This window comes from Apium graveolens, unplaced genomic scaffold (assembly GCF_009905375.1).
Source record: "Apium graveolens cultivar Ventura unplaced genomic scaffold, ASM990537v1 ctg5279, whole genome shotgun sequence".
Taxonomy (NCBI): domain Eukaryota; kingdom Viridiplantae; phylum Streptophyta; class Magnoliopsida; order Apiales; family Apiaceae; genus Apium; species Apium graveolens.
In genome coordinates, this window is record NW_027418908.1 from 2,151 (window position 1) to 74,239 (window position 72,089).

General features: G+C 33.3%; 4 protein-coding genes and 1 long non-coding RNA gene across 5 annotated transcripts; 2 read left to right on the plus strand and 3 right to left on the minus strand.

Moving 5' to 3' along the window:
• Positions 1–9,679: 9,679 nt before the first annotated feature.
• Positions 9,680–14,200, minus strand: LOC141702551 (protein FAR1-RELATED SEQUENCE 5-like). Its single transcript, XM_074506216.1, has 6 exons — positions 14,179–14,200; positions 10,929–11,372; positions 10,488–10,800; positions 10,338–10,413; positions 10,139–10,249; positions 9,680–9,871 (listed from the first exon to the last, which is right to left on the minus strand). Exons 1-6 carry the CDS (start codon positions 14,198–14,200, stop codon positions 9,680–9,682), a joined length of 1,158 nt encoding a protein of 385 aa, XP_074362317.1.
• Positions 14,201–14,241: 41 nt separating this feature from the next.
• LOC141702552 (two-component response regulator ARR12-like) lies at positions 14,242–15,697 on the plus strand. The gene is made up of 4 exons (XM_074506217.1): positions 14,242–14,386; positions 14,676–14,824; positions 15,026–15,470; positions 15,567–15,697. Exons 1-4 carry the CDS (start codon positions 14,242–14,244, stop codon positions 15,695–15,697), a joined length of 870 nt encoding a protein of 289 aa, XP_074362318.1.
• An 11,241-nt stretch (positions 15,698–26,938) lies between these two features.
• On the minus strand, positions 26,939–27,755 carry LOC141702553 (uncharacterized). Its single transcript, XM_074506218.1, has 2 exons — positions 27,465–27,755; positions 26,939–27,352 (listed from the first exon to the last, which is right to left on the minus strand). Exons 1-2 carry the CDS (start codon positions 27,753–27,755, stop codon positions 26,939–26,941), a joined length of 705 nt encoding a protein of 234 aa, XP_074362319.1.
• Positions 27,756–62,563: 34,808 nt separating this feature from the next.
• LOC141702550 (uncharacterized) lies at positions 62,564–62,932 on the plus strand. Its single transcript, XR_012567181.1, has 2 exons — positions 62,564–62,714; positions 62,864–62,932. It is a non-coding gene; the product is annotated as an uncharacterized LOC141702550 (long non-coding RNA).
• Positions 62,933–67,221: 4,289 nt separating this feature from the next.
• On the minus strand, positions 67,222–71,800 carry LOC141702554 (protein FAR1-RELATED SEQUENCE 5-like). The gene is made up of 6 exons (XM_074506219.1): positions 71,779–71,800; positions 68,470–68,913; positions 68,029–68,341; positions 67,879–67,954; positions 67,681–67,791; positions 67,222–67,413 (listed from the first exon to the last, which is right to left on the minus strand). Exons 1-6 carry the CDS (start codon positions 71,798–71,800, stop codon positions 67,222–67,224), a joined length of 1,158 nt encoding a protein of 385 aa, XP_074362320.1.
• Between the last annotated feature and the right edge of the window lie 289 nt (positions 71,801–72,089).

The following is a 72,089-nucleotide window of genomic DNA, read 5'->3' on the forward strand; positions in this document are numbered from 1 at the left end:
CCGGGAGTTCATTTTTTGTCCGGGGTGGGGATCTGAAGTTCATTGCCACTCCATAAACTTGAAATTAAAACAGATAGGTTTCCGGTCCAGTGGCTCGGGCAAGCAGCTCTCGCGATGGTTTATGCCTTCTGTGGGGCACTTGGAACGCAGTGGACCCGGGGACTATTTCACTAGCAATGAAACATGCATGCTGCCGGATGTAGTCTATTGCCTTAGTTTTATTTTGATACCGTAACTTTTATTGAGTGCTTGTATCCGGGACTGATATTTTGTTGTTTTCCTTTTCAGGTATTCCGAAGTTGATTCCCTAATCCCCCAATATGTCTGCCCAACTTAAAGATCTGTCGGCCAAGCTGCGAAGGATTGGGGGAATGACGAGCGTGGATGTTGGGAAGAAGAAGGTTGGAGAGGGTGATGATGCGGCCCGGAAGGCGGCGTCGTCTCGCCCGGGGAGGACAACAATCGTGATCAACGAGCCCTGGGCCGAGGACGTGCAGCAGGGGGATGTGATAAGAGTTCCAGTACCTCGAAAGAGGAAGGGCGCCCCCGGAGACTCGCCGGAGGGAGTTGTTTGCGAATTATGCCAGCACGGCGGAGAGGAAGAAATACAAGAAGGAGCCCCTCGATGACTTCCTGGTCGGGCTTCAGGAGGATATCACTGTTGTAAGCCTTTTTCTTACTTGCCTTCTTTCTTGTGTTCTTGTATTTTGTGTTGCCTAATCATGACTTATAATGCTTTCAGGCTAACTCCCGGGTTGTTGGACTGGTTTGTATAACCCGGAGCCTTCAGGCGAAGGCTGATGCTACCGAGGTCTATAAGACTGAATCCGAGCGGTTGTCCCGGGAGATCCAGGAGTTGAAGGAGGCGAGTTGCAATGGAGGCTGCTGCTCGTAAGAAGATTTTGGACGAGATCGGGAGAGGCAGGACCGGGCTGAGGCTTCTGTCCGTGAGATGAGGGCTGAAAATCAAAAGTTGAGGGATGATCTTGCCGCCCGACCCACTCCCGAGGAGGTCTGGCAGGGTTCCGGGGCAATTCCGCGTACTTCGAAGAGCTAAATGACAAAGCGCTGGAGAAGATCCAGATCTGCTGGAATGTTGCTTCGAAGTATCTCGGCGAAGAGTCTCATGGTACAATAGACGTCTTCTTGGAGAAGTAATAGAAGAGGAGACCCGGTTGGAGCAGGAAAAGGAAGCTCTCCGGGCAATGGAGTCCGGTGTTGGGACGTCCAGCAATGTTCCCTCCTTCTTCGGGTCGCCACTTGTCGAACAGCCTCCGTACCAGAGGGTAATCCAGAGCAGCCTCCTTCTCCTCCCGCCGGACTCTGCCGTTTGAAGCTTGAAGACTCTGCCATGTTTTGGCATGTAATTTCTATTTTCTTGTTTTTAGCCTAAGTCGTTCCGAACTAAGCCTTTTGGCTTTTTAGACTTGATTGTAATTGAATCTCGAGTTGCCCCCCCCGGGGTGTGTTTCCCCGGGGTAGTTTAATGTTATTATGCTTCGTTTCCTTCATATTGATTTGCATGTTTAGAACTTCTGACTTGGATACATGGGCTGTGTTTTAGCGGACACATGGGCTGTGTTTTTAGCGGACCCCGGGATGGGGTAAAAATTTTTAACTTACCAACATTTTATGAATACTCATGGGCTGAGCTTTTATAGGACCCCGGGGTAGTGGTAATTTTAACTTGATAGAAAAATATTTTATAAATACACATGGGATGTGTTTTGCGGACCCCGGGATGGGGTCATTTTCAATTTGATAGAAGTTTTATTACACATGGGCTGCGTTTTTTGCGGACCCCGGGATGGGGTAAAAAATTTTGACTTATCAAGATTTTATGAATACTCATGGGCTGAGCTTTTATAGGACCTGGGGTAGGGGTATTTTTAATTTGATAGAATTTTCTCCCTGGGGTGGGATAAAATTTCTATACCCTTTTTATAAAATCTTTGAGTACACATGGGCTGCATTTGTTTAAATTTGATAGCAAATAAAGGAACAACATAATGAAATTGGTTCAAGCTATGGATCGCTTAAAGTAGAGTTTTTCATTTATATTGAGAGCAAAATTATATTCTGGGGTGAATGAGGACAATGCTTACATCAAAATATCATAATATAGATGTAGATGTGTTTCCTGGGTGTGCACCTTTTCCTTATTGGTAGAATTTCCTTAGGCGGGCTCCATGCCAGGTATTGGGGACCTTGGTTCCGCTGAGTTTAGCTCAGCTTATAAGTTCATAAAATATGAATTTTGTCTATGTTAGTCAATTTTAAAATCATAAAAACGATAAACTTTAACTTTCGTATCTTTTTCTAAAATTCATATACAATTTAAAATAATGATAAAATTCTATTTTTATTATAATGCGAGTTCGAACGCAATAATATTTTACTTTATCGAGAAATTATGACGTACTCTTTAACTTTTTAAGGAAGATATTATATAAAAAAAAGACAATTTAATTATAATTTATCACAATGCTGGTCATGTCCTACATGGTATATATTTAGGCATATTGGATAAATTACACCTACATCGGTATATAAGCCTATACTCTCTCGAAATTCTGGTCCATCACTATTGCATATACATTTCGATTCATTTCGACTGTGAGATATGGAGATTTCTAAGTTAAATAATCAAGACAATGGCTCTAACGATGGAAGTACTAAGGAAAAAGTGGTGACCATTTTGGTGGTGGACGATGATAGAACCTGCTTATCTCTTATAGCTAGTTTGCTAAAGGGATGCACCTATCGAGGTGAGTACATAAACTCTATTCATTTCTTGTTCATAAAATCTGCTAATAATTCATATTTTAATTGTACGAGTTAAAAACAAGAGGAAATTATAAAAAAAATGCAGAAGATTTCGTTCATTCCGACTGATTTTTAAATTACCATCTCAAATCTTTGATGTGGCATACTGATCTTTCTAGAATATAATATCAGATGCAGTCAGGGACTTTTTTCTAACATCTTTAGATTTTAAATGAGCTCGTACTTAACAGATTTTGCGTCTAATATTTTCTTGTTTTGTTTTCTCATAGTATTGACTGCCAAGGATCCTCTGGATGCTTTGCACATCCTACGGACTGGAGTCATTAAGTTTGATCTGGTGGTATCTGATGTCCACATGCCAGGCATGGATGGGTTTGAACTACAAAGATGGATTCATCAAGATTTTCAATTTACCCGGTTGTATGTGAGTGTCACTATAACTGAATTTAAATTCATTAATATATAACCGCGCTTTATGAAAAATAGTTTTATCTAGTGCTATGTTAGGTATTTTTTTTATTACCGCAATTTTTTTGAAGCACATAATAAATTTTTCATGCAATAGTAAACGATATTAAGAAGGCGGTTGCTCGGTTTTTAGATCAGTTTTTCAGATGATTAGTATCAATCTTTTTGATTGTTTTTTTTCCTCAATTTTAGTTGTACAGTTCCCTCAATGATCTTCACCAACAGACTAATCAAACTCTTGAAATTTTATTGTTAGTGATGTCAGGTGACAGAGAAGCTAGTAATCTATGCGAGGGAAGTCAGAGTGGAGCTTCCCTTTTCGTAGTTAAGCCCATTACTACAGAAGACTTGAAATCAATATGGGATTTTGTGAACCAATGGAAAAAGAATCTAGTTAAAGGGAAAAACTTAATATCTGATGATAGTTCTGCTAAGGACAATGAAGATGACACTGGTAATAAGTTATATGAAAAGAAATCGAAGCGAAAGCTTCAGATAACTGATAATGAAGATCATAATCATGGCAAAAACAGAGTTCCGAAAGACAAAGCTCTTCTAACAAAAAAGAACAAGCGTAATTGGACACCTTTTCTCCATGACAAGTTTGTAAGAGCTGTGCAGCATCTAGGGCCTCAAGGTAAGATGTTACATTTTAACATGTCTTTCACTACAGTTTAATGATGTCGATTATGTCTCACATACTTGAATTGTCCGCGATGAATTTTGTTGTAGGATCTATTCCGAGGAACATTGTTACCGTAATGAATGTGCCTGGACTGAGGAGGGAACAAGTAGCCAGTCACTTGCAAGTTAGTTCCTCCCCCTCTTTTCTCCTTTTCTTCTGTGTGACGAGAATTTCTAATTTTGCTGCTCTAATGTCTTCTTTATTCTAATATTCGCAGAAGTACCGAATCGACCAAGAGAAACAGTCTGAAGCAGAACAAAATCCAGACTTGTTTAAAACACTCCAAAATGGGAAAAGGTGGTCCTCATCGTTTCTCAGCCATAAGGAACTACTAGGTACGGACAATCTAAGCTACTAACCAGTCCAGGTAATTAAACAGTTGACACGATTCTGTCAGGCATTTGTTAACATGAATGAGCTTGGGTGAAAACTATTTGATTTGTAATGCTACAGGTTTTCCTCCAAGTGGACTAACAAACGGTACATATCCCAGTCTGATGTACCAGCCACAAACACCCGAATTTTCTAGCAGTGACAAGATTAGCAGTGGATTTAATTCTGTCCAAACTTTGGCTCCGATTCACATGAATCAGAATGGCTTTTCTAAACAAACACAGCCACAAAACTACTATACTAGCGGTGCACTTGAAGTTTACAATACATTTGCTTCACAGAGAAATTTCGCATCTCCTACATTTGATAATGTTGTCCCTGAGCAACAATACAGATCTGCTGATCAAATTAACGTTTCCGTTTATGGAAGTACCTATCAGTCAACTGATTTGGTATATTAAGTTTACATAAATTCATGTTCTACTCTGTCTCTGCTAAACAACTTAAGGTTTACAATTTAAATTTCAAAATATGCCTAATTATTTTCATCTTTCTCCTTTATGTGTTATCACATGTAGAATAAAAATCAAGAGTTCTACATACGAAACAATTTTGATTTTGGAGATGCCTTTCTGGTTAACAAAGACTTGCCAAATGCTGACAATGTGCAAACAGACCTTGATGAGGTATATACTTAATATATGTAGAATTATTTAGATATTGATATATTCTGCATGATTATGTACATATTTCTCCTTCACGTGTTATCGCATGTAGAACAACAATCAGGACTACTACATCGGAAACAGTTTTAATTTTGGAGATGCCTTTCTAAACAAAGACATGCAAAATGCTGACAAGGCGCACATAAGCCTTGATGAGGTAATTATTTAGATATTGATATATTGCTGCAAATACACAGAGGACTAATTGTTTGTTGAGGAGTGTCTCAGAAATAGCTTCTCATCTTCAAATTTAACCAGAACAATATATTAAAAGACTTTTAAATTTATAGTACATTTGTTTCACAGAGAGATTTTGCATATCCTCAAATCAATTCTGTTGTCCCTGAGCAGAAAAACGAATCAACTGATGCTGAGGTAAAATTAACATAAATTTATGTTCTGCTCTTTCTCTTCTATACATCTTGTCTTAGAATTTAAAATTTCTACAAGTGTGCATGAATATCTTCATCTTTCTCTTTTACGTGTTATCGCTTGTAGAACAAAAATCAAGACTACGACGTCGGAAACAATTATGATTTTGGAGGTGCCTTTCTGGTAAACAAAGACATGCCAAATGCTGACAAGGTGCCCACAAACCTTGATGAGGAACTGACTTAATATTTGCAAAATTATTTAGATATCAATATATTTCCGCATGATTATCTTCATCTTTCTCCTTTACCTGTTATCACATGTAGAACAAATATCAAGACTACTACGTTGGAAACAATTTTGATTTTGGAGATACCTTTCTGGAAGAAAAAGATATGCCAAATGCTGAAAAGGTGAACACAGACCTTGATGAGGTATAGACTTAACATATGAAAAATTATTCAGATATCAAAATATATTGATGCATGGACAAGTGGGGATATCTTGCTCAAATATTCTCAATATATATATATATTTTGCTCAAATAAGAACTTCTTAAAATGAGAATTGTGAGAACTTGTAATCTTCGTAGTTAAAGTTTGTAATTTTATAAAATTTAAAATTTTTACTTTGCACAAAATCATCAATTTCCGAATTCAAAATTTTACCTTTTTAAAAGTCAGCAATTTTAATTACGAAATTCTTACGATTTTCAATTACTAAGTGGGGATCCCAGTGGGGATCTCGTCCCATTTTTGGGCACACCAAAGTACTATATCAATCTTTTCAATAGTTATTGAGAATATTGGGGTAGGAGGGACTCGCTTGAGTCCTCCAGTAACCAGGGATATCAGGATCTGATATCATGTTAACATCATATTTCATATCATTAAGACTCAGGAATAGCTGCATAACATAAGTCATTTCACGTGAAACAAGCAATTACTAATATTTTACAAATACATAGCATTAAACTTGATAACTCCGCTAGTATGAGATGTTGATATATGTTTCATGTTAAATGGAATTAAGAAATTACAATACCAGGTGTTAAAATTGAACATGAGTCTCTTAGCTTTTCATCTTCAATGCTAAACTAATTAATCCTGTATATGACAAATATTATAGTATCATGATAATGGATGCAACACTGGGACTCCCCATTTTGAATCGAAAGGAAATCATCAGTCTAATGATGATCAGCAGGTATTATCCTAGCTTACAGTAGTAGCTTAGCATTTCAAATTTTAAACTACAAATATCTATACAATTTTACTTTTACCTCATAATTAAATTAATAATTCCCGTGTGAAATGTTATTAGGGAATGGGCGAGGATTTTTGGGCGTGGTTGCTTTCTGAATGACAACAACAACTTTCGAGGACTTGCATCAACTATTTGGAACTATTTCCCCCTTGGTTTGATAAAAAAAATTTTATGCTCGCAGCGATTGCGTAATGACAAGAAAAATCTTGTGGTTTGAATAATTGATTCGCTTAGTTCATACTCTGACGATTGGTTTTAAGACTTCAATTATGTTACTTTAATTTTCAATTTTATTATTTATCTAGAAAATATTATGTGAAAATTAGGTTTATGAAAACATACCACCTAATATTATAGTTTCGGATATAAAATCTGTGATTAATGAGATCGAAGATTCATCTAAACTTTCATGGAATCGAGTTGTTTATGTCTTTTTCGCTCAGGTTTCTAATAGTAATAGTTTCGATTAATGAGAAGAAAGGCGAGTTTCTGTTCAATCTTTTTACCTCTATTAGAAGTTATTGTCGATAACTTGAAACAGTTTCGATTAATGAGAAGAAAGGCGAGTTTCTGTTCAATCTTTTTACCTCTATTAGAAGTTATTGTCGATAATTTGAAACAGTGTATCCACGGAAATTTTAAAAAATCTTTTAGGCTTATTTCTATTGTTTCTGAATTGCTTTTCCAAGATTGACAAATTATGAACTGTCTTTTGTTGTCGAAAGAAATTTCTTGTGATATTTACCACCATCACAATTTTGATGCAAGAGTTCCAAATCTCCAAAAATACCATAAAAAACATTCCCAAGAAAACCAACACCAACACATACACTAAGAAAACCAACACGTAGTAAACTCGGGAATCGTTACGCATATACCCGTTGTTATGTTTGTGTGCGTTTAGGGATTTACGAAATGTAAAACTTGTAATTTTAAATTCCACTTGCCGTAACTGTAAAAAACTTCTTTCGTAGTTTGTAAATATATAAAGATCGTGTCAAGGTGATTTACGGTTTCGGAGAAAAGTCCGTTTTAGTGAACAATGTCGAGAAAGCCAAACTGTTACGTGGTACTGACAGGGGAATAAACATGGCCCTCAATTTTTTTTAAAACTTATAAAACATTAACAGTTGATGACCTATACAGCGAGGAAGACCTCTTTAAAATTTGAACTTAAAATGTTAAATTTTAGATTTAACAAAAATATCGGAGTCAAGGTCATGCAAAGAGTAATCACCAAAATGCTTACTGCCTAAAAACTGCTATCTCCGGTTTTTTATTGCACTTCCTAAAAATATATTTTTGAGTAATTTTATTCTAGACACTCTGTAGATCGTGCACGTAAAGACGGTGTATCAATTGAGTTAACTATTTGAGAAAAATCAATATATTTAGTAAAAGTGGTGCAAATAGTAAAACCCCATAGTTGACCAAACTTTTAATATATTTTTCATCTAATTAAATAAATGTTTTCAAATTGTAACTTTTATGAAAAATATTAAAAATACATACACAAGAAGCTCCTTGAGATGGTTTGGTACTTAAATATCAATTTTCTAATTTATTAAAGATATAAGAGTGTGAGACGCGTAATAGTAACATTGAGGAAACTAAACTCAAGAAGCCACAAGATTACAACAATAGCTAATCCAAAATATTAGAATATTTGCATGACAAAATTCAGAATTATTGTTCCAAAATTTTTAGGAAAATCATCGTATGAGTTTTAAACTATACTTCTATTGATTATTATCTTCACATCAAATATAATGACTTGCAAAATTCATGTCTTTGTATTTGTGTTTCGAATTTTAGAATACATATGCAACTATTTCTTTTTCGGTATTCCTAGAAGGTGAAATCATTGGTTACTCTACGAATATCAGGCAGTCGCAAAATCAAAAGATATTTTTAGAAAACCATGAAAACATAAGTACAAAAATAAAAACCTTTAACTTAAAATGCAGTTTGGTAGAGGATATAATCCTTGAAGGGAAAAATAATCTGGAATACTAGTTGCATGAACTGTACTTCTTTTCTCTTTTTCGTGGACATTTCATGTAGTCATGAGCAGTTGCTTTGCATTGTTTACCCTTCTAAGGCTTCTTATTTGCATTATTCATTGCCTTCTCTTTTAGACTGATATATCTCTTCAAGGCTGACCCTTTATTTTTACATATGTTTGGTACTTTAACCTTGACATCTTGTGTCAGCTTCTGACCAACTATATTTGCCATAAACTCTGCTTTCGACATAACACCTCCACTACCATCACCATCATCCATATCAGTACTTAATTACTTTACTGTCCAATGAACATGATCCAGCTTATCTAAATCTGTACCAGCTTTGTTAACCACTTTACAGAATTCAAACCTGATATGACTAACTTTGACTGCAACCTTTTGTATTTTAAGATGATCTTCGGAAATAACAAAAGACACTGAAGAACTGCCACTTTCAGCAATTTTCATCCAACGATTGAAAACCATATTTTTGGGGAATTTAACTAATCCAATTTGTTTTAAACCACAGAAATACCACACATAAAAAACTTATTGCATGAACACACATCATGATCATAGCTGACACTCACCTGCAAAATTTAATCAAATGTAATAATCACCAACACAGAGTATACTATGTAATTAATGAAATATCATACAATTACCTTAAAGATTTTATCTTTCACTTTAACATCTCTGATTTCCAAACAAGTAATGCCGTCAATTTCTTCACTCATTTTCTTGATTTGCATATTCAAACAAGAAGAAATAATCTCCTCTTGAAGTTTATAAAAAATAGCTCTTGTAAACAAATCAGTAGCATCATCTTCAATGAACCACACTGAAACAGTAATTGGCAGGCTTGAATTGGACTCATGGTTTAATCTACGAGTTTCATTCCGCCGCTTATCCATAGCATTTTCAAACCGAAACCAGAATTCATATAAAGTACTCCCTTATCTATAAAACTGACTAAAGAAAAAATTCTCACTTTTAGACCGCGAGGTAGTTCTCATTTACCCAAACACAGGTTCACCTCAAAAATACGGAGGAATCCAAGACTTTCTAAGCGAATACATTTTTCCTAACCACTTGTTCCATTCAAGTTTAAACTCTTTCATAACTGATAACCACCCTGATTCAAACTCATCAGGCTCAATAGTTGAAGACCAGATAAATTTCTTCATCTTCTCCATAAAGTCAGTTTCCTTACACAATCGATTGCCAAGCTGACAAATAAATTACAGCAAATACAAAAATCAAACAATGAAATCACTTCAACAACTTAAAAACGATAAATAAAAGAAGCCAAAAAAGCCAAACAAAGAAAATCAATATTACCAACAAATAATATTATAGAAGCGAAATCAGTGATCATTTTCAAAGAAGATGGTATTGGTTAAAAAATATAAATCAATCTAACAAAAACAGTAACAACCAAATGCAATAAATCACCAAAATAAAAAAATAAATTTAAAAATTATCATCTAACATACCTTAAGAGGGGATTTCTGGATTATATGCCACATGCATAAACGATGCTTAGTGGCAGGATATTCATTGGTTGCTTTAAAAACTTCAGGAACAGCAGCTTTCATTGCATGACACTGGTCAGAACCATAAGAATATGATTATGCTTTATTGCTTCAAAAAATGCTGAAACGCCCATGTATAATGACTATTATCCTTCTTAACAAGAAGACATGCAGCAAATGTGACACATAGATCATGTTTATCCACACCGGTAAAAGGAGCAAAGATCATGTTATACCTGTTAAAATAAACACAAAATGGTCAAAAAGAATCATACAATTAAAAAAAAACCTAAAATGGTAGAAAATATACCGATTTGTATTAAATATAGCATCAAAGGATACAACATCTCCATTTAATTCATAATTTCTTCTAGCAGTAGCATCAGCCCAAAATAGATTCGTTAAATGACCCTCACAATAAATATCATATGCATAATAAAATGATTCACATGTCTCATGTAAAACTTTAAACTTTTCCAGCAATATCTGTGCATCAGCCTCACCAACATAACACCTTAAATCTCTATTAAAATTCTGAAAATCATGTACCGAAGCACCAATATTGCCATAACCACCAACATGTTCCTTCATCAAAGTAAAAGATTTACTAGTACCAATATTCACTTTAGCAGTATCAACAACATGTTAGCGCATACGATTAGTCATTTCTCTATTTGCTTTCAAAAATTGAAGACCATCTTCAGAAGCTAACGGATGATTGTGTTTTTCCTCAAACACAGCAATAACATACTTGTCGGACCAATACGTTTGAAAACACATATTGCTTTACATCCGCACCTCCCTGAAACAGTCCTCCTACGCTTAACAATTTTACTAGAACTTTGATCTAAATTTCTAGGCAGATCATTAAAACCAACTCTCCCACAAATAATATATTTTCTCAAAATTATTTCATCCCTATCATCTTTCATTTCAATATTCAACCTCACATTAAATCTAGACAACCTCCCATATTCCTTGTAAAATTCAATACCTTTTTCCAAACTATCAAAACTCTGATTAACCTCTGGTTTAGAAATATCACCACTATACTTTGGAATGTAATACTTATGACCACCATGTGTAATATTAAAACGCGAAATAGAAATCTCACTTTCAGATAAACTGTTACCGCCATTAGATACATAATCACCTACTAAACAGCTAATATGAGACGAATCACCGCAACTGGAACCTAAAAACATATAAAAAATTCAGTCATAACAAACTAAAATATATTAATATAGCATAATTAACCAACAATCACTAACAATACACTTGTTTACAATTACAAATAAAAAAGCAACATCAATGATAACAAATGTACCACATGTAAAATTAATTAATAACTACATTATCACTAATCGTAGTCAAATAATCAGTTAAGGCTTAAGACATAAGCAAATGACATTGATTCACATAAAATTATAATCACTAAAAAATACCAATAATAACTTACAAATTCAATATACATAAGAAATAAAACTACAAACGCACTACAATCAAAGTTAGCTCACAACACATAATCACTAATAATAGTCGAATAATCAGTGAAAGTAACTATTAAATTTTACATTTAAACTACTAAATCAACTGAAAGGTATGAAACACATAAAAAGAGTTTAAAACGCAAGTAATTACCTTAATTCATAGAAATTTTCAACAAATCTGAAGTAATCGTGCTTTAGAATATCTACGAAATCAATCGATTACAAAAATGAAAAGAAACAAGATATGAACTTAGTGAGCTCAGTGATAATCACGAAAAAGAAAAATTGAAGAAAGATAGAGAATGTACGGGATGCGGAAATTGATAGAGAAAACTTAGAGAGAGAAATAGTATAGAGAGAAAGAATAGAAATAAATGGTGACCTTGAAATTAATTAGACCATATAAATGTCTTCAAGGTTTTGAATTAATAACAAAATAAACGGATCGGATGAATCTTTGGGAAAAAAATAAATGGCTGTGATTTCATTCTACTTATATAATAAAAATTATTTTCATTTCAACAATTGCTTATATACATACATATATATATATATATATATATTGCTCAAATAAGAACTTCTTAAAATGAGAATTATGAGAACTTGTAATCTTCGTAGCTAAAGTTTGTAATTTTATAAAATTTAAAATTTTTACTTTGCACAAAATCATCAATTTCCGAATTCAAAATTTTACCTTTTTAAAAGTCAGTAATTTTAATTACGAAAATTCTTACGGTTTTCAGTTTCAGAAGTTCTCTTTAGAGCACTATCATATATATATATATATATATATATATGTGTGTGTGTGTGTGTGTGAACCTCAAATAAATTGTAATCCATAAAATAATAACCTCACTAAAATACTATTTTATGGAGTCCCAACATAATCAACACAATATATTTTTACATCTAATGAAGTAATACACTAGCTAAAATATTATATTTTCTCTAGTTTATAATCACTGCTTATACCTATATCAATCACTAGTTTGTAATTTTTATTCTAAAATTGGTTTGTATTAGAAAATTGTCGTGTATATATATATATATACTGTGGTGTGAATTTCAGTTCTCTTTTTTTTATTTCCTTTAATATATTTTGAAGAGATTTGAACCTGAGCAACATTTTAAACCTTTTCTTGTCAAGGAACTAGAAATGCTTATAACCTTTTTTTGCTAATTGTTTTGGACTAATTAACGTAAATCGTATTTTTTGTGGATCCTCGAACCAAATATTCTTTGAAATTTTTAGTCAACCAAAAGCGGACAGAACTTCGATTCAGCTAATCCATACATATCACACTTATATATTCAATCTAATATTTATTTTAGTATTTTTAAGAAGATATTGTTTGAACATCTTTTTATAATTTTTTTTAATAAAAAGGTATTGCTAAAAAGGTATTGCTCATCTATTAAATGCCATAATGAATTTGAGATTATTCTATAAGAAAAATGAAGGTGCTCTTGTCTTTATATTTAACCCTCCACCTGTTTATATCGAAAACTCAACTATTGAAAATTTAGCTTTATCCAAATTTCATTTCACGAAATCAATAGGAAAAAGATTTCATATGAAAAAAGAATTATCAATAAAAAATTTCTTGAATAAAAAAATCAAAATTTATTTTAAACCCCGATTTATTACACTAAACGAATTTTTCTAACCTTTCACTTTCCATTTACAATAACTACAATTTTTTGTTAAGAGTACAACCTTGAGCATAACCACTGGCGTAGCTAGAAATTCGAGCCACAAGTTCAAAAATTTTGTAAAGACCAAGATGAATGTAGAAAATAATTTAGAAATATTAACAAAATATTTATAATGAACAGATTCTACCATAATGCACAATGGTATGGGGTCAAATCACAATTTATTACTGTAAATCTATATTTTTAAAGGAGTCAAGGTAAAACTTATTTATTATAACTTTTTTCCTAATTAAATTCGAACATTCAAAATTTCTGTTTTTCAAATTTCAGTGGGGTCTGTTGCCACACACCCAATACGCCGGAGGATAACAAGTAACAATTTCGCCCAAATTTTACCAATTAAGCTGAGCCCATACTTCACCGCGATTAGGTTGAGTATGCGAATGCTATGTTTTTACTTTATTAATTTTGTGTATATTTTCTACTTTTATAGTCATGAATTTCTGTACCAGCAGAACATGTGAATTTTGTCTATGTTAGTCAATTTTAAAATCATAAAAACGATAAACTTTAACTTACGTGTATCGTTTTCTAAAATTCTTATCCAATTTCAAATAATGATAAAATTCTATTTTTATTATAATGCGAGTTCGAACGCAATAATATTTTACTTTATTGAGAAATTATGACGTACTCCTTAACTTTTTAAGAAAGATATTATATAAAAAAAGTCAATTTAATTATAATTTATCACAATGTTGGTCATGTACTAAATGCCCCTAGCTAGATCCCCTACGTTGTATATATTTAGGCACATTGGATAAATTACACCTACATCTGTATATTAGCCCATACACTCTCGAAATTTTGGTCCCATCACTATTGCATATACATTTCAATTCATTTCGACTGTGAGATATGGAGATTTCTAAGTTAAATAATCAAAACAATGGTTCTAACAATGGAAGTACTAGGGAAAAAATGGTGACCATTTTGGTGGTGGACGATGATAGAACCTGCTTATCTCTTATTGCTAGTTTGCTAAAGGGATGCGCCTATCGAGGTGTGTATATAAACTCTATTCATTTCTTGTTTATAAAATCTGCTAATAATTCATATTTTAATTGTACGAGTTAAAAATAAGAGGAAATTATAAAAAAATTTCAGAAGATTTGGTTCATTTTGACTGATTTTTAAATTACCATCTCAAATCTTTTGATATGGCATACTGATCTTTCTAGAATATAGTATCAGATGCAGTCATGGACTTTTTCTAAGATCTTTAGATTTTAAATGAGCTCGTTACTTAACAGATTTTACGTCTAATATTTTCTTGTTTTGTTTTCTCATAGTATTGACTGCCAAGGATCCTCTGGATGCTTTGCGCATCCTACGGACTGGAGTCATTAAGTTTGATCTGGTGGTATCTGATGTCCACATGCCAGGCATGGATGGGTTTGAACTACAAAGATGGATTCATCAAGATTTTCAATTACCGGTTGTATGTGAGTGTTACTATAACTGAATTTAAATTTCATTAATATATAAACGCACTTTATGAAAAATAGTTTTATCTAGTGCTATGTTAGGTATTTTTTTTATTACCGCAATTTTTTTGAACTGCATAATAAATTTTTTGTGCAATAGTAAACGATATTAAGAAGGCGGTTCAATCTTTTGGATTTTTTTTCCTCAATTTTAGTTGTACAGTTCCGTCAATGATCTTCACCAACAGACTAATCAAACTCTTGAAATTTTATTGTTAGTGATGTCAGGTGACAGAGAAGCTAGTAATCTATGCGAGGGAAGTCAGAGTGGAGCTTCCCTTTTCGTAGTTAAGCCCATTACTACAGAAGACATGAAATCAATATGGGATTTTGTGAACCAATGGAAAAAGAATCTAGCTAAAGGGAAAAACTTAGTATCTGATGATAGTTCTGCTAAGGACAATGAAGATGACACTGGTAATAAGTTATATGAAAAGAAATCGAAGCGAAAGCTTCAGATAACTGATAATGAAGATCATAATCATGGCAAAAACAGAGTTCTGAAAGACAAAGCTTTTCTAACAAAAAAGAACAAGCTTAATTGGACACCTTTTCTCCATGACAAGTTTGTAAGAGCTGTGCAGCATCTAGGGCCTCAAGGTAAGATGGTACATTTTAACAAGTCTTTCACTACAGTTTAATGATGTTGATTATGTCTCACATACTTGAATTGTCCGCGATGAATTTTTGTTGTAGGATCTATTCCGAGGAACATTGTTACCGTAATGAATGTGCCTCGACTGAGGAGGGAACAAGTAGCCAGTCACTTGCAAGTTAGTTCCTCCCCCCTCTTTTCTCCTTTTCTTCTGTGTGACGAGAATTTCTAATTCTGCTGTTCTAATGTCTTCTTTATTCTAATATTCGCAGAAGTACCGAATCGACCAAGAGAAACAGTCTGAAGCAGAACAAAATCCAGACTTGTTTAAAACACTCCAAAATGGGAAAAGGTGGTCCTCATCGTTTCTCAGCCATAAGGCACTACCTGGTTACGGACAAACTAAGCTACCAACCAATCCAGGTAATTAAATATTAGACACCATTCTGTCAGGCATTTGTTAACATGAATGAGCTTGGGTGGAAACTGTTTGATTTGTCATTCTACAGGTTTTCGCCCAAGTGGCCTAACAAACGGTACATATCCAAGTCTGATGTACCAACCACAAACACCAGAATTTTCCAGCACTGACAAGATTTGCAGTGGATTTAATTATGTCCAAACCTTGGCTACGATTCCCATGAATCAAAATGGCTTTTCTAAACAAATGCAGCCACCAAACTGCTATACTGGCAGTGGACAAGAAGTTTGCAATACATTTATTTCACAGAGAAATTTGACATCTTCTACATTGGATAATGTTCTCCCTGAGCAGCAATATGAACCTGCTGATCATAGTAACCTTTTCCTTGATGGAAGTACCTATCAATCAACTGATAAGGTTTAGTAAATTAACATAAATTTACGTTCTACTCTCTCTGATATACCACATAGTTTTTACAACTATTCAAACAAGTGTTTTAACATGTAGGTCATAAGTCAAGACTGCTATGTCGGAAACAAAGACATGGCATATGCTGAAAAGGTGCCCACAAACCTTATTGAGGTATATACTTAATGTATGGTAAATTATTTAGATATCGATATATTGCTGCGTGATTATATATATATTTCTCCTTTACGTGTCATCGCTTGTAGAACAACAATCAAGACCACTACTTGGGAAACAATGTTAATTTTGGAGATGCTTTTTTGGTAAACAATGACATGCCAAATGCTGACAAGGCACACATAAACTTTGATGAGGTACATACTTAATATATGTAAAATTATTTAGATATCGATATATAACTGCTTAATTGATTATCTTCAACTTTTTCCTCTACGTGTTATCACATGTAGAACCAAAATCAAGACTGCTATGTCAGAAACAATTTTGATTTTGGAGATGCCTTTCTGGGAAATAAAGACATGCCAAATGCTAACAAGGTGCACACAAACCTTGATGAGGTATATACTTAACATATGTAAATTTATTTATATATTGATATTGCAGAAAGGGTACTTAACGAACTAATTGTTCTTCTTTTGCAACTATATCTACTTCATCTTCCTATATCTACAGGGTACTGCATAATTAAGTACCATGTGTTAAAAATGAACATGAGTCTCTTATGCTCATCAACTTCAATGCTTAACTCATACTGTACATGTCACATATTATAGAAGCATGACAATGGATGCATTGCGAACTCAGCAGACAATACTGAGACTTCCAGTTTTGAATTGATACTATCCTAAACCCTAAACCCTAGCTTACAGTAGTAGCTTAGCAGTTCAAATTCTAAACTATATATTGAATGAATAAATCCTCTGTGAAATGTTATTAGGGAACGGATGATGACTTCTGGGCGCTTTTTTCTAAATTTATTGAAGGGGACAACTATCTTGACTTTTGAGTACTTCTATCAACCCCTGGTGGGTTGAAAAAACAAATTTTATGCTCGCAGTGACTGCGTAATGATCATCAAACTTTTGTGGGTTGAATAATTGTTTTGCTTAGTTTTACTCTGACGATTGTTTTTAAGATTTCAGTTATGTTACTTTAATTTTCAATTTAATATTTGAGACCTTATCGTATCTAGAAAATGGTGTCAAGTGAAAATTAGCTTTCTCAAAACAGACCACCTGATATGGCAGTTTCAGATCAGATCAGCTTGATTATACAATTCATATTTACTTCTTAATAGATATATATATATATAACTCTTCTTTACTAGCAATTGATACATAGCCTCAAACAGAAGCAACAATGTCAGATCAGGTGATGTTAAGGAGCCATTTCAACGGCATTTATATGTTCTCAAGTTTTCGATACATTATTCCTGGATGGTATCCAGGCATTTGATACTGGCTATGCTAGAATCGTGTAGAAAATGTTACAAAAAACTTATCCATTGATAAGTACAATATCAACTACTATGCTTTGAGATAGCCGTTAGGCCGTTGATAATTACTCGTATGATTTGACTTAGCCAGTTTTATGCTATGTGTTTTGCTTATCATCCAAAATACACATGATTCCTAACCTTTATCTACCATTTTAATCGGTTATCTTTCATACACTTAAGAAGCACCACTATAAATATTACCTTAGATTTAGAAGTAGCTAATTTTTGAAATTTAAATGCCTTAGGTAAGTCCAGAAATGAGGAGTAAAATGATATGAGAGAATAACCTATATTGCGGTATTTTAAAAAACTATATGAATTTAAAATGTGGCTTAGTACTTACACAAACTATCATATTATTTAAGATCAGTAATACATAATATTTGTAGGTGATTGAATAGCATAATCCAACCCTTCCACATGTTTACATCGAAAATCCAATAGTTAAAAAATAAATTATAGCAAGAACTTTTCAAATGAAATAAGGACTAATTATTAATATCTCCTCGTAAAAAAATATTCTTAACCCGCTGAATTACATTATTAGGTTTTTTCAGACTTTCAAAACCTTTACAATAAAAATTTAAAAGTAGAATTACGGCCCATATTTTACCGACTGGGCCGAGCATGTTAAAAAGATAATTTGTAACTCCCATGAACCAAGTATCTAGAATGTTTTAGTCCTAGACTCATTATCAGTGTTACTATATGAAACCAAGAGTCTTGAAAATTATTCATGTATCTAATTTATGAAGAATTCTAGGAGTCTAGATATATCCTTTTCCTGATTTCATCAAGGTTTATACCTAACAAATTAGGTATCACACCAACTCATATCTCACTCCTAAAAATACATAAATAATATCACTACTCTCATAAAATAGCATGTCAACAGTATTCCCATTTTCAATGGTGAAAGTTATGATTTATAGAGCATTCAAATGTGGACATTGTTTATGTCTTATGATTTGTGGGAATTAGTTGAAGAGGGGTACAAAGCAGCAACTCCGAAGGAGATAACTTCCTGGACAACGGCTAAGCAAATTGAATTAAAAATAAAAAAAAGGATGCAAGAGCTCTTCTCTTTATTGAAGGAGTCAGGAAAGCCATTTTTCCTCATATCATGAGTGTTGAAACTTCAAAAGAAGCATGGGATATCCTGAAGAAGTAATTCAAAGGATTCAATCACTTTGGAAAGAATTTGATAATTTGCAGATGAAAGAAAGTGAAACTGTCTCCGAATTTTTCTCCAAAGTTTGAACCATAACAAATCAGATTATAAGTTACGTTGATACCTTAGAAGATAAAAAAATTGTGATGAAAGTCTTGAAAAGCCTGTCTGCAAAATTTGAACATGTGGTAGCAGCCACTGAAGTTTCCAAATGCATTATATGCAACAAATAAATCATGAATCAAGAAATTGTAACTTTTGTTGTAAAAGATGCAAAATTCCAAATCAATCTCAGAAGTATTGTTGGTTTCAAAATAGAGACCATGCTAATTTCTCAGAATAGGATGGAGACGCGCAAGTTTTTTTTTATACATGAATGCACGACCGCAACAACACAACTGTTGGTATATTGACAGTGCTTGCAGTAATCACATGTCCGGAATTCAGAATTTATTTACAGAATTTGATGAAAGTCAAAAGTCTGAGGTAAAGATTGGAGATGGAAAGACTCTCAAAATTGAAGGCAAATAAGTCATTACCTTTCATTCAAAAGAAGGAAAGCTTTAAAAAATTACTGATGTTTATTATGTTCCAAAATTAACATAAAATCTGTTAAGCACTGGTCAACTAATGAAAAAGGGGTTTTCTCTAACATTTGATGATGAGCAATGTAGTATTTTTTATAAAAAAATCTAAAGTGGCAAAAGTTAAGATGATGCCAAACAAAATATTTCCATTAATTTTTCCACTACATGACATATTTGCTCTCAAAGTTGATAACGGTGACGATTCAATTTTATGGCACTTGAGATATGGACATCTCAATTTCAAGGGCCTTAAATTATTAAAAGACAAAATATGGTGGTTGGTCTACCCGATATCTCAAATGTAAATAAAGTTTGTGAAGGATGCATCTACGGAAAATGCAAAGACCGCCATTTCCAAAGACTGCTTGGAGAGAAAAAGCCTCGCTGGAATTGGTTCACTCGGATTTGTGTGAATCACGAACTCCGTCAATAAATGGCAGCACATACTTTCTTTTGTTCGTTGTTGACTATACAAGGATGATGTGGGTCTATTTTCTCAAGTAAAAGTCTGAGGCCTTCACTTATTTTCTACAATTTAAGGCATTGGTTGAGAAACAAAGTAACAAACAAATCAAAACTCTTAGAACAGAATGCGGTGGAGAGTACTTATCAAATTATTTTCAAGATTATTGAAAAGAGAAAGGTATTTGGAGGCAGCTAACAATCAGATACAACCCTCAACAAAATTGCGTCGTAGAAAGCAAAAATCAGACAATTGCCGAAATGGCAAGAAGCATGTTAAAAGGTAAAGGTCGTGCAAATAACTTCTGGGCCAAGGCTGTTAATACAACCATCTATATAGTCAATATCTCTCCAACAAAAGTTGTTTTTAATAAAACTTCTTATGAAGCCTTGTTCAGGAAGAATCCTGATGTACAAGGGCTTCGAGTATTCGGCTGCATTGCTCATTCTCACATTCCCGCTCAACGCAGAGAAAAGTTTGATGAAAAGGGAGAGAAACTTATTTTTCTCGGCAATAGTGAAGTGTCAGAAGGCTATCGTCTCTACAATCCAACTACAAGGAATATTAATATCTTACGAAATATGATTTTTGATGAAACAGGAAGATGGATTCTTGATGAAAAATCACCTCAATCACCTGCAACTGATGTTCCCTTATATACACTAGAATTCAATGAAGATTCTAGTCCTATAAAAGACTTGGAATTAATCGAAGGCACCACGAATATATCTGTTAGAAGAATTCGCTCAATCTATGATATATACGATTCTTGCAATGTGGCATTCTTTATTGGTTAACCCCAATATTTTGAAGAAGCTGCAAAAGAACAAACTTAGAGAAAAGCGATGGATGAAGAAATTTCAACAATTGAGAGAAATAATACGTGGCAACTTGTTGATCGTCCAACTAACAAAGACGTAACTGGAGTCAAATTGGTTTTTAAAATGAAATATAACGAGGACAAAAGTGTACAAAAGCACAAAGCTCGGTTAGTAGTGAAATGATATTCTCAACAGCCCGAAGTTGATTTCACTGAACTATTTTCTCTGGTAGTTCGAATGAAAACAAATTAGAACTGTTCTTTCTTTGCCAACTCAACTTCAACTACTAGTGTATCAACTCGATGTCAAGTCAGCATTCTTAAATGGCGAACTCAATGAAGAGGTTTATGTAGAGCAGCCTTAAGGCTACGTGATAAAAGAAAAATAAGATAAAGTTTACGTCTTATTAAGGATTTATATGGACTCCAACAAGCACCGTGTGCTTGGAACAACAAGATAGATGGCTATTTTCATCAAAAAGGTTTCCAGAGAAGAAAAAAATGAGCCATCCTTATATATTAAAAAATCTGGTACGCATGATTTTCAGATTACGTGTTTATATGTGGATGACTTAATTTACTTGGGAATTAATACTGATCTGGTAGAATATTTTAAGAATTATATGAAAGAAGAATTCAAGATGACTAACCTAGGCTTCATGAAATGTTTTTTGGGAATTCAAATGAAGCAATCAGAAGGAAAAATATTTTTGTCTCAAGAATGGCATGTTGATGGTCTATTAAAGAAGTTTCACATGAAATTTTGTAATCCAATAAAAACTTTGATGGGTACAAATCAAAAGTTACAACTTGATGATGGTTCAGACAAGGTTGATGAAAGACTTTATAGAAGACTTGTGGGATAACTTATATATCTCACAAATACCCGTCCAAATATAGTACAGTCAGTTAGCCTTCTCTCAAGATTTATATATAATCCAAGTTATACACATTATGCAGTTGCAAAACACATTCTGCGTTATCTTAAGGGTACAAAGAATCATGGTCTCAAATATATTCTTAATGCGTTATCTTAAGGGTACAAAGAATCATGGTCTCAAATATATTCTTAATGAAGATAATAGGTTGGTTGGGTATACTAATAGTGATTGGGGAGGATCATTGGATGATGGAATGAGTACATCTGGATATGTTTTCTTACTAGGAACAAATGTTATCCCTTGGTCATAAAAAAACAGAAAACAACAGCCCTATCTACGGCAGAAGCTGAATATGTTTCAGCAATAGAAGCATCATATGAAACTGCTTTGTTAGGATGAATTTTGTTCGATTTAGAGCAAGTTCAGAATGATCCAACTATTATTTATTGTGACAACAATGCAGCCATAACAATGACTAAATATCCTGTTTTTCATATTCAGACCAAGCATATTAAACTTCGTTATCATTTCATTCGAGATATGGTGCAAGACGAATACATTCGCTTGGACTACATTGGTACAAATGAGCAAGTTGCAGATATATTCACAAAGTCAGTCTCAAGTGATAAGTTCGCATACTTTAGAGATCGACTAAGAATTACAAATTAAGAGGGGATGTTAAAAAGATAATTTGTAATTCCCATTAACCAAGTATCTAGAATGTTCTGGTCCTAAACTTATTATCAGTGTTTAGTGTATGAAACTAAGAGTCTTGAAAATTATTCATGTATCAAATTTATGATGAATTCTAGGAAGAGTATAGATATATCCATTTATCTATATAATGCTGTAATATGCACATATGGAAGTCAGAAAAAAATATTCCTTTTTTTTATTTCATCAAGTTCTGTATCTAACAGAGCCCATACTTTACCAATTAGGTCGAGTTTTTGAGTGATATTATTTCGGTTTATAAGTTTTGTGCATATTATCGGTAGTCACATATATTCATTTTCACGTAAAATCCAACTTTTTGCTATTTCAGTCCATTTTCAAATTAAAAAGTGATAACTAACTTCCGAATCTTAGATTGAAATTCCTACATAATTAGTAAATTTGTTAAAATAAAATTATAAGACATGTTCTTTTGCTCAACAATTTTGACAGAGTGTTTAGAGATTGTGTCTTAATATAAAAAAATTAAATAAAATCTCACAAAAACTTCTTTCAACCTTGACTTTTCGGGAAAGGTGTCATACAAAAAAGTTAAAATTAATATAATTATTCACCATATTTTAGTGATAGAGTCGAGCCCGTGCTTCACCGATTAGGTCGAGACGTATATGAGTGCTATTGTTTTAATTAACAAGTTCTGTGCTTTTGTAGTTACATATATTCGTATCCACATGAAATCCGACTTTTTGCTATTTTCATCAATTTTCAAATAAAAAAGTGACAATTAACTTCCGAATCTTAGATCGAAATTCCTACACAATTAGAAATTCTGTTAAAACTAAAATTATAATAAATATTATTTTGTTGTACAACTTTGACGAGTGCTTAATATTGTGTCTTGATATAAAGAAAAATTAATTAGATCTCACAAAAAGTTCTCTTAATTGTGATATTTCGGGAAATATGTCATATTAAAAAAAATATTATTATAATTATTCACCATTCACATTCATGTCCCAAAATGCCCATACGTAGATTCCGACTTGCTCTGCATGTGGTATATATTTATGCATATTGGACACATAATTAGGCGCTACATCTGTTCTATCGAAATTCTGGTTCCGCTACTGTTGCAGATACATTTCAACTATCAACATGGAGATTTGCAAGTCAAATAACCAGAACAGTGGCTCAAAAAATGAAAGTACCAATGAAAATATTGTGGGTATTTAATCTAAACTCGAGTTAGTTTATATATTTTATTTTGTTGTTGCTTTGTTTGTTAGCTGATGTCTGTATCTGATGCTAAGAGTTGGTCGTGGTCATCAGGTGCTTAGCGTCATAATAGGAGTATTGGAGAATAACGTTAGTAGTTGAATATTTTTAGGAGTTCAGTTGGTTTAGTTCCTACTTTGTAGGACATGTTCTCTTTCTTTCTATATTAGTGTCTCAGTTTGAATGAATAATAAAATATCGTTACTTAACAGATTTTGCGTCTAATATTTTCTTGTTTTGTTTTCTCATAGTATTGACTGCCAAGGATCCTCTCTTGGAAATAAATATATATATATATATATATGTGTTTGTTTTGGAACTGGGAAGAAATATTGCAGCAATGTATTTTTCCATTCATCATAACCAGCGTACTTATACAAGACTCAATGTACAGACAAGATGCTAAAAACAGAAACTACAACTAATATCCTACAATTACTTAGTGACTATCCTTTTATTCCTCCTGAAAACTCTCAATTAACAATTAACCATTGCAACCAAATACTAGGTTACAGATCATGACAGCACGACCAAATCAATAAAATAAAATACTGAAATAACAGAATAAGTTTAGATTACTTTCCCAACATTCTCCCCTTTAATCTGAACTTATTTACGCAAATCTTTCACACCCAGTAGTTTCCTCATGCTCTCGGACTTGATTGTGTTGAGAGCTTTAGTCATTATATTAGCTCGTTGACTGTTCGTGACCACATGCTTGATTACAATCTCTCCCCGTTCAATACACTCCCGAACAAAGTGATAGCGAATGTCTATATGCTTGCTTTGTCCGTAAAAAACCGGGTTTTTTACTAGGTCAATAGCTGACTTGTTGTCGATATACAGTACTACAGGACCCACATAATTCCCAGTTAACTGTCCCAAGAGCTTTCTCAACCAAACAGCTTGGCACGCAGCTGCAGTTGCTGCCATAAATTCTGCTTCACAAGTTGAAAGTGCCACACACCTTTGTTTTTGCGAAACCCAGGTTATGAGACTCTCATTTATGTAGAAAACCATTCCTCCCGTGCTCTTGCAATCTTTAATACTTCCACCCATGTCACTGTCTGAGTACCCAGTAAGCAAGTTATTACCACTCTCCCTTGTATATACCAAGCCATATTCAACTATACCCTTCACATAACGTAGAATACCCTTCGCCGCATTTAGTGGAGTGTAGTTGGACATTCCATGAATCTACTAACCATCCCAACCGAGTAAGCTATGTCGGGTCGAGTGTGTACCAGATAGCGCAGACCTCCGATCATACTTTTAAACTGAGTGGCATCCACAGTTTTACCACATTCATCTTTCGTGAGACACTCCTTTGCATCCATGGGGAACTTTGTTGGGTTGCAATCCACCATCCCAGCCTTCTCCAGAATTTTCTTGGCGTACGCCGTTTGTTTAAGTTCAACAAAACCAGATCCTTGTGCTACTTCAATTCCAAGGTAGTAAGACAAATGACCCATATCACTCATTTCAAATCTTTCGCCCATTTGTTTCTTAAATTCCTTAATGACCGAAACTGATGTCCCTATCACTAAAAGATCGTCCACATATACGCCAATAATTAGTCTCTCATCACTAATCCCTTTTGTGTACACCTAATGTTCATACGGACACCTGTTAAACCCAAGTGATTCCAGGTTCTTACTCAGCTTGGCGTACCAGGCACGAGGGGCCTGTCTTAGGCCGTATAATGCTTTAATGAGTCTATATACGAGGTGTTCTTTATCCTTTATTACAAAACCATCTGGCTGACAAACATATACCTCTTCCTGAATATCACCATTCAGCAATGCTGTTTTTACATCCAGGTGATGCACCTCCCAGCCATGTTTTGCAGCCTGAGCTAGTAAAAGTCGAACCGTTTCAAGTCGATTGACGGGTGCAAAAATCTCCTCAAAATCCACTCCCCGTTTTTGCACATACCCTTTAGCTATAATTCTCGCTTTATACTTCACAATTTTGCCATTCTTGTCCCTTTTGAGCTTGTAGATCCATTTTAAGCCAATAGCTTTGTGGCTGGGGGGTAGCTCGGACAGTTTCCAGGTATTATTCTTTTCAACTGCGTCCATCTCTTGTTTCATAGCCAATCGCCAATTCTTATCCATCGCTGCTTGCTTGTAGTTCGATGGTTCATCCACACCCATGAGTAACAATTCTTCGTCTTCAAGTTCGATTGCCTCACTGGCATCGTATATTTCTTATAGAGTTCTGAATTTTCTTGGCTGCTCGGTGTTGCTTTCAGACTCAGAACTTGACATACTTTCCCCTGTTTGATCATTCGAACTCTCACTGCTTGGGTTTTGGTAGCTTTCTTCACTTGAGTTTTGACCATGTGTCACTGGTGTTTGTTCCCCTTCAGTTGTTTCTTCTTCTTCATCTGTAAACCTAGTCATCACAGAAAATGTACCAGTTCGAGCTTCTTCAACCTCACTGGTTTTCTCCCAGTCCCATGCCTTTTTCTCGTCAAATAAGACATCTCTGCTTACGTGTAATATTTTATTTTCGGGATCATATAACCTGTAGGCTTTAGTCCCCGGTTCTTTGCCAAGATTAATTACAACTTTACTTCTGCCATCGAGTTTTTTCGTGTATTGTGATGGTATTTTCATGTAGGCTATGCAACCAAAGACACGAACATGCCCAATGTCAGGCTTAGTCTTACACCAGGCCTCGTATGGTGTTACTCCAGACACGGCTCTTGTGGTAAGCGATTTAAAATGTACACTGAGTGTCGAATGGCCTCTCCCCATAACATAGATGGTAATTGCATCTGCTTCAAAAAACTCCGGGCCATCTCAACCACCGTTCTATTCCTTCTCTCTACTACGCCGTTTTGCTGTGGCGAGTAGGGGGCTGTATAATGTCAATTTATTCCTGCCCCTTCACAGTACGAGTTGAATGCCTTTGAGAAAAATTCTCCTCCCCTATCTGTTCTTAGTGTTTTGATTTTCTTCTCGGGGCTGTTCTCAATTAGGAGTCTGAATTTCTTAAACGTTTCAAGTACATCATCCTTGTTTTTTAACATGTAAACCCACATCACTCTACTATAATCATCTATCAACAAAAGAAAATATCGATTTCCGGCAGGAGTTGCTGGTGTAATTGGCCCACATAAATCACCATGTACCAGTTCCAAAACCTCCTTTGCACTGTAAGTAGCTTGAGACGGAAAAGGTCGCCTTGTTTGCTTTGACATTAAGCATCCAGAACACACTTCATTTTTCTGTTTAATCATTCGCTAGCCCCGCACCATCTGATTTGAGGACATCAACGACATCGCTTTAAAATTTACATGGCCAAGCCTAGAGTGCCAAAACCACGAGATTTCATCACACTTTGATAGCAAACAACTTGATTTCCTACTGTCTATAATGATTTTATACAACCTATTCATCGATCTCTTGACCTTCATTAATAACAAATTTTCTTTATCATAAACCCATAGATACTCGCCATTGAGAATCACCTTATTTCCTTCCTCCGACATTTGCCCAAGACTAATAATGTTATTGCAAAGAGTGGGAATGTAGTTTACCTCACGAAGAATTCTTTCCCCTCCATTTTTGCAGCATAGAATTACTGAACCCTTTCCCTTAATGTGCATGACAGAACCATCTCCAAAATTGGTACCCTGTAATGTTCTCGTCCAACTCTGCAAATTTAGATCTCTGACCCGTCATATGATTTGAGGCACCGTTGTCCAAATACCATAGATTTGAGTCTACTTGATTCCCCACATCACTTTTATTTAGTTTTGGCACTACTTTATCTTCATTGAGCAGCATCACTTTTTCATTATTTTCTTCAAACTCTGTCATTAGCAAAGCAGGTTCATCATCCTGCATCTGCACCATATTTACTTCTTCCTTCTGATCCTTATCTCGTCTAGGCTTCTTACATTCAGCCGCATAATGACCATATGCGCCACAATTAAAATACCGGACTTTACTCTTGTCACGCCAATTACGTCCGGACTCTCTACTTTGATATTCACTGTTACTCCTGGCTCTCTGGCTCAAGGACACATCGGCTCCACCCTTGTTGTTTTTCCGCATCCATTCCTCTCGCGTGTACAACAGCTTTCTTTCCTCCTTGTCTTTCTTGGTCCATTATTCCTCTGTGAGAAGTAACTGTCCTCCAGAGGTCTCGACTTGACCTCGTAGCCTCTCTTCATGGGCTTTAAGAGACCCAACAGTCTCTTCAATTGTCATCTCCTCCAAGTTGCCAAACTGCTCGATAGTTGAAGCAATTTGCAAGAACTTTGCAGGGACTGCTCGAAGTAGCTTCTTCACGACATATGCTTCCTTAATTTCTTCTCCCAACATTCGTATGTTTGTCACTAGTCCGGACAATTTCATGCAGAAATCATCAAGTGACTCATTGTCCTTCATGTTTAGAGACTCGAATTCAGATTTGAGGGTCTGAATTTTCGCCTTCTTAACACGATCGGCACCTAGACACATCGTCTTTATTGCTTCCCAAGTCTCTTTCGTCGTCTTTTTCTCCGCAACCGACAACAAGATGTCCTCCGGAATGCCCTGATACACAGCGGCAAGTGCAACCTTGTCAGTTCTCTCCTCAATCACTATTTTCGGATCCTTAGGCTCAATTGCATCCCACACTCTGTGCGCCTCCATAAAGACTTTCATTTTTAAACCCTACACCGTGTAGTTTCCTCGATTCAACATAGGATAGGTCAGTCCGATCTCTTTGGTTTTGCTTGTCTCCGTCTTATTGTCCTTTGACATCCGTTAATTCACTATGGCTCTGATACCAGATTCTTGGAAATAAATATAGATATATGTGTTTGTTTTGCAACTGGGAAGAAATATTGCAGCAATGTATTTTTCCATTCATCATAACCAGCGTACTTATACAAGACTCAATGTACAGACAAGATGCTAAAAACAGAAACTACAACTAATATCCTACAATTACTTAGTGACTATCCTTTTATTCCTCCTGAAAACTCTCAATTAACAATTAACCATTGCAACCAAATACTTGGTTACAGATCATGACAACACAACCAAATCAATAAAATAAAATACTGAAATTGCAGAATAAGTTTAGATTACTTTCCCAACATCCTCTGGATGCTTTGCCCATCCTACGGACTGGAGTCATTAAGTTTGATCTGGTGGTATCTGATGTCCACATGCCAGGCATGGATGGGTTTGAACTACAAAGAAGGATTCATCAAGATTTTCAATTACCGGTTGTATGTGAGTGTCAGTATAACTGAATTTAAATTTCATTAATATATAACCGCGCTTTATGAAAATAGTTTTATCTAGTGCTATGTTAGGTATTTTTTTGATTACCGTAATTTTTTTGAACCGCATAATAAATTTTTTATGCAATAGTAAACGATATTAAGAAGGTGGTTCCTCGGTTTTTAGATTAGTTTTTCAAATGATTAGTATCAATCTTTTGGATTTTTTTTCCTCAATTTTAGTTGTACAGTTCCCTCAATGATCTTCACCAACAGACTAATCAAACTCTTGAAATTTTATTGTTAGTGATGTCAGGTGACAGAGAAGCTAGTTATCTATGCAAGGGAAGTCAGAGTGGAGCTTCCCTTTTCGTAGTTAAGCCCATTACTACAGAAGACTTGAAATCAATATGGGATTTTGTGAACCAATGGAAAAAGAATCTAGCTAAAGGGAAAAACTTAATATCTGATGATAGTTCTGCTAAGGACAATGAAGATGACACTGGTAATAAGTTATATGAAAAGAAATCGAAGCGAAAGCTTCAGATAATTGATAATGAAGATCATAATCATGGCAAAAACAGAGTTCTGAAAGACAAAGCTCTTCTAACAAAAAAGAACAAGCTTAATTGGACACCTTTTCTCCATGACAAGTTTGTAAGAGCTGTGCAGCATCTAGGGCCTCAAGGTAAGATGTTACATTTTAACAAGTCTTTCACTACAGTTTAATGATGTTGATTATGTCTCACATACTTGAATTGTCCGCGATGAATTTTTGTTGTAGGATCTATTCCGAGGAACATTGTTACCGTAATGAATGTGCCTGGACTGAGGAGGGAACAAGTAGCCAGTCACTTGCAAGTTAGTTCCTCCCCCCTCTTTTCTCCTTTTCTTCTGTGTGACGAGAATTTCTAATTCTGCTGTTCTAATGTCTTCTTTATTCTAATATTCGCAGAAGTACCGAATCGACCAAGAGAAACAGTCTGAAGCAGAACAAAATCCAGACTTGTTTAAAACACTCCAAAATGGGAAAACAGTCTAAACCTTGGCTCCGATTCACATGAATCAAAATGGCTTTTCTAAACAAATGCAGCCATCCAACTGCTATACTGGCAGGGGACAAGAAGTTTGCAATACATTTATTTCACAGAGAAATTTGACATCTTCTACATTCGATAATGTTCTCCCTGAGCAGCAATATGAACCTGCTGATCAAAGTAACCTTTTCCTTGATGGAAGTACCTGCCAATCACCTGGTAAGGTTTAGTAAATTAACATAAATTTACGTTCTACTCTCTCTGATATACAACATAGTTTTTACAACTATTCAAACAAGTGTTTTAACATGTAGGTCATAAATCAAGACTGCTATGTCGGAAACAAAGACATGGCATATGCTGAAAAGGTGCCCACAAACCTTATTGAGGTATATACTTAATGTATGGTAACACTACAAAAAAAACGGGTAAATACAAACGGCAAAAAATCGGTTGTATTTAGTTAAATTCGACCGTTTCCGGTTGTATTTAGCTAAATACAACCGGTTTCTCGACCGGTCGAAAATGCTCGAGTAATATTTAGCAGACCGGTTGTATTTACACTAAATACGACCGGCTAAATACGACCGGATAAATACGACCGACTAAATACAACCGCTTAAATACAACCGCATTCAGTAAAATTTGAATTTTCACTTGAAATTTAAAAATTCCGCCCAAAATTTTGAATTTTTTTAAAAAATTTAAAGTGCCCGCCAAAAACTTAAATTCAACCATATATAGTCAAAGATAAGATTCTAAAATCAACCGCATTCGGTTGAATTAACTAACATAAATTTTAAAAAAAAAATCTAAATATAGATTTTTAAAGTAAAAAATAAATTAAAACTTATTTTCCTTCATCTGCCTTTCAGGCCAACGCCCGGAATTTCTCCCGGCCACCCCTCCATTCGGCCCCCACCCCTCTCTCTCTCTCTCCCTCTTCTCCTTTATCTCATCCCTCCACAGCCTTCCACTAAATGTCTCCATTTCCCTCACAAATTGTACGGGGAGTTTGAGTTTTTAAATGATGCCTTTAAGCTATTTGATGAAATACCTGAACCAACTAACCTGTTTTTAAACTAAGCTGTTGTTTCTTGAATTTTTTTGATTTCTCATTAAACAGAGCAAATCCCATTTAAAGAGAAATAAGAGCAAAATCCATGGAGAACTAGGCGGGTACACACAATCATCTGCGGCCTCACCACCGGTACAACCTTGCCTGGGTACAACCGCAACAATTGCAGAATCCCCCATAGTATAAAAACATCCCTGGTTTGAAATGATCTATGATTTGTTTCTACATTAGCTCTCCCATTTAGTATTACCAGACGAAAATTTGCTGTCCTTCTGGCTCGCTCCACCATCTCCTCTGTAATACCGGTCTTCCTCCAGGGGCTTAGATCTTCATTTATCCAACGGAAGTACTCAGGACACTCAGCTGGCGAAGTCACTCATGAATTTTCGCCGGAAAAAAAAACTGAGGAACAGAGAGGGTGTGCGGTGAGAGGGTGAAAGGGGGACGGGGTTGTGCGTGCCCAACAGGGAGGGAGGTGGGGGTTTAGGTTAAAAACTATTTCTTTTATAATTTTTTTGTTTTGATTTATAATAATGTTTTATAACATATAAAATCCACCATTGGATCATTGTTTAGGAGGTTGAATTTGGAACGTTAGATCTAAATCACGCGGATCGCTGACGTGGCACTAAATTTAACTGTCATCGGTTGTATTTAGAAGTGTCAATTTAATTAATTTACAGATGGGGGGATTTATGGTTAAAAATATTGATGATTCGATATTTTTAAAAATATTAATGAATGATACAACCGTACGGATATTAAGATCTGTATATTTTAGTGATATGACAAAAATTTTAGAAAAAAATAAATATATTTGGTTTGTTTTTTTAACAGTCAACTAATAATTTGACATGTACTTATTACTAGTGTTTAATCCCATATTGATGATTCGATATTTTTAAAAATATTAATGAATGATCCAACCGTACGGATGTCAAGATCTGTATATTTTAGTGATATAATAAAAAATTTAGAAAAAAATAAATATATTTGGTTTGTTTTTTTAACAGTCAACTAGTAATTTGACCCGTACTTCTAACTAGTGTTTAATCTCATATTGATGATTCGATATTTTTAAAAATATTAATGAATGATTCAACCATACGGATGTCAAGATCTGTATATTTTAATGATATGACAAAAAATTTAGAAGAAAATAAATATATTTGGTTTATTTTTTAACAGTCAAATAGTAATTTGACCCGTACTTCTAACTACTATTTAATCCCATATTGATGATTCGATATTTTTAAAAATATTAATGAATGATCCAACCGTACAGATGTCAAGATCTGTATATTTTAGTGATATGACAACAATTTTAGAAAAAAAATAAATATATTTGGTTTGTTTTTTTAACAGTCAACTAGTAATTTGACCCATACTTCTAACTCGTGTTTAATCTCATATTGATGATTCCATATTTTTAAAAATATTAATGAATGATCCAACCGTACGGATGTCAAGATCTGTATATTTAAGTGATATGACAAAAATTTTAGAAAAAAATAAATATATTTGGTTTGTTTTTTTAACAGTCAACTGGTAATTTGACCCGTACTTCTAACTAGTGTTTAATCCCATATTGATGATTCTATATTTTTAAAAATATTAATGAATGATCCAACCGTACGGATGTCAAGATCTGTATATTTTAGTGATATGATAAAAATTTTAGAAAAAAATAAAAATATATTTGGTTTGCTTTTTTAACAGTCAACTAGTAATTTTGACACGTACTTCTAATTAGTGTTTAATCTCATATTGATGATTCTATTTTTTAAAAATATTAATGAATGATCCAACCGTACGGATGTCAATATCTGTATATTTTAGTGATATGATAAAAGTTTTAGAAAAAAATAAATATATTTGGTTTGCTTTTTTAACAGTCAACTAGTAATTTGACCCGAACTTCTAACTAGTGTTTAATCCCATATTGATGATTCGATATTTTTAAAAATATTAATGAATGATCCAACCGTACGGATGTCAAGATCTGTATATTTTAGTGATATAACAAAATTTTTAGAAAAAAATAAATATATTTGGTTTGTTTTTTTAACAGTCAACTGGTAATTTGACCTGTACTTCTAACTAGTGTTTAATCCCATATTGATGTTTCGATATTTTAAAACAAATAATGAATGATCCAACCGTACAGATGTCAAGATCTATATATTTTAGTGTTATGACAAAAATTTTAGACAAAAATAAATATATTTGATTTATCTTTTTAATAGTCAAAGAGTAGTTTGACCAGTACTTCTAACTAGTGTTTAATCCCATATTGATGTTTCGATATTTTTAAAAATATTAATAAATGATCCAACCGTACGAATGTCAAGATCTATATATTTTAGTGTTATGACAAAAATTTTAGAAAAAAATAAATATATTTGGTTTACCTTTTTAATAGTCAAAGAGTAGTTTGACCAGTACTTCTAACTAGTGTTTAATCCCATATTGATGTTTCGATATTTTAAAAAAAATAATGAATGATCCAACCGTACAGATGTCAAGATCTATATATTTTAGTGTTATGACAAAAATTTTAGACAAAAATAAATATATTTGGTTTATCTTTTTAATAGTCAAAGAGTAGTTTGACCAGTACTTCTAACTAGTGTTTAATCCCATATTGATATTTCGATATTTTTAAAAATATTAATGAATGATCCAACCGTACGGATGTCAAGATCTATATATTTTAGTGGCATGACAAAAAGTTTAGAAAAAAATAAATATATTTGGTTTGCTTTTTTAATAGTCAAAGAGTAATTTCACCCGTACTTCTAACTAGTGTTTAATCCCATATTGATGTTTCGATATTTTTAAAAATATTAATGAATGATCCAACCGTACGGATGTCAAGATTTATATATTTTAAATATGACAAAAATTTTAGAAAAAAAATAAATATATTTGGTTTGCCTTTTAAATAGTCAAAGAGTAGTTTGACCAATAATTCTAACTAGTGTTTAATCCCATATTGATATTTCGATATTTTTAAAAATATTAATGAATGATCCAACCGTACGGATGTGAAGATCTATATATTTTAGTGATATGACAAAAATTTTAGAAAAAAAAAATATTTAGTTTGCTTTTTTAACAGTCAACTAGTAAATTGACCAGTACTTCTAACTAGTGTTTAATCCCATATTGATGTTTCGATATTTTTAAAAATATTAATGAATGACCCAACCGTACGGATGTCAAGATTTATATATTTTAGTGATATGACACAAATTTTAGAAAAAAATAAATATATTTGGTTTGCCTTTTTAGTAGTCAAAGAGTAGTTTGACCAGTACTTCTAACTAGTGTTTAATCCCATATTGATGTTTCGATATTTTTAAAAATATTAATGAATGATCCAACCGTACGGATGTCAAAATAGTTAAAATTTAAATATTCAAATTACTTACATTTTTCCGTGAACTTTTTTTTCAATAATTTTCATATCCGTATGGGTGGATTATAATTTAAAACAAATACAAAATAAATTGAAACTCAAACTATAATTATTAATTGAATGATAAATATCTAACTACCATAATAATCTTTTTTGCAAGAACTAAAATATAAATTTCGTGTAAATTTTATTCTATATTTTTTTCCAGAAATTTTTCGCCATTTTTAAAAATAATTTGAACGAAATCGGTTGAATTTAGTACAAAATTCATTGGCGGGAAAATTCCCTCCATTTTTTGGCAAGGCTAAATTCGTCCGTATGCGGTTTAATTTAGGAGCACGCTTAAACTCAACCGTATACGGTTGTATATAAATATGGTTGTATTTATTCAGTTATAATTAGTAAGGCTAAATTCGACCGAATGCGGTTGAATTTAGGAGCACACCTAAACTCAACCGTATACGGTTGTATATAAATACGGTTCTATTTATTCGGTTGTAATTAGTACTAAATTCGACCGCCTAAATATGACCGTATTTAAATACGACCGCATGCGGTTGTATTTAGCCGCGCCCTTAATTTCAACCGAAAACGGTTGAATTTGATGTCGGTTGTATTTGTGCGGTTGTATTTAGCCTTGTTTTCTTGTAGTGTAAATTATTTAGATATCGATATATTGCTGCGTGATTATATATATATTTCTCCTTTACGTGTCATCGCTTGTAGAACAACAATCAAGACCACTACTTGGGAAACAATGTTAATTTTGGAGATGCTTTTTTGGTAAACAAAGACATGCCAAATGCTGACAAGGGACACATAAACCTTGATGAGGTACATACTTAATATATGTAAAATTATTTAGATATCGATATATAACTGCTTAATTAATTATCTTCAACTTTTTCCTCTATGTGTTATCACATGTAGAACCAAAATCAAGACTGCTATGTCGGAAACAATTTTCATTTTGGAGATGCCTTTCTGGGAAATAAAGATATGCCAAATGCTAACAAGGTGCACACAAACCTTGATGAGGTATATACTTAACATATGTAAATTTATTTATATATTGATATTGCAGAAAGGGTACTTAACGAACTAATTGTTCTTCTTTTGCAACTATATCTACTTCATCTTCCTATATCTACAGGGTACTGCATAATTAAGTACCATGTGTTAAAAATGAACATGAGTCTCTTATGCTCATCAACCTCAATGCTTAACTCATACTGTACATGTCACATATTATAGAAGCATGACAATGGATGCATTGCGAACTCAGCAGACAATACTGAGACTTCCAGTTTTGAATTGATACTATCCGAAACCCTAAACCCTAGCTTACAGTAGTAGCTTAGCAGTTCAAATTCTAAACTATATATTGAATGATTAAATCCTCTGTGAAATGTTATTAGGGAACGGATGATGACTTCTGGGCGCTTTTTTCTAAATTTATTGAAGGCGACAACTATCTTGACTTTTGAGTACTTCTATCAACCCCTGGTGGGTTGAAAAAACAAATTTTATGCTCGCAGTGACTACGTAATGATCATCAAACTTTTGTGGGTTGAATAATTGTTTTGCTTAGTTTTACTCTGACGATTGTTTTTAAGATTTCAGTTATGTTACTTTAATTTTCAATTTAATATTTGAGACCTTATCGTATCTAGAAAATGGTGTCAAGTGAAAATTAGCTTTCTCAAAACAGACCACCTGATATGGCAGTTTCAGATCAGATCAGCTTGATTGTACAATCCATATTTACTTCTTAATAGATCGGATTGACCGTGTCATTGAAGATGTACCCAAAAACACAATTATAAGAGATTAAAAAAGGAGAAAACATATGCATATAGATATATATATATATATATAACTCTTCTTTATTAGCAATTGAAATATAGCCTCAAACAGAAGCAACAATGTCAGATCAGGTGATGTTAAGGAAACATTTCAACGGCATTTATATGTTCTAAAGTTTTCGATACATTATTCCTGGATAGTATCCAGGCATTTGATACTGGCTATGCTAGAATCGTGTAGAAAATGTTACAGAAAACTTATCCATTGATAAGTACAATATCAACAACTATGCCTTGAGATAGCCGTTAGGCCGTTGATAATTACTCGTATGATTTGACTTAGCCAGTTTTGTGCTATGTGTTTTGCTTATCATCCGAAATACACATGATTCCTAACCTTTATCTACCATTTTAATCGGTTATCTTTCATACACTTAAGAAGCACCACTATAAATATTACCTTATATTTAGAAGTAGCTAATTTTTGAAATTTGAATGCCTTAGGTAAGTCCAGAAATGAGGAGTAAAATGATATGAGAGAATAACCTATATCGCGGTATTTTAAAAAACTATATGAATTTAAAATGTGGCTTAGTACTTACACAAACTATCATATTATTTAAGATCAGTATACATAATATTTGTAGGTGGTTGAATAGAATAATCCAACCTTCCACATGTTTACATCGAAAATCCAATAGTTAAAAAATAAATTATAGCAAGAACTTTTCAAATGAAATAAGGACTAATTATTAATATCTCCTCGTAAAAAAATAATTTTAACCCGCTGAATTACATTATTAGGCTTTTTCAGACTTCCAAGACCTTTACAATAAAAATTTAAAAGTAGAATTACGGCCCATATTTTACCGACTGGGCCGAGCATGTTAAAAAGATAATTTGTAATTCCCATGAACCAAGTATCTAGAATGTTTTAGTCCTAGACTCATTATGAGTGTTACTATATGAAACCAAGAGTCTTGAAAATTATTCATGTATCTAATTTATGAAGAATTCTAGGATTCTAGATATATCCATTTATGTATATAATGACTATAATACAGCATATGGAAGTCAGAAAAAAAAATATAAAAAAATATTCCTTTTCCTGATTTCATCAAGCTTTATACCTAACAAATTTGGTATCACAGCAACTCATATCTCACTCCTAAAAATACAAAAATAATATCACTTCTCTCATAAAATAGCATGTCAATAGTATTCCCATTTTCAATGGTGAAAGTTATGATTTATGGAGCATTCAAATGTGGACATTGTTTATGTCTTATGATTTGTGGGAATTAGTTGAAAAGGGGTACGAAGCACCAACTCCGAAGGAGATAACTTCCTGGACAACGGCTAAGCAAATTGAATTAAAAAATAAAAGAAAAAGGATGCAAAAGCTCTTCTCTTTATTGAAGAAGGAGTCAGGAAAGCCATTTTTCCTCATATCATGAGTGTTGAAACTTCAAAAGAAGCATGGGATATCCTGAAGAAGTAATTCAAAGGATTCAATCACTTTGGAAAGAATTTGATAATTTGCAGATGAAAGAAAGTGAAATTGTCTCCGAATTTTTCTCCAAAGTTTCAACCATAACAAATTAGATTATAAGTTACGTTGATACCTTAGAAGACAAAAAGATTGTGATGAAAGTCTTGAAAAGCCTGTCTGCAAAATTTGAACATGTGGTAGCAGCCACTGAAGTATCCAAATACATTATATGCAACAAATAAATCATGAATCAAGAAATTGTAACTTTCGTTGTAAAAGATACAAAATTCCAAATCAATCTCGGAAGTATTGTTGGTTTCAAAATAGAGACCATGCTAATTTCTCAGAACAGGATAGAGACGCACAAGTTTTTTTTTCATGCATGAATGCACGACCGCAACAACACAACTGTTGTTATATTAACAGTGCTTGCAGTAATCACATGTCTGGAATTCAGAATTTATTTGCAGAACTTGATGAAAGTCAAAAGTCTGAGGTAAATATTGGAGATGGAAAGACTCTCAAAATTGAAGGCAAATAAGTCATTACCTTTCATTCAAAAGAAGGAAAGCTTTAAAAAATTACTGATGTTTATTATGTTCCAAAATTAACACAAAATCTGTTAAGCACTGGTCAACTAATGAAAAAGGGGTTTTCTCTATCATTTGATGATGAGCAATGTACTATTTTTATAAAAAAAATCTAAAGTGGCAAAAGTTAAGATGATGCCAAACAAAATATTTTCATTAATTAATTTTTCCACTACATGACAGATTTGCTCTCAAAGTTGATAACGGTGACGATTCAATGGCACTTGAGATATGGACATCTCAATTTCAAGGGCCTTAAATTATTAAAAGACAAAATATGGTGGTTGGTCTACCCGATATCTCATATGTAAATAAAGTTTGTGAAGGATGCATCTACGGAAAATGCAAAGACCGTCATTTCCAAAGACTGCTTGGAGAGAAAAAGCCTCACTGGAATTGGTTCACTCGGATTTGTGTGAATCACGAACTCCGTCAATAAATGGCAGCACATACTTTCTTTTGTTCGTTGTTGACTATACAAGGATGATGTGGGTCTATTTTCTCAAGTAAAAGTCTGAAGCCTTCACTTATTTTCTACAATTTAAGGCATTGGTTGAGAAACAAAGTAACAAACAAATCAAAACTCTTAGAACAGATTGCGGCGGAGAGTACTTATCAAATTATTTTCAAGATTATTGAAAAGAGAAAGGTATTCGGATGCAGCTAATAATCAGATACAGCCCTCAACAAAATTGCGTCGTAGAACGCAAAAATCGGAAAATTCTCGAAATGGCAAGAAGCATTTTAAAAGGTAAAGGTCATGCAAATAACTTATGGGCCAAGGCTATTAATACAACCGTCTATATACTCAATATCTCTCCAATAAAAGTTGTTTTTAACAAAACTCCTTATGAAGCCTTGTTCAGGAAGAATCCTGATGTATAAGGGCTTCGAGTATTCGGATGCATTGCTTATTCTCACATTCCCGCTCAACGCAGAGAAAAGTTTGATGAAAAGGGAGAGAAACTTATTTTTCTCGGCAATAGTGAAGAGTCAGAAGGCTATCGTCTCTACAATCCAACTACAAGGAATATTTATATCTCACGAAATATGATTTTTGATGAAACGGGAAGATGGATTCTTGATGAAAAATCACATCAATCACCTGCAACTGATGTTCCCTTATATACACTGGAATTCAATGAAGATTCTAGTCCTATAAAAGACTTGTAATTAATTGAAGGCACCACGAATATATCTGTTAGAAGAATTCGCTCAATCTATGATGTATACGATTCTTGTAATGTGGCATTCTTTATTGGTTAACCCCAATATTGTGAAGAAGCTGCAAAAGAATAAACATGGAGAAAAGCGATGGATGAAGAAATTTCAACAATTGAGAGAAATAATACATGGGATCTTGTTGATCGTCCAACTAACAAAGACGTAACCGGAGTCAAATGGGTTTTTTAAATGAAATATAACGAGGACAAAAGTATACAAAAGCACAAATCTCGATTAGTAGCGAAATGATATTCTCAACAGCCCGAAGTTGATTTCACTGAACTATTTTCTCTGGTAGTTCGAATGAAAACAAATTAGAACTGTTCTTTCTTTGCCAACTCAACTTCAACTACTAGTGTATCAACTCGATGTCAAGTCAGCATTCTTAAATGGCGAACTCAAGGAAGAGGTTTATGTAGAGCAGCCTTAAGGCTACGTGATAAAAGATAAATAAGATAAAGTTTACGTCTTGTTAAGGATTTATATGGACTCCAACAAGCACCGCGTGCTTGCAACAACAAGATAGATGGCTATTTTCATCAAAAAGGTTTCCAGAGAAGAAAAAAATGAGCCATCCTTATATATTAAAAAATCTGGTATGAATGATTTTCAGATTACGTGTTTATATGTGGATGACTTAATTTACTTGGGAATTAATACTGATCTGGTAGAATATTTTAAGAATTCTATGAAAGAAGAATTCAAGATGACTAACCTAGGCTTCATGAAATGTTTTTTGGGTATTCAAATGAAGCAATCAGAAGGAAAAATATTTTTGTCTCAAGAATGGCATGTTGATGGTCTATTAAAGAAGTTTCACGTGAAATGTTGTAATCAAATAAAAACTTCGATGGGTACAAATCAAAAGTTACAACTTGATGATGGTTCAGACAAGATTGATGAAAGACTTTACAGAAGACTTGTGGGATAACTTATATATCTCACAAATACCCGTCCAAATATAGTACAATCTGTTAGCCTTCTCTCAAGATTTATGTATAATCCAAGTTATACACATTATGCAGTTGCAAAACACATTCTACGTTATCTTAAAGGTACAAAGAATCATGGTCTCAAATATATTTTTAATGAAGATAATAGGCTGGTTAGGTATACAGATAGTGATTGGGGAGGATCATTGGATGATGGAAAGAATACATCTGGATATGTTTTCTTACTAGGAACAAATATTATCCCTTGGTCATAAAAAAAATAGAAAACAACAGCCCTATCTACCGCAGAAGCTGAATATGTTTCAGCAATAGAAGCATCATATGAAGCTGCTTTGCTAGGATGAATTTTGTTCGATTTAGAGCAAGTTCACAATGATCCAACTATTATTTATTGTGACAACAATTCAACCATAACAATGACTAAATATCCTGTTTTTCATAGTCAGACCAAGCATATTAAACTTCGTTATCATTTCATTCGAGATATGGTGCAAGACGAATACATTCGCTTAGACTACATTGGTACAAATGAGCAAGTTGCAGATATATTCACAAAGTCAGTCTCTAGTGATAAGTTCGCATACTTTAGAGATCGACTAAGAATTACAAATTAAGAGGGGATGTTTAAAAGATAATTTGTAATTCCCATTAACCAAGTATCTAGAATGTTCCGGTCCTAAACTCATTATAAGTGTTTAGTTTATGAAATCAAGAGTCTTGAAAATTATTCATGTATCTAATTTATGATGAATTCTAGGAAGAGTCTTGAAAATTATTCATGTATCTAATTTATGATGAATTCTAGGAAGAGTCTAGATATATCCATTTATCTATATAATGCTGTAATATACGCATATGGAAGTCAGAAAAAAATATTCCTTTTTTTATTTCATCAAGTTCTGTATTATCTAACAGAGCCCATACTTTACCAATTAGGTCGAGTTTTTGAGTGATATTGTTTCGGTTTATAAGTTTTGTGCATATTATCGATAGTCACATATATTCATTTTCACGTAAAATCCAACGCTTTGCTATTTCAGTCCATTTTCAAATTAAAAAGTGATAACTAACTTCCGAATCTTAGATTGAAATTCCTACACAATTAGTAAATTTGTTAAAATAAAATTATAAGATACATTCTTTTGCTCAACAATTTTGACAGAGTGTTTAGTGATTGTTTCTTAATATAAAAAAATTAATTAAAATCTCACAAAAACTTCTTTCAACCTTGACTTTTCGGGAAAGGTGTCATACAAAAAAGTTAAAATTAATATAATTATTCACCATATTTTGGTGATAGAGTCGAGCCCATGCTTCACCGATTAGGTCGAGACGTATATGAGTGCTATTGTGTTAATTAACAAGTTCTGTGCTTTTGTAGTTACATATATTCATATCCACATGAAATCCGACTTTTTGCTATTTTCATCAATTTTCAAATAAAAAAGTGACAATTAACTTCCGAATCTTAGATCAAAATTCCTACACAATTAGTAATTATATTAAAACTAAAATTATAATAAATATTATTTTGTTGTACGACTTTGACGAGTGCTTAATATTGTGTCTTGATATCAAGAAAAATTAATTAGATCTCACAAAAAGTTCTCTTAACTGTGACATTTCGGGAAATATGTCATATTAAAAAAAATATTATTATAATTATTCACCATTCACATTCATGTCCCAAAATGTCCATACGTAGATTCCGACTTGCTCTGCATGTGGTATATATTTATGCATATTGGACACATAATTAGGCGCTACATCTGTTCTACCGAAATTCTGGTTCCGCTACTGTTGCAGATACATTTCAACTATCGACATGGAGATTTGCAAGTCAAATAACCAGAACCGTGGCTCAAAAAATGAAAGTACCAATGAAAATATTGTGGGTATTTAATCTAAACTCGAGTTAGTTTATATATTTTATTTTGTTGTTGCTTTTTTTGTTAGCTGATGTCTGTATCTGATGCTAATAGTTGGTCGTGGTCATCAGGTGCTTATCGTCATAATAGGAGTATTGGAGAATAACGTTAGTAGTTGAATATTTTTAGGAGTTCAGTTGGTTTAGTTCTTACTTTGTAGGACATGTTCTCTTTCTTTCTGTATTAGAGTCTCAGTTTGAATGAATAATAAAATATCGAGTAGCTTTGGCTAAATAGTCTTATTCTCTCCAGTTTTACATTTATATACATATTATACAAATATTGTACGTGATCTGATTTAGCACCAACAATCTGGTATCAGAGCTTAGGTCATTCAGTTGATGCCCAAGTATATGCCAAAGGTGCAAACGATGGAGACAGGGAAAGCCAAAGAGAGTACAATCAATTTGAATTATCCTATGCTGACTCGAGGCAATTACACTGCATGGGCCATGAAGATGAAGGTCTATATGCAGGCTTATGGAGTTTGGGATGTCGTGTCACCGAAGGATCCAAATACGACATCAATGATAACAAACGTACCACATCTAAAATTAATTAATAACCATATTATCACTAATCATAGTCAAATAATCAGTTAAGGCTTAAGACATAAGTAAGTGACATTGATTCACATAAAATTATAATCACTAAAAAAATACCAATAATAACTTACAAATTCAAAATACATAAGAAAACAAAACTACAAACGCACTACAATCAAAATTAGCTCACAAAACATAATCACTAATAATAGTCGAATAATCAGTGAAAGTAACTATTAAATTTTAAACTTAAACTACTAAATCAACCGAAATGTATGAAACACATAAAAAGAGTTTAAGACGCAAGTAACTACCTTAATTCGCAGAAATTTTCAGCAAATATGAATTAATCGTTCTTTAGAACACCTACAAAATCAATCGATTATAAAAAATGAAAAGAAACAGGATATGAACTTAGTGAGCTCAGTGATAATCACGAAAAAGAAAAATTGAAGAAAGATAGAGAATGCAGAAATTGAGAGAGAAAACTTAGAGAGAGAAATAATAGAGAGAGAAAGAATAGAAATAAATGGCGACCTTGAAATTAATTAGACCATATATATATCTTCAAGGTTTTGAATTAATGACAAAATAAATGGATCGGATGAATCTCTGGGAAAAAAATAAATGGATGTGATTTCATTCTACTTATATAATAAGAATTATTTTCATTTGAACAATTGTTTATATATATATATATATATATATATATATATTGCTCAAATAAGAACTTCTTAAAATGAGAATTATGAGAACTTGTAATATTCGTAGTTAAAATTTATAATTTTATAAAATTTAAAATTTTTACTTTGCACAAAATCGTCAATTTCTGAATTCAAAAGTTTACCTTTTTAAAAATCAGCAATTTTAATTACGAAAATTCTCACGGTTTTCAGTTTCAGAAGTTCTCTTTAGAGCATTATCATATATATATATATATATATATATATATATATATATATATGTGTGTGTGTGTGTGTGTGTGAACCTCAAATAAATTGTAATCCATAAAATAATAACCTCACTAAAATACTATTTTATTGGGTCCCAACATAATCAACACAATATATTTTTATTTCTAATAAAGTAATATACTCGCTAAAATATTATATTTTCTTATAATCACTACTTATACCTATATCAATCACTAGTTTGTAATTTTTATTCTAACATTGGTTTGTATTTGAAAATTGTCGTGTATATATGTCTATATATATATATTGTGGTGTGAATTTCAGTTCTCTTTTTTTATTTCCTTTCATATATTTTGAAGAGATTTGAACTTGAGCAACATTTTAAACCTTTTCTTTGCAAGGAACCAGAAATGCTTATAACCTTTTTTTGTTAACTGTTTTGGACTAACTAATGTAAATCATATTTTTTGTGGGTCGTCGAACCAAAGATTCTTTGAAATTTATAGTCAACCAAAAGCGGAGAGAACTTCGATTCAGCTGTAATCCATACATACCACACTTATATATTCAATCTAATATTTATTATTAGTATTTTTAAGAAGATATTGTTTGAATATCTTTTTATAATTTTTTTAATAAAAAGGTATTGTTAAAAAGGTATTGTTCATCTATTAAAGGCCATATTGAATTTGAGTTTATTCTATAAGAAAAATGAAGGTGCTCTTATATTTATCTTTAACCCTCCACGTGTTTATATCGAAAACTCAACTATTGGAAATTTAGCTTTATCCAAATTTCATTTCCGAAACCAATAGGAAAAAAGATTTCATATGAAAAAAGAATTATCAATAAATATTTTCTTGATTAAAAAAATTAAAATTTATTTTAAACCCCGATTTATTACACTAAACGAATTTTTTTAATCTTTCGCTTTCCATTTACAATAACTACAATTTTTTGTTAAGAGTAGAACCTTGAGCATAACCACTGGCGTAGCTAGAAATTGGAGCCACAAGTTTAAAAAATTTGTAAAGACCAAGTTGAATGTAGAAAATAATTTAGAAATATTAACAAAATATTTATAATGAACAGATTCTACCATAATGCACAATGGTATGGTGTCGAATCACAATTTTTTACTGTAAATCTATATTTTCAAAGGAGTCAAGGTAAAACTTATTTATTATAACTTTTTTCCTAAATAAATTCGAACATTTAAAATTTCTGTTTTTCAAATTTCAGTGGGGTCAGTTGCCCGGCTACGCCCTGGAGGATAACATGTAACAATTTCGCCCAAATTTTACCAATTAAGCCGAGCCCATACTTCACCGCGATTAGGATGAGTATGCGAATGCTATGTTTTTAGTTTATTAATTTGTGTATATTTTGTGCTTTTATAGTCATGAATTTCTGTACCACCAGAAAATATGAATTTTGTCTATGTTAGTCAATTTTAAAATCATAAAAACGATAAACTTTAACTTTCGTATCTTTTTCTAAAATTCATATACAATTTAAAATAATGATAAAATTCTATTTTTATTATAATGCGAGTTCGACTGCAATAATATTTTACTTTATCGAGAAATTATGACGTACTCTTTAACTTTTTAAGGAAGATATTATATAAAAAAAGACAATTTAATTATAATTTATCACAATGCTGGTCATGTCCTACATGGTATATATTTAGGCACATTGGATAAATTACACATACATCGGTATATAAGCCTATACTCTCTCGAAATTCTGGTCCATCACTATTTCATATACATTTCGATTCATTTCGACTGTGAGATATGGAGATTTCTAAGTTAAATAATCAAAACAATGGCTCTAACGATGGAAGTACTAAGGAAAAAGTGGTGACCATTTTGGTGGTGGACGATGATAGAACCTGCTTATCTCTTATAGCTAGTTTGCTAAAGGGATGCACCTATCGAGGTGAGTACATAAACTCTATTCATTTCTTATTTATAAAATCTGCTAATAATTCATATTTTAATTGTACGAGTTAAAAACAAGAGGAAATTATAAAAAAATTGCAGAAGATTTCGTTCATTCTGACTGATTTTTAAATTACCATCTCAAATCTTTTGATGTGGCATACTGATCTTTCTAGAATATAATATCAGATGCAGTCAGGGACTTTTTCTAACATCTTTAGATTTTAAATGAGCTCGTTACTTAACAGATTTTGCGTCTAATATTTTCTTGTTTTGTTTTCTCATAGTATTGACTGCCAAGGATCCTCTGGATGCTTTGCGCATCCTACGGACTGGAGTCATTAAGTTTGATCTGGTGGTATCTGATGTCCACATGCCAGGCATGGATGGGTTTGAACTACAAAGATGGATTCATCAAGATTTTCAATTACCGGTTGTATGTGAGTGTCACTATAACTGAATTTAAATTTCATTAATATATAACCGCGCTTTATGAAAAATAGTTTTATCTAGTGCTATGTTAGGTATTTTTTTTATTACCGCAATTTTTTTGAAGCGCATAATAAATTTTTCATGCAATATATATATATATATTTTGCTCAAATAAGAACTTCTTAAAATGAGAATTATGAAAACTTGTAATCATCGTAGTTAAAGTTTGTAATTTTATAAAATTTAAAATTTTTACTTTGCACAAAATCATCAATTTCCGAATTCAAAATTTTACCTTTTTAAAAGTCAGCAATTTTAATTACGAAAATTCTTACGATTTTCAATTACTAAGTGGGGATCCCAGTGGGGATCTCGTCCCATTTTTGGGCACACCAAAGTACAATATCAATCTTTTCAATAGTTATTGAGAATATTGGGGTAGGAGGGACTCGCTTGAGTCCTCCAGTAACCAGGGATATCAGGATCTGATATCATGTTAACATCATATTTCATATCATTAAGACTCAGGAATAGCTGCATAACATAAGTCATTTCACGTGAAACAAGCAATTACTAATATTTTACAAATACATAGCATTAAACTTGATAACTCCGCTAGTATGAGATGTTGATATATGTTTCATGTTAAATGGAATTAAGAAATTACAATACCAGGTGTTAAAATTGAACATGAGTCTCTTAGCTTTTCATCTTCAATGCTAAACTAATTAATCCTGTATATGACAAATATTATAGTATCATGATAATGGATGCAACACTGGGACTCCCCATTTTGAATCGAAAGGAAATCATCAGTCTAATGATGATCAGCAGGTATTATCCTAGCTTACAGTAGTAGCTTAGCATTTCAAATTTTAAACTACAAATATCTATACAATTTTACTTTTACCTCATAATTAAATTAATAATTCCCGTGTGAAATGTTATTAGGGAATGGGCGAGGATTTTTGGGCGTGGTTGCTTTCTGAATGAAAACAACAACTTTGGAGGACTTGCATCAACTATTTGGAACTATTTCCCCCTTGGTTTGATAAAAAAAATTTTATGCTCGCAGCGATTGTGTAATGACAAGAAAAATCTTGTGGTTTGAATAATTGATTCGCTTAGTTCATACTCTGACGATTGGTTTTAAGACTTCAATTATGTTACTTTAATTTTTCAATTTTATTATTTATCTAGAAAATATTATGTGAAAATTAGGTTTATGAAAACATACCACCTAATATTATAGTTTCAGATATAAAATCTGTGATTAATGAGATCGAAGATTCATCTAAACTTTCATGGAATCGAGTTGTTTATGTCTTTTTCGCTCAGGTTTCTAATAGTAACAGTTTCGATTAATGAGAAGAAAGGCGAGTTTCTGTTCAATCTTTTTACCTCTATTAGAAGTTATTGTCGATAACTTGAAACAGTTTCGATTAATGAGAAGAAAGGCGAGTTTCTGTTCAATCTTTTTACCTCTATTAGAAGTTATTGTCGATAATTTGAAATAGTGTATCCACGGAAATTCTAAAAAATCTTTTAGGCTTATTTCTATTATTTCTGAATTGCTTTTCCAAGATTGACAAATTATGAACTGTGTTTTGTTGTTGAAAGAAATTTCTTGTGATATTTACCACCATCACAATTTTGATGCAGAGTTCCAAATCTCCAAAAATACCATAAAAAACATTCCCAAGAAAACCAACACCAACACATACACTAAGAAAACCAACACGTAGTAAACTCGGGAATCGTTATGCATATACCCGTTGTAAAAAACTTCTTTCGTAGTTTGTAAATATATAAAGATCGTGTCAAGGTGATTTACGGTTTCGGAGAAAAGTCCGTTTTAGTGAACAATGTCGAGAAAGCCAAACTGTTACGTGGTACTGACAGGGGAATAAACATGGCCCTCAATTTTTTTTAAAACTTATGAAACATGAACAGTTGATGACCTATACAGCGAGGAAGACCTCTTTAAAATTTGAACTTATAATGTTAAATTTTAGATTTAACAAAAATATCGGAGTCAAGGTCATGCAAAGAGTAATCACCAAAAATGCTTACTGCCTAAAAACTGCCATCTCCGGTTTTTTATTGCACTTCCTAAAAATATACCTGAATGTTGTAGTGGATTCCGTGCAATTGGAGACACTCTGTAGATCGTGCACGCAAAGACGGTGTGTCAATTGAGTTAACTATTTGAGAAAAATCAATATATTTAGTAAAAGTGGTGCAAATAGTAAAACCCCATAGTTGACTAAACTTTTAATATATTTTTCATCTAATTAAATAAATGTTTTCAAATTGTAACTTTTATGAAAAATATTAAAAATACATACACAAGAAGCTCCTTGAGATGGTTTGGTACTTAAATATCAATTTTCTAATTTATTAAAGATATAAGAGTGTGAGACGCGTAATAGTAACATTGAGGAAACTGAACTCAAGAAGCCACAAGATTACAACAATAGCTAATCCAAAATATTAGAATATTTGCATGACAAAATTCAGAATTATTGTTCCAAAATTTTTAGGAAAATCATCGTATGAGTTTTAAACTATACTTATATTGATTATTATCTTCACATCAAATATAATGACTTGCAAAATTCATGTCTTTGTATTTGTGTTTCGAATTTTAGAATACATATGCAACTATTTCTTTTTCGGTATTCCTAGAAGGTGAAATCATTGGTTACTCTACGAATATCAGGCAGTCGCAAAATCAAAAGACATTTTTAGAAAACCATGAAAACATAAGTACAAAAATAAAAACCTTTAAATTAAAATGCAGTTTGGTAGAGGACATAATCCTTGAAGGGAAAAATAATCTGGAATACTAGTTGCATGAACTGTACTTCTTTTCTCTTTTTCGTGGACATTTCAAAGGATACAACATCTCCATTTAATTCATAATTTCTTCTAACAGTAGCATCAGCCCAAAAAAGATTCGTTAAATGACCCTCACAATCAACATCATATGCATAATAAAATGATTCACATGTCTCATGTAAAACTTTAAACTTTTCCGGCAATATCTGTGCATCAGCCTCACCAACATAACACCTTAAATCTCTATTAAAATTCTGAAAATCATGTACCGAAGTACCAATATTGCCATAACCACCAACCTGTTCCTTCATCAAAGTAAAAGATTTACTAGTATCAATATTCACTTTAGCAGTATCAACAATATGTTAGCGCATACGATTAATCATTTCTCTATTTGCTTTCAAAAATTGAAGACCCTCTTCAGAAGCTAACGGATGATTGTGTTTTTCCTCAAACACAGCAATAACATACTTGTCGGACCAATACGTTTGAAAACACATATTGCTTTACATCCGCACCTCCCTGAAACAGTCCTCCTACGCTTAACAATTTTACTAGAACTTTCATCTAAATTTCTAGGCAGATCATTAAAACCAGCTCTCCCACAAATAATATATTTTCTCAAAATTATTTCATCCCTATCATCTTTCATTTCAATATTCAACCTCACATTAAATCTAGACAACCTCCCATATTCCTTGTAAAATTCAATACCTTTTTCCAAACTATCAAAACTCTGATTAACCTCTGGTTTAGAAATATCACCACTATACTTTGGAATGTAATACTTATGACCACCATGTGAAATATTAAAACGCGAAATAGAAATCTCACTTTCAGATAAACTGTTACCGCCATTAGATACATAATCACCTACTAAACGGCTAATATGAGACGAATCACCGCAACTGGAACCTAAAAACATATAAAAAATTCAGTCATAACAAACTAAAATATATTAATATAGCATAATTAACCAACAATCACTAACAATACACTTGTTTACAATTACAAATAAAAAAGCAACATCAATGATAACAAATGTACCACATGTAAAATTAATTAATAACTACATTATCACTAATCGTAGTCAAATAATCAGTTAAGGCTTAAGACATAAGCAAATGACATTGATTCACATAAAATTATAATCACTAAAAAAATACCAATAATAACTTACAAATTCAAAATACATAAGAAATAAAACTACAAACGCACTACAATCAAAGTTAGCTCACAACACATAATCACTAATAATAGTCGAATAATCAGTGAAAGTAACTATTAAATTTTACATTTAAACTACTAAATCAACTGAAAGGTATGAAACACATAAAAAGAGTTTAAAACGCAAGTAATTACCTTAATTCATAGAAATTTTCAACAAATCTGAAGTAATCGTGCTTTAGAATACCTACGAAATCAATCGATTACAAAAAATGAAAAGAAACAAGATATGAACTTAGTGAGCTCAGTGATAATCACGAAAAAGAAAAATTGAAGAAAGATAGAGAATGTACGGGATGCGGAAATTGATAGAGAAAACTTAGAGAGAGAAATAGTATAGAGAGAAAGAATAGAAATAAATGGTGACCTTGAAATTAATTAGACCATATAAATGTCTTCAAGGTTTTGAATTAATAACAAAATAAACGGATCAGATGAATCTTTGGGAAAAAAATAAATGGTTGTGATTTCATTCTACTTATATAATAAGAATTATTTTCATTTCAACAATTGCTTATATACATAAATATATATATATTGCTCAAATAAGAACTTCTTAAAATGAGAATTATGAGAACTTGTAATCTTCATAGCTAAAGTTTGTAATTTTATAAAATTTAAAATTTTTACTTTGCACAAAATCATCAATTTTCGAATTCAAAATTTTACCTTTTTAAAAGTCAGCAATTTTAATTACGAAAATTCTTACGGTTTTCAGTTTCAGAAGTTCTCTTTAGAGCATTATTATATATATATATATATATATATATGTGAACCTCAAATAAATTGTAATCCATAAAATAATAACCTCACTAAAATAGTATTTTATGGAGTCCCAACATAATCAACACAATATATTTTTACATCTAATGAAGTAATACACTAGCTAAAATATTATATTTTCTCTAGTTTATAATCACTACTTATACCTATATCAATCACTAGTTTATAATTTTTATTCTAAAATTGGTTTGTATTTGAAAATTGTCGTGTATATATATATATATATATTTATATATACTGTGGTGTGAATTTTAGTTCTCTTTTTTTTATTTCCTTTAATATATTTTGAAGAGATTTGAACCTGAGCTACATTTTAAACCTTTTCTTGTCAAGGAACTAGAAATGCTTATAACCTTTTTTTGCTAATTGTTTTGGACTAATTAACGTAAATCGTATTTTTTTGTGGGTCCTCGAACCAAATATTCTTTGAAATTTATAGTCAACCAAAAGCGAACAGAACTTCGATTCAGCTAATCCATACATATCATACTTATATATTCAATCTAATATTTATTTTAGTATTTTTAAGAAGATATTGTTTGAACATCTTTTTATAATTTTTTTTAATAAAAAGGTATTGTTAAAAAGGTATTGCTCATCTATTAAATGAAATAATGAATTTGAGATTATTCTATAAGAAAAATGAAGGTGCTCTTGTCTTTATCTTTAACCCTCCACCTGTTTATATCGAAAACTCAACTATTGGAAATTTAGCTTTATCCAAATTTCATTTCACGAAATCAATAGGAAAAAAGAATTCATATGAAAAAAGAATTATCAATAAATATTTTCTTGATTAAAAAAATTAAAATTTATTTTAAACCCAGATTTATTACACTAAACGAATTTTTTTAATCTTTCACTTTCCATTTACAATAACTACAATTGTTTGTTAAGAGTACAACCTTCAGCATAACCACTGGCGTAGCTAGAAATTCGAGCCACAAGTTCAAAAATTTTTTAAAGACCAAGATGAATGTAGAAAATAATTTAGAAATATTAACAAAATATTTATAATGAACCTATTCTACCATAATGCACAATGGTATGGGGTCAAATCACAATTTATTACTATAAATCTATATTTTCAAAGGTGTAAAGGTAAAACTTATTTATTATAACTTTTTTCCTAATTAAATTCGAACATTCAAAATTTCTGTTTTTCAAATTTCAGTGGGGTCAGTTGCCCACACAGCCAATACGCCGGAGGATAACAAGTAACAATTTTGCCCAAATTTTACCAATTAAGCCGAGCCCATACTTCACTGTGATTAGGTTGAGTATGCGAATGCTATGTTTTTAGTTTAATAATTTTGTGTATATTTTGTACTTTTATAGTCATGAATTTCTGTACCAGCAGAACATATGATTTTTGTCTATGTTAGTCAATTTTAAAATCATAAAAACGATAAACTTTAACTTAAGTATCATTTTCTAAAATTCATATCCAATTTCAAATAATGATAAAATTCTATTTTTATTATAATGCAAGTTCAAACCCAATAATATTTTACTTTATCGAGAAATTATGACGTACTCCTTAACTTTTAAGGAAGATATTATATAAAAAAAGTCAATTTAATTATAATTTATCAAAATGCTGGTCATGTCCTAAATGCCCCTAGCTAGATCCCCTACGCGGTATATATTTAGGCATATTGGATAAATTACACCTACATCTGTATATTAGCCTATACAGTCTCGAAATTTTGGTCCCATCACTATTGCATATACATTTCAATTCATTTCGACTGTGAGATATGGAGATTTCTAAGTTAAATAATCAAAACAATGGCTCTAACAATGGAAGTACTAAGGAAAAAATGGTGACCATTTTGGTGGTGGACGATGATAGAACCTGCTTATCTCTTATTGCTAGTTTGCTAAAGGGATGCGCCTATCGAGGTATGTATATAATCTCTATTCATTTCTTGTTTATAAAATCTGCTAATAATTCATATTTTAATTGTACGAGTTAAAAACAAGAGGAAATTATAAAAAAATTGCAGAAGATTTGGTTCATTTTGACTGATTTTTAAATTACCATCTCAAATCTTTTGATGTGGCATACTGATCTTTCTAGAATATAGTACCAGATGCCTTTTTCTAACATCTTTAGATTTTAAATGAGCTCGTTACTTAACAGATGTTGCGTCTAATATTTTCTTGTTTTGTTTTCTCATAGTATTGACTGCCAAGGATCCTCTGGATGCTTTGTGCATCCTACGGACTGGAGTCATTAAGTTTGATCTGGTGGTATATGATGTCCACATGCCAGGCATGGATGGGTTTGAACTACAAAGAAGGATTCATCAAGATTTTCAATTACCGGTTGTATGTGAGTGTCATTATAACTGAATTTAAATTTCATTAATATATAACCGCGCTTTATGAAAAATAGTTTTATCTAGTGCTATGTTAGGTATTTTTTTGATTACCGCAATTTTTTTGAACCGCATAATAAATTTTTTATGCAATAGTAAACGATATTAAGAAGGCGATTCCTCGGTTTTTAGATCAGTTTTTCAAATGATTAGTATCAATCTTTTGGATTTTTTTCCACAATTTTAGTTGTACAGTTCCCTCAATGATCTTCACCAATACACTAATCAAACTCTTGAAATTTTATTGTTAGTGATGTCAGGTGACAAAGAAGCTAATAATCTATGCGAGGGAAGTCAGGTGGAGCTTCCCTTTTCGTATCTAAGCCCATTACTACAGAAGACTTGAAATCAATAAGGGATTTTGTGAACCAATGGAAAAAGAATCTAACTAAAGGGAAAAACTTAATATCTGATGATAGTTCTGCTAAGGACAATGAAGATGACACTGGTAATAAGTTATATGAAAAGTTATCGAAGCGAAAGCTTCAGATAACTGATAATGAAGATCATAATCATGGCAAAAACAGAGTTCTGAAAGACAAAGCTCTTCTAACAAAAAAGAACAAGCTTAATTGGACACCTTTTCTCCATGACAAGTTTGTAAGAGCTGTGCAGCATCTAGGGCCTCAAGGTAAGATGTTACATTTTAACAAGTCTTTCACTACAATTTAATGATGTTGATTATGTCTCACATACTTGAATTGTCCGCGATGAATTTTTATTGTAGGATCTATTCCGAGGAACATTGTTACCGTAATGAATGTGCCTGGACTGAGGAGGGAACAAGTAGCCAGTCACTTGCAAGTTAGTTTATCCCCCCTCTTTTCTCCTTTTCTTCTGTGTGACGAGAATTTCTAATTTTGCTGTTCTAATGTCTTCTTTATTCTAATATTCACAGAAGTACCGAATCGACCAAGAGAAACAGTCTGAAGTCTGAAGCAGAACAAAATCCAGACTTGTTTAAAACACTCCAAAATGGGAAAAGGTGGTCCTCATTGTTTCTCAGCCATAAGGCACTACTAGGTTACGGACAATCTAAGCTATTAACCAGTCCGGGTAATTAAATAGTTGACACGATTCTGTCAGGCATTTGTTAACATGAATGAGCTTGATAATCCCAGATCACCCCGGGGCCTTCTCCTTGCTGGGCCCGGACTCAAACTCCTTTTGGACTACGACGGCGGCGGCGTGCGGTGTAGCTGTAGGGTGGGAACCTACAAAACAGAACCGGAGGGGGGTAGCGTCCCCGCGGCACCTCCGGCGTGAGAATGAGAAAGGGGTTTTAAGGAGAAGGAGGGAAAAGTTGGGATTATGCGAATATATTTGTGAGGAGTACGTGTGTGCATGTAAGTATAGGTGAGGGAGAGAGTATGTAAGATTGTAACCTGTAACCTTCCTTCTATTCTACCTTTTATAGGCCTCCTACTAAGGTTTAGGGGTTTGTCCCTTTTCATCTGGACCGTAGGTTGGCCTTTTGGACTGTAGGGCAGCTGGACGCCTGGGATGCGTCAGAATACTACCATATCCGGACCGTAGGAACGTCTTGGATCCCGGATACCTGGACGGTGGCGATGCTGCCACGTGTCCTGGGCTCCTCAAGGTTAATGCTGAATCCGTCAGAGTACTGCCAGATCCGGACCGTAGGATTGTTCAGGATCTCTGGGGCCTGGACGGTGGTGATGTCGCCACGTGTCCTGGGGTCTTGTATTTAGGCCCTGGGCCTCTTCACTTGTGCCTGAATTGTTATGGGTTATCATTTCCCCCACTCCCTTATGCGGGTTTACCCGGATGGGGGAGTAGAGTAATTACCTTTGTGCCGCGGCGCCTTTGTAAAATTTTGGGGGTTGTTTGATTTGCTGCCCCCTAACCCCGGGGTCACATGGGGATGAGACTCCGGGGTTGATTTGGTTAGTCATTTGACTTGAGTTCAAGGTGAGATTCCTTGAAATACTTTGGAAAATTTTGGGGGTTATTTGATTCATTGCCCCCTAAGCCCGGGGTCACATGGGGATGAGACTCCGGGGTTGACTTGGTTAGTCATTTGACTTGAGTTCAAGGTGAGAGTCATTGAAATACTTTGGAAAATTTTGGGGGTTGTTTGATTTATTGCCCCCTAGCCCCGGGGTCAAATGGGGATGAGACTCCGGGGTTGACTTGGTTAGTCATTTGATTTTGAGTTCGAATTTTGGGCATGGTTTTATGGGCAAGTACACTCCTGACATTTGATTTAACTAGACTCTGAAAAGCTGTCCCTGCAAATCCGGGATGCCAGGCGGCTGTTGGGATTCCAGCCGGGGTCAGAGATATACACTTTTTATGCGTATCTTTTGAGTGTACAATTTCCCCCCCCCCCTTATTTTCCTAAAAAGACGCACCGTGACATGATTGCAGTAGTGGTAATAATTGCTGCGGTTATTAAATTGACGCCAATCAGGGGGTGCCACGTGGCCCTGACGGTTCCCTTAATCACAAAACCGTTCATCTCTTCTCTCTACCCTCTATTATTACTTGCATTTTCTCTCCATTTTTATTTTACGCAAACACTTCCACAGAGAGAGCCAAGAGAGATTTTCAGAGAATTTTCGGAGCATTTCTTGTTGAAGCCACATTTCTTTCTCCTGCCCATTTGTAAGTATCTCGATTCTTTTGCTTCCTTTTTCACTTTTTCCTTATGTTTTTGCAATGCATGTAGTTATTTTGCGAGAGTTTTTGCTTCGCCACTTTGCATTTCTTGATCGTATTTCATGACCGCCTTGATGTTTTGGCCTTGAATCTTTGTAGTGTAGTTTTTGCGTAGCTTTTCCAATGGCTTTGTGTCTCATTTGTGTAAATAACATGGATTTTGGTAGTTTTTTATGCGAAAAAGTGGGTTTTTAGTAGTGTAAAAAGTTAAAGAGCCCGGGGTGTGTTTTTTGGTTGTATATGTATGTATATGTTGTAGATCTTGTTTTTGGGGTAAGATACGTACATGATTTGTATCTAAACTTTTTCTGTTTTTTGTCTTTTTTTGTTGTTGGGTTCGGGTTTGGCATTGACTCCGGGGTGCGTTTATATAGACACGTATAGTATATGCCAGGTAGCCGTTTTAAACGTATTGCTACTCTTAGGAACCGGTATCCCGAGCGTCCTGTCGGGTTAGGTGAACTTAACTCCTTCTACCCATCTTCCTCTTCTAGCTGTAGTTTAGTAGAGATGCCTCCCCGGGTTGACCAGCCTCAATAAGTTTTAGCTCAGACCCTAGTATTAGGTCCCGGGGGTACCCTATCGAATCCGGATGGGTCATGGGAGGATGTAGATGAATACTTTGTCTAGTGCAGAGTGAACCCCAAGACCCTGAGCTTTTATTACAAAGATTTATCTGAGGCATATGGGGGCCCGGATGGTTTGGGAGGTCGGGAGCCTTATAATGAGGATGAGATGAATAGGAAATTCTTCACCGCCCCAGGGACTAGGTATGAGTGTGGGGCAGTTCATAAAGAGGTCCAAGAGAAATACACGGACGCCGAGGTAGATGGCGCCCTTAGACTTGCATTTAACCTTGATGACACATATCAGTGGAGATGGCCTGAGGAGCATGAAAGGGTATACCATCGACCGGAGGGGGGATGGGTTGGTATTCCATTAGAGCATCTCCGGGGCATGCGCCTTGGATTACATCAGTTCACCAAATCCCTATGCCGGGATGTTTATGGTATCCCTTTTACTCAGCTAGCCCCGAATTCGGTGAAATGGATCAGCTGGTTGTTAGCTTGCTGCCATGCCAAAAATTACCCCCCCACCTTCAAACTTTTTCATCATATTTTTAAAATTAAGAGATCCACCGCTCGGCTGATTTACGAGTTCATATTTAGGATAGAGGATTGTGGGTACCCCTCTGATAAGATGGTTCTCCCGGTTAGTATGTTGACGTCGCTTAAGGGATGGCACCGGGAGTTCATTTTTGTCCGGGGTGGGGATCTGGAGTTCATGCCACTCCATAAACTTGAAATTAAAACAGATAGGTTTCCGGTCCAGTGGCTCGGGCAAGCAGCTCTCGCGATGGCTTATGCCTTCTGTGGGGCACTTGGAACGCAGTGGACCCGGGACTATTTCACTAGCAATGAAAACATGCATGCTGCCGGATGTAAGTCTATTGCCTTAGTTTTATTTTGATACCGTAACTTTTATTGAGTGCTTGTATCCGGGACTGATATTTTGTTGTTTTCCTTTTCAGGTATTCCGAAGTTGATTCCCTAATCCCCCAATATGTCTGCCCAACTTAAAGATCTGTCGGCCAAGCTGCGAAGGATTGGGGGAATGACGAGCGTGGATGTTGGGAAGAAGAAGGTTGGAGAGGGTGATGATGCGGCCCAGAAGGCGGCGCCGTCTCGCCCGGGGAGGACAACAATCGTGATCAACGAGCCCTGGGCCGAGGACGTGCAGCAGGGGGATGTGATAAGAGTTCCAGTACCTCGAAAGAGGAAGGGCGCCCCCGCGAGTTCCGGGGACAAAGGTGATGATGTGTCTAAGGGCCCGGTTTCAAAGAAGTCTGTTGTTGATCTGGCCCCGGACATTCCGGAAACTTTGAACGCCCTGCTTGCAAGTTTCACCCCGGAGACTCGCCGGAGGGAGTTGTTTGAGAATTATGCCAGCACGGCGGAGAGGAAGAAATACAAGAAGGAGCCCCTCGACGACTTCCTGGTCGGGCTTCAGGAGGATATCACTGTTGTAAGCCTTTTTCTTACTTGCCTTCTTCTTGTGTTCTTGTATTTGTGTTGCCTAATCATGACTTATAATGCTTTCAGGCTAACTTCCGGGTTGTTGGACTGGTTTGTATAACCCGGAGCCTTCAGGCGAAGGCTGATGATGCCGAGGTCTATAAGACTGAATCCGAGCGGTTGTCCCGGGAGATCCAGGAGTTGAAGGAGGCGAGTGCAAGGGAGGCTGCTGCTCGTAAGAAGATTTTGGACGAGATCCGGGAGAGGCAGGACCGGGCTGAGGCTTCTGTCCGGGAGATGAGGGCTGAAAATCAAAAGTTGAGGGATGATCTTGCCGCCCGACCCACTCCCGAGGAGGTTCTGGCAGGGTTCCGGGGCAATCCCGCGTACTTCGAAGAGCTAAATGACAAAGCGCTGGAGAAGATCCAGATCTGCTGGAATGTTGCTTCAAAGTATCTCGGCGAAGAGTCTCATGGTACAATAGACGTCTTCTTGGAGAAGTATATAGAAGAGGAGACCCGGTTGGAGCAGGAAAAGGAAGCTCTCCGGGCAATGGAGTCCGGTGTTGGGACGTCCAGCAATGTTCCCTCCTTCTCCGGGTCGCCACTTGTCGAACAGCCTCCTGTACCAGAGGGTAATCCAGAGCAGCCTCCTTCTCCTCCCGCCGACTCTGCCGTTTGAAGCTTGAAGACTCTGCCATGTTTTGGCATGTAATTTCTATTTTCTTGTTTTTAGCCGAAGTCGTTCCGAACTAAGCCTTTTGGCTTTTTAGACTTGATTGTAATTTGAATCTCGAGTTGCCCCCCCGGGGTGTGTTTCCCCGGGGTAGTTTAATGTTATTATGCTTCGTTTCCTTCATATTGATTTGCATGTTTAGAACTTCTGACTTGGATACATGGGCTGTGTTTTAGCGGACACATGGGCTGTATTTTTAGCGGACCCCGGGATGGGGTAAAAAATTTTAACTTACCAACATTTTATGAATACTCATGGGCTGAGCTTTTATAGGACCCCGGGTAGTGGTAATTTTTAACTTGATAGAAAAATATTTTATAAATACACATGGGATGTGTTTTGCGGACCCCGGGATGGGGTCATTTTCAATTTGATAGAAGCTTTATTACACATGGGTTGCGTTTTTGCGGACCCCGGGATGGGGTAAAAATTTTTGACTTATCAAGATTTTATGAATACTCATGGGCTGAGCTTTTATAGGACCTCGGGTAGGGGTAATTTTTAATTTGATAGAATTTTCTCCCTGGGGTGGGATAAAATTTCTATACCCTTTTTATAAAATCTTTGAGTACACATGGGCTGCATTTGTTTAAATTTGATAGCAAATAAAGGAACAACATAATGAAATTGGTTCAAGCTGTGGATCACTTAAAGTAGAGTTTTTCATTTATATTGAGAGCAAAATTACATTCTGGGGTGAATGAGGACAATGCTTACATCAAAATATCATAATATAGATGTAGATGTGTTTCCTGGGTGTGCACTTTTTCCTTATTGGTAGAATTTCCTTAGGCGGGCTCCATGCCAGGTATTGGGGACCTTGGTTCCGCTGAGTTAGCTCAGCTTATAAGTTCATAAAATATGAATTTTGTCTATGTTAGTCAATTTTAAAATCATAAAAACGATAAACTTTAAATTTCGTATCTTTTTCTAAAATTCATATACAATTTAAAATAATGATAAAATTCTATTTTTATTATAATGCGAGTTCGAACGCAATAATATTTTACTTTATCGAGAAATTATGACGTACTCTTTAACTTTTTAAGGAAGATATTATATAAAAAAAAGACAATTTAATTATAATTTATCACAATGCTGGTCATGTCCTACATGGTATATATTTAGGCACATTGGATAAATTACACCTACATCGGTATATAAGCCTATACTCTCTCGAAATTCTGGTCCATCACTATTGCATATACATTTCGATTCATTTCGACTGTGAGATATGGAGATTTCTAAGTTAAATAATCAAAACAATGGCTCTAACGATGGAAGTACTAAGGAAAAAGTGGTGACCATTTTGGTGGTGGACGATGATAGAACCTGCTTATCTCTTATAGCTAGTTTGCTAAAGGGATGCACCTATCGAGGTGAGTACATAAACTCTATTCATTTCTTGTTTATAAAATCTGCTAATAATTCATATTTTAATTGTACGAGTTAAAAACAAGAGGAAATTATAAAAAAATTGCAGAAGATTTCGTTCATTCTGACTGATTTTTAAATTACCATCTCAAATCTTTTGATGTGGCATACTGATCTTTCTAGAATATAATATCAGATGCAGTCAGGGACTTTTTCTAACATCTTTAGATTTTAAATGAGCTCGTTACTTAACAGATGTTGCGTCTAATATTTTCTTGTTTTGTTTTCTCATAGTATTGACTGCCAAGGATCCTCTGGATGCTTTGCGCATCCTACGGACTGGAGTCATTAAGTTTGATCTGGTGGTATCTGATGTCCACATGCCAGGCATGGATGGGTTTGAACTACAAAGATGGATTCATCAAGATTTTCAATTACCGGTTGTATGTGAGTGTCACTATAACTGAATTTAAATTTCATTAATATATAACCGCGCTTTATGAAAAATAGTTTTATCTAGTGCTATGTTAGGTATTTTTTTTATTACCGCAATTTTTTTGAAGCGCATAATAAATTTTTCATGCAATAGTAAACGATATTAAGAAGGCGGTTGCTCGGTTTTTAGATCAGTTTTTCAGATGATTAGTATCAATCTTTTTGATTGTTTTTTTCCTCAATTTTAGTTGTACAGTTCCCTCAATGATCTTCACCAACAGACTAATCAAACTCTTGAAATTTTATTGTTAGTGATGTCAGGTGACAGAGAAGCTAGTAATCTATGCGAGGGAAGTCAGAGTGGAGCTTCCCTTTTCGTAGTTAAGCCCATTACTACAGAAGACTTGAAATCAATATGGGATTTTGTGAACAAATGGAAAAAGAATCTAGCTAAAGGGAAAAACTTAATATCTGATGATAGTTCTGCTAAGGACAATGAAGATGACACTGGTAATAAGTTATATGAAAAGAAATCGAAGCGAAAGCTTCAGATAACTGATAATGAAGATCATAATCATGGCAAAAACAGAGTTCCGAAAGACAAAGCTCTTCTAACAAAAAAGAACAAGCTTAATTGGACACCTTTTCTCCATGACAAGTTTGTAAGAGCTGTGCAGCATCTAGGGCCTCAAGGTAAGATGTTACATTTTAACATGTCTTTCACTACAGTTTAATGATGTCGATTATGTCTCACATACTTGAATTGTCCGCGATGAATTTTTGTTGTAGGATCTATTCCGAGGAACATTGTTACCGTAATGAATGTGCCTGGACTGAGGAGGGAACAAGTAGCCAGTCACTTGCAAGTTAGTTCCTCCCCCTCTTTTCTCCTTTTCTTCTGTGTGACGAGAATTTCTAATTTTGCTGTTCTAATGTCTTCTTTATTCTAATATTCGCAGAAGTACCGAATCGACCAAGAGAAACAGTCTGAAGCAGAACAAAATCCAGACTTGTTTAAAACACTCCAAAATGGGAAAAGGTGGTCCTCATCGTTTCTCAGCCATAAGGAACTACTAGGTTACGGACAATCTAAGCTACTAACCAGTCCAGGTAATTAAACAGTTGACACGATTCTGTCAGGCATTTGTTAACATGAATGAGCTTGGGTGAAAACTATTTGATTTGTAATGCTACAGGTTTTCCTCCAAGTGGACTAACAAACGGTACATATCCCAGTCTGATGTACCAGCCACAAACACCCGAATTTTCTAGCAGTGACAAGATTAGCAGTGGATTTAATTCTGTCCAAACTTTGGCTCCGATTCACATGAATCAGAATGGCTTTTCTAAACAAACACAGCCACAAAACTACTATACTAGCGGTGCACTTGAAGTTTACAATACATTTGCTTCACAGAGAAATTTCGCATCTCCTACATTTGATAATGTTGTCCCTGAGCAACAATACAGATCTGCTGATCAAATTAACGTTTCCGTTTATGGAAGTACCTATCAGTCAACTGATTTGGTATATTAAGTTTACATAAATTCATGTTCTACTCTGTCTCTGCTAAACAACTTAAGGTTTACAATTTAAATTTCAAAATATGCCTAATTATTTTCATCTTTCTCCTTTACGTGTTATCACATGTAGAATAAAAATCAAGAGTTCTACATACGAAACAATTTTGATTTTGGAGATGCCTTTCTGGTTAACAAAGACTTGCCAAATGCTGACAATGTGCAAACAGACCTTGATGAGGTATATACTTAATATATGTAGAATTATTTAGATATTGATATATTCTGCATGATTATGTACATATTTCTCCTTCACGTGTTATCGCATGTAGAACAACAATCAGGACTACTACATCGGAAACAGTTTTAATTTTGGAGATGCCTTTCTAAACAAAGACATGCAAAATGCTGACAAGGCGCACATAAGCCTTGATGAGGTAATTATTTAGATATTGATACATTGCTGCAAATACACAGAGGACTAATTGTTTGTTGAGGAGTGTCTCAGAAATAGCTTCTCATCTTCAAATTTAACCAGAACAATATATTAAAAGACTTTTAAATTTATAGTACATTTGTTTCACAGAGAGATTTTGCATATCCTCAAATCGATTCTGTTGTCCCTGAGCAGAAAAACGAATCAACTGATGCTGAGGTAAAATTAACATAAATTTATGTTCTGCTCTTTCTCTTCTATACATCTTGTCTTAGAATTTAAAATTTCTACAAGTGTGCATGAATATCTTCATCTTTCTCTTTTACGTGTCATCGCTTGTAGAACAAAAATCAAGACTACGACGTCGGAAACAATTATGATTTTGGAGGTGCCTTTCTGGTAAACAAAGACATGCCAAATGCTGACAAGGTGCCCACAAACCTTGATGAGGAACTGACTTAATATTTGCAAAATTATTTAGATATCAATATATTTCCGCATGATTATCTTCATCTTTCTCCTTTACGTGTTATCACATGTAGAACAAATATCAAGACTACTACGTTGGAAACAATTTTGATTTTGGAGATACCTTTCTGGAAGAAAAAGATATGCCAAATGCTGAAAAGGTGAACACAGACCTTGATGAGGTATAGACTTAACATATGAAAAATTATTCAGATATCAAAATATATTGATGCATGGACAAGTGGGGATATCTTGCTCAAATATTCTCAATATATATATATATATATATATATATATATATATTTTGCTCAAATAAGAACTTCTTAAAATGAGAATTATGAGAACTTGTAATCTTGGTAGTTAAAGTTTGTAATTTTATAAAATTTAAAATTTTTACTTTGCACAAAATCATCAATTTCCGAATTCAAAATTTTACCTTTTTAAAAGTCAGCAATTTTAATTACGAAAATTCTTACGATTTTCAATTACTAAGTGGGGATCCCAGTGGGGATCTCGTCCCATTTTTGGGCACACCAAAGTACAATATCAATCTTTTCAATAGTTATTGAGAATATTGGGGTAGGAGGGACTCGCTTGAGTCCTCCGGTAACCAGGGATATCAGGATCTGATATCATGTTAACATCATAGTCATTTCACGTGAAACAAGCAATTACTAATATTTTACAAATACATAGCATTAAACTTGATAACTCCGCTAGTATGAGATGTTGATATATGTTTCATGTTAAATGGAATTAAGAAATTACAATACCAGGTGTTAAAATTGAACATGAGTCTCTTAGCTTTTCATCTTCAATGCTAAACTAATTAATCCTGTATATGACAAATATTATAGTATCATGATAATGGATGCAACACTGGGACTCCCCATTTTGAATCGAAAGGAAATCATCAGTCTAATTATGATCAGCAGGTATTATCCTAGCTTACAGTAGTAGCTTAGCATTTAAAATTTTAAACTACAAATATCTATACAATTTTACTTTTACCTCATAATTAAATTAATAATTCCCGTGTGAAATTTTATTAGGGAATGGGCGAGGATTTTTGGGCGTGGTTGCTTTCTGAATGACAACAACAACTTTGGAGGACTTGCATCAACTATTTGGAACTATTTCCCCCTTGGTTTGATAAAAAAAAAATTATGCTCGCAGCGATTGCGTAATGACAAGAAAAATCTTGTGGTTTTAATAATTGATTCGCTTAGTTCATACTCTGACGATTGGTTTTAAGACTTCAATTATGTTACTTTAATTTTTCAATTTTATTATTTATCTAGAAAATATTATGTGAAAATTAGGTTTATGAAAACATACCACCTAATATTATAGTTTCAGATATAAAATCTGTGATTAATGAGATCGAAGATTCATCTAAACTTTCATGGAATCGAGTTGTTTATGTCTTTTTCGCTCAGGTTTCTAATAGTAACAGTTTCGATTAATGAGAAGAAAGGCGAGTTTCTGTTCAATCTTTTTACCTCTATTAGAAGTTATTGTCGATAACTTGAAACAGTTTCGATTAATGAGAAGAAAGGCGAGTTTATGTTCAATCTTTTTACCTCTATTAGAAGTTATTGTCGATAATTTGAAACAGTGTATCCACGGAAATTCTAAAAAATCTTTTAGGCTTATTTCTATTGTTTCTGAATTTCTTTTCCAAGATTGACAAATTATGAACTGTCTTTTGTTGTCGAAAGAAATTTCTTGTGATATTTACCACCATCACAATTTTGATGCAAGAGTTCCAAATCTCCAAAAATACCATAAAAAACATTCCGAAGAAAACCAACACCAACACATACACTAAGAAAACCAACACGTAGTAAACTCGGGAATCGTTACGCATATACCCGTTGTTATGTTTGTGTGCGTTTAGGGATTTACGAAATGTAAAACTTGTAATTTTGAATTCCACTTACCGTAACTGTAAAAAACTTCTTTCGTAGTTTGTAAATATATAAAGATCGTGTCAAGGTGATTTACGGTTTCGGAGAAAAGTCCGTTTTAGTGAACAATGTCGAGAAAGCCAAACTGTTACGTGGTACTGACAGGGGCATAAACATGGCCCTCAATTTTTTTTAAAACTTATAAACCATGAACAGTTGATAACCTATACAGCGAGGAAGACCTCTTTAAAATTTGAACTTAAAATGTTAAATTTTAGATTTAACAAAAATATCGGAGTCAAGGTCATGCAAAGAGTAATCACCAAAAATGCTTACTGCCTAAAAACTGCTATCTCCGGTTTTTTATTGCACTTCCTAAAAATATATTTTTGAGTAATTTTATTCTAGACACTCTGTAGATCGTGCACGTAAAGACGGTGTGTCAATTGAGTTAACTATTTGAGAAAAATCAATATATTTAGTAAAAGTGGTGCAAATAGTAAAACCCCATAGTTGACCAAACTTTTAATATATTTTTCATCTAATTAAATAAATGTTTTCAAATTGTAACTTTTATGAAAAATATTAAAAATACATACACAAGAAGCTCCTTGAGATGGTTTGGTACTTAAATATCAATTTTCTAATTTATTAAAGATATAAGAGTGTGAGACGCATAATAGTAACATTGAGGAAACTAAACTCAAGAAGCCACAAGATTACAACAATAGCTAATCCAAAATATTAGAATATTTGCATGACAAAATTCAGAATTATTGTTCCAAAATTTTTAGGAAAATCATCGTATGAGTTTTAAACTATACTTCTATTGATTATTATCTTCACATCAAATATAATGACTTGCAAAATTCATGTCTTTGTATTTGTGTTTCGAATTTTAGAATATATATGCAACTATTTCTTTTTCGGTATTCCTAGAAGGTGAAATCATTGGTTACTCTACGAATATCAGGCAGTCGCAAAATCAAAAGACATTTTTAGAATACCATGAAAACATAAGTACAAAAATAAAAACCTTTAACTTAAAATGCAGTTTGGTAGAGGATATAATCCTTGAAGGGAAAAATAATCTGGAATACTAGTTGCATGAACTGTACTTCTTTTCTCTTTTTCGTGGACATTTCATGTAGTCATGAGCAGTTGCTTTGCATTGTTTACCCTTCTAAGGCTTCTTATTTGCATTATTCATTGCCTTCTCTTTTAGACTGATATATCTCTTCAAGGCTGACCCTTTATTTTTACATATGTTTGGTACTTTAACCTTGACATCTTGTGTCAGCTTCTGACCAACTACATTTGCCATAAACTCTGCTTTCGACATAACACCTCCACTACCATCACCATCATCCATATTAGTACTTAATTGCTTTACTGTCGAATGAACATGATCCAGCTTATCTAAATCTGTACCAGCTTTGTTAACCACTTTACGGAATTCAAACCTGATATGACTAACTTTGACTGCAACCTTTTGTATTTTAAGATGATCTTCGGAAATAACAAAAGACACTGAAGAACTGCCACTTTCAGCAATTTTCATCCAACGATTGAAAACCATATTTTTGGGGAATTTAACTAATCCAATTTGTTTTAAACCACAGAAATACCACACATAAAAAACTTATTGCATGAACACACATCATGATCATAGCTGACACTCACCTGCAAAATTTAATCAAATATAATAATCACCAACACAGAGTATACTATGTAATTAATGAAATATCATACAATTACCTTAAAGATTTTATCTTTCACTTTAACATCTCTGATTTCCAAACAAGTAATGCCGTCAATTTCTTCACTCATTTTCTTGATTTGCATATTCAAACAAGAAGAAATAATCTCATCTTGAAGTTTATAAAAAATAGCTCTTGTAAACAAATCAGTGGCATCATCTTCAATGAACCACTCTGAAACAGTAATTGGCAGGCTTGAATTGGACTCATGGTTTAATCTACGAGTTTCATTCCGCCGCTTATCCATAGCATTTTCAAACCGAAACCAGAATTCACATAAAGTACTCCCTTATCTATAAAACTGACTAAAGAAAAAATTCTCACTTTTAGACCGCGAGGTAGTTCTCATTTACCCAAACACAGGTTCACCTCAAAAATACGCAGGAATCCAAGACTTTCTAAGCGAATACATTTTTCCTAACCACTTGTTCCATTCAAGTTTAAACTCTTTCATAACTGATAACCACCCTGATTCAAACTCATCAGGCTCAATAGTTGAAGACCAGATAAATTTCTTCATCTTCTCCATAAAGTCAGTTTCCTTACACAATTGATTGCCAAGCTGACAAATAAATTACAGCAAATACAAAAATCAAACAATGAAATCACTTCAACAACTTAAAAACGATAAATAAAAGAAGCCAAAAAAGCCAAACAAAGAAAATCAATATTACCAACAAATAATATTATAGAAGCGAAATCAGTGATCATTTTCAAAGAAGATGGTATTGGTTAAAAAATATAAATCAATCTAACAAAAACAGTAACAACCAAATGCAATAAATCACCAAAATAAAAAAATAAATTTAAAAATTATCATCTAACATACCTTAAGAGGGGATTTCTGGATTATATGCCACATGCATAAACGATGCTTAGTGGCAGGATATTCATTGGTTGCTTTAAAAACTTCAGGAACAGCAGCTTTCATTGCATGACACTGGTCAGAACCATAAGAATATGATTATGCTTTATTGCTTCAAAAAATGCTGAACGCCCATGTATAATGACTGTTATCCTTCTTAACAAGAAGACATGCAGCAAATGTGACACATAGATCATGTTTATCCACACCGGTAAAAGGAGCAAAGATCATGTTATACCTGTTAAAATAAACACAAAATGGTCAAAAAGAATCATACAATTAAAAAAAAACCTAAAATGGTAGAAAATATACCGATTTGTATTAAATGTAGCATCAAAGGATACAACATCTCCATTTAATTCATAATTTCTTCTAGCAGTAGCATCAGCCCAAAAAAGATTCGTTAAATGACCCTCACAATCAACATCATATGCATAATAAAATGATTCACATGTCTCATGTAAAACTTTAAACTTTTCCAGCAATATCTGTGCATCAGCCTCACCAACATAACACCTTAAATCTCTATTAAAATTCTGAAAATCATGTACCGAAGCACCAATATTGCCATAACCACCAACCTGTTCCTTCATCAAAGTAAAAGATTTACTAGTACCAATATTCACTTTAGCAGTATCAACAACATGTTAGCGCATACGATGAGTCATTTCTCTATTTGCTTTCAAAAATTGAAGACCATCTTCAGAAGCTAACGGATGATTGTGTTTTTCCTCAAACACTGCAATAACATACTTGTCGGACCAATACGTTTGAAAACACATATTGCTTTACATCCGCACCTCCCTGAAACAGTCCTCCTACGCTTAACAATTTTACTAGAACTTTCATCTAAATTTCTAGGCAGATCATTAAAACCATCTCTCCCACAAATAATATATTTTCTCAAAATTATTTCATCCCTATCATCTTTCATTTCAATATTCAACCTCACATTAAATCTAGACAACCTCCCATATTCCTTGTAAAATTCAATACCTTTTTCCAAACTATCAAAACTCTGATTAACCTCTGGTTTAGAAATATCACCACTATACTTTGGAATGTAATACTTATGACCACCATGTGTAATATTAAAACACGAAATAGAAATCTCACTTTCAGATAAACTGTTACCGCCATTAGATACATAATCACCTACTAAACGGCTAATATGAGACGAATCACCGCAACTGGAACCTAAAAACATATAAAAAATTCAGTCATAACAAACTAAAATATATTAATATAGCATAATTAACCAACAATCACTAACAATACACTTGTTTACAATTACAAATAAAAAAGCAACATCAATGATAACAAATGTACCACATGTAAAATTAATTAATAACTACATTATCACTAATCGTAGTCAAATAATCAGTTAAGGCTTAAGACATAAGCAAATGACACTGATTCACATAAAATTATAATCACTAAAAAAAATACCAATAATAACTTACAAATTCAATATACATAAGAAATAAAACTACAAACGCACTACAATCAAAGTTAGCTCACAACACATAATCACTAATAATAGTCGAATAATCAGTGAAAGTAACTATTAAATTTTACATTTAAACTACTAAATCAACTGAAAGGTATGAAACACATAAAAAGAGTTTAAAACGCAAGTAATTACCTTAATTCATAGAAATTTTCAACAAATCTGAAGTAATCGTGCTTTAGAATACCTATGAAATCAATCGATTACAAAAAATGAAAAGAAACAAGATATGAACTTAGTGAGCTCAGTGATAATCACGAAAAAGAAAAATTGAAGAAAGATAGAGAATGTACGGGATGCGGAAATTGATAGAGAAAACTTAGAGAGAGAAATAGTATAGAGAGAAAGAATAGAAATAAATGGTGACCTTGAAATTAATTAGACCATATAAATGTCTTCAAGGTTTTGAATTAATAACAAAATAAACGGATCGGATGAATCTTTGGGAAAAAAATAAATGGCTGTGATTTCATTCTACTTATATAATAAGAATTATTTTCATTTCAACAATTGCTTATATACATACATATATATATATATATATATATATATTGCTCAAATAAGAACTTCTTAAAATGAGAATTATGAGAACTTGTAATCTTCGTAGCTAAAGTTTGTAATTTTATAAAATTTAAAATTTTTACTTTGCACAAAATCATCAATTTCCGAATTCAAAATTTTACCTTTTTAAAAGTCAGCAATTTTAATTACGAAAATTCTTACGGTTTTCAGTTTCAGAAGTTCTCTTTAGAGCACTATCATATATATATATATATATATATATATATATATATATATATGTGTGTGTGTGAACCTCAAATAAATTGTAATCCATAAAATAATAACCTCACTAAAATACTATTTTATGGAGTCCCAACATAATCAACACAATATATTTTTACATCTAATGAAGTAATACACTAGCTAAAATATTATATTTTCTCTAGTTTATAATCACTACTTATACCTATATCAATCACTAGTTTGTAATTTTTATTCTAAAATTGGTTTGTATTTGAAAATTGTCGTATATATATATATATATATATATATATATATATATATATATATATATATATATATATATACTGTGGTGTGAATTTCAGTTCTCTTTTTTTTATTTCCTTTAATATATTTTGAAGAGATTTGAACCTGAGCAATATTTTAAACCTTTTCTTGTCAAGGAACTAAAAATTCTTATAACCTTTTTTTGCTAATTGTTTTGGACTAATTAACGTAAATCATATTTTTTTGTGGGTCCTCGAACCAAATATTCTTTGAAATTTATAGTCAACCAAAAGCGGACAGAACTTCGATTCAGCTAATCCATACATATCACACTTATATATTCAATCTAATATTTATTTTAGTATTTTTAAGAAGATATTGTTTGAACTACTTGTTATAATTTTTTTTTAATAAAAAGGTATTGCTAAAAAGGTATTGCTCATCTATTAAATGCCATAATGAATTTGAGATTATTCTATAAGAAAAATGAAGGTGCTCTTGTCTTTATATTTAACCCTCCACCTGTTTATATCGAAAACTCAACTATTGAAAATTTAGCTTTATCCAAATTTCATTTCACGAAATCAATAGGAAAAAGATTTCATATGAAAAAAGAATTATCAATAAAAATTTTCTTGAATAAAAAAATCAAAATTTATTTTAAACCCCGATTTATTACACTAAACAAATTTTTCTAACCTTTCACTTTCCATTTACAATAACTACAATTTTTTGTTAAGAGTACAACCTTGAGCATAACCACTGGCGTAGCTAGAAATTCGAGCCACAAGTTCAAAAATTTTGTAAAGACCAAGATGAATGTAGAAAATAATTTAGAATTATTAACAAAATATTTATAATGAACAGATTCTACCATAATGCACAATGGTATGGGGTCAAATCACAATTTATTACTGTAAATCTATATTTTCAAAGGAGTCAAGGTAAAACTTATTTATTATAACTTTTTTCCTAATTAAATTCAAACATTCAAAATTTCTGTTTTTCAAATTTCAGTGGGGTCAGTTGCCCACACACCCAATACGCCGGAGGATAACAAGTAACAATTTCGCCCAAATTTTACCAATTAAGCTGAGCCCATACTTCACCGCGATTAGGCTGAGTATGCGAATGCTATGTTTTTACTTTATTAATTTTATGTATATTTTCTACTTGTATAGTCATGAATTTCTGTACCAGCAGAACATGTGAATTTTGTCTATGTTAGTCAATTTTAAAATCATAAAAACGATAAACTTTAACTTACGTGTATCGTTTTCTAAAATTCATATCCAATTTCAAATAATGATAAAATTCTATTTTTATTATAATGCGAGTTCGAACGCAATAATATTTTACTTTATTGAGAAATTATGACGTACTCCTTAACTTTTTAAGGAAGATATTATATAAAAAAAAGTCAATTTAATTATAATTTATCACAATGTTGGTCATGTACTAAATGCCCCTAGCTAGATCCCCTACGCTGTATATATTTAGGCACATTGGATAAATTACACCTACATCTGTATATTAGCCCATACACTCTCGAAATTTTGGTCCCATCACTATTGCATATACATTTCAATTCATTTCGAGTGTGAGATATGGAGATTTCTAAGTTAAATAATCAAAACAATGGTTCTAACAATGGAAGTACTAAGGAAAAAATGGTGACCATTTTGGTGGTGGACGATGATAGAACCTGCTTATCTCTTATTGCTAGTTTGCTAAAGGGATGCGCCTATCGAGGTGTGTATATAAACTCTATTCATTTCTTGTTTATAAAATCTGCTAATAATTCATATTTTAATTGTACGAGTTAAAAACAAGAGGAAATTATAAAAAAATTGCA

What these genes read in the sequence shown, in the direction of transcription:
- LOC141702553 (XM_074506218.1), bottom strand. Translation starts at nt 27,755, where the DNA reads ATGCGGAAAAACAACAAGGGTGGAGCCGATGTGTCCTTGAGCCAGAGA. An exon ending in TGCTGCTCAATGAAGATAAA is followed by an intron (nt 27,353 to 27,464) that starts GTAGTGCCAAAA and finishes CTAAATTTGCAG; the next exon opens with AGTTGGACGAGAACATTACA.
- LOC141702551 (XM_074506216.1), bottom strand. Translation starts at nt 14,200, where the DNA reads ATGGGACCAAAATTTCGAGAGT. An exon ending in GCTATATTTAATACAAATCG is followed by an intron (nt 10,414 to 10,487) that starts GTATATTTTCTA and finishes TTATTTTAACAG; the next exon opens with GTATAACATGATCTTTGCTC. An exon ending in CATTTGCTGCATGTCTTCTT is followed by an intron (nt 10,250 to 10,337) that starts GTTAAGAAGGAT and finishes GGTTCTGACCAG; the next exon opens with TGTCATGCAATGAAAGCTGC.
- LOC141702554 (XM_074506219.1), bottom strand. Translation starts at nt 71,800, where the DNA reads ATGGGACCAAAATTTCGAGAGT. An exon ending in CAAACGTATTGGTCCGACAA is followed by an intron (nt 68,342 to 68,469) that starts GTATGTTATTGC and finishes ATACTGCTAAAG; the next exon opens with TGAATATTGGTACTAGTAAA. An exon ending in TCCAGAAATCCCCTCTTAAG is followed by an intron (nt 67,414 to 67,680) that starts GTATGTTAGATG and finishes TTTATTTGTCAG; the next exon opens with CTTGGCAATCAATTGTGTAA.
- LOC141702552 (XM_074506217.1), top strand. Translation starts at nt 14,242, where the DNA reads ATGGAGATTTCTAAGTTAAATAATCAAAACAATGGTTCTAACAATGGA. An exon ending in AAAGGGATGCGCCTATCGAG is followed by an intron (nt 14,387 to 14,675) that starts GTGTGTATATAA and finishes GTTTTCTCATAG; the next exon opens with TATTGACTGCCAAGGATCCT. An exon ending in GCAGCATCTAGGGCCTCAAG is followed by an intron (nt 15,471 to 15,566) that starts GTAAGATGGTAC and finishes TTTTTGTTGTAG; the next exon opens with GATCTATTCCGAGGAACATT.